Source organism: Nymphalis io, chromosome 4 (assembly GCF_905147045.1).
Source record: "Nymphalis io chromosome 4, ilAglIoxx1.1, whole genome shotgun sequence".
In the NCBI taxonomy this organism is placed as follows: Eukaryota; Metazoa; Arthropoda; class Insecta; order Lepidoptera; family Nymphalidae; genus Nymphalis; species Nymphalis io.
In genome coordinates, this window is record NC_065891.1 from 10,951,931 (window position 1) to 11,024,019 (window position 72,089).

The window sequence follows — 72,089 nt, forward strand, 5'->3', positions numbered from 1 at the left end:
TTTATAAATTTTAGAGGTATATATTTTTTTTTATGGATTTTTTTTTAAATTGAGCGACAAACAAAAGCACAGTGTACACATATAATATTAAAAAACGGCTGTGTTATATAAATTCTACATTTATAAATAGTATCCAATGAATAAAATATTGAACTTGATAATAAAATATTTATGTGAGATTGTGTGATTTCTGCAGAAATCAATATTGTGAGTTTAGAATTTAACAATTTTTATTATACAGTTTCAAAAACCGTATGACAAATCGGTTGTCACGTTATTGATAAATAAAACGAAATCCGTGATATATAATCCGCATATATTGAAACCAGTGTGGTAAGCATGGTACTTCCGATTTTATAAACAACGGTATATTATATGTATGTAAAAAGTTTTAGAAAAAAATTGTACTATATGAAGTTGATTACGTTGCTAAGTTAAACACAATGCCGACCTTGCAAGGTCTATGTGACGTTAGGTGTCGACTTTTTATGTAGAAATATGCATATGAAGTTTTGCTAAAGGCGTTCCAAATTGCTGAGTTTATTTTCGATTATGTTAATATAATCAATACTAATTATCATATATTAAATATAAGCTTTATGGATTGACCGATACATTTACGTTAGTAAACGTTTACTGTTTTACGGCAAAACAGTTGAATCAGTTTTTAAGGTATTTCGTGTGGAGGCACTTAAACTTCTAGAGAAGAAAACTTAAACTGGTGAAATATGCTTCAAGAAACAAGAGGAGGGATGAGCCCAGCGGTGGGACACCTACGAGTCGTTCGTACATATATTGATATGTACGAACAATATTAACAAAAACCGCAATCGGTTTTTGTTTCAACTAAAATGTTAAACAGAAATGCTATAAAATTACTTCTTATATTTGTTTTTAATATTTTGGAAGATTTATTTCACAGCTTGTAAATTAAATCGTGCTATCATTTGGTACATTAATATATAATAACTGGTATTTCGAATGAATATTAATATAGTCTTTGACTCTGCCGACCACGTCCTGAGGTAAGTTGCGATGTCGTAGGAGATACCGTTAAGATTGACGTTATTAAAAGCTTGTGGATTGATGGCCTAAATTTCAAGGCAGAGGCTTTACCACTGCCGGTGACGCTGAAAAGTTTTAGCCTCTTAGCAGCTTGCGTGAAACAATACGAAAAGTAGAATAAATACAATAATATATTTTGAAATTCTCAGACTGCACTAAATATAATGCTATGTATACTTTATGGTCCCAGATTTGTTTTTATTAGTTACTGAGCCGAGTCTAAATAGAGATAAATAGCATAACTAGATTATGAACATCAAAATATTTTAAAATAATGTCAGATGCATTGAAAAGAAACTAAACAAAACAAAATAATGAATAAATAATAATAATACTAAAGTTGTGTTAATAAGCGTCCAGAGTAATTATGTAAGATTATTGTCATACTTTAACGTAAAACATGACGATGTCTGGTTCCCCAATGTAGTAAGAATGTGTAAAGTTTCGCGGTCGAAACTTCTAGATTAAGCGCGGAACGGTTGCAGATTATAATAATTTGGCCACGTTCTTGTTCCACTCTCATGAAGGTTAGTTATTCAGACTTAGTTAATTAACTTAGTTGTAAGTAGGTTTGAATTCGGGCCGCTAATTAAAACTTGACTAAATTAATATGAGTCACGTACGCATGTCGTAACTGCTTTTTGATATGAAATGGTTTCGCCCGAAATATTTTTAATTTCATATGTTATCTGTGTAACTGACGCCATAGGCTAAAGCAATATAGTTACATTTTAATATTTGCAGTTGTTTGTTTAAATGGTATCTAATTATTTCTTTCTTACTTTTCCATATATGGAATAGCGTTATTTAAAAGGATTATAAGTGAAAAAATGGCGCACACACAAATATACAAGAAAAACAGACAATCTTCCATAAGAGATGAGATGAAAAATATTTACCTTAAGAATTTTTTCAAAACTTAACGACGCTGCATAGGTTCTAGCGATGATCTTAAAAAATTACGGAGGAAATTTTATAACGCACAAGTGGGCATTTTTTTAAAAGTTTGCGTGATTTTAAAAAATAGTTTTTTTTTAGCACATATATTTTATGCAATAATATTAACATTAATTAAATCAGTGATGTCTAAATTGTCATAAAAACTCAGAAATCACGCAAAACACTGTGTACTTTATCATATATTACGAATTAAATGCGTCCGACCCTGATATTTTCTTCCACTGAGTTATGTACTATTTTGTCTTGATTTTGCTTTCTTGCTTGTTTGAAGTGCGTTTTTTAACACTAGAATTTTTTAGGGCATTATTGTAGTTTCGAACTAATCTCTTCCTATTCGTTTTTCGTTTTTTTCTTGTAGATTCATTTTTTGTAGATAGTGTAGCATTTTGATTATTTAAAACTTGTTTTTCTTTCTATTTACGTTTCTTCTCTAACCACTTCTTTTGATTCTTTTCTTTTTCATCTTCCCTTAGCTCATTTATTTTCTTACTCTCGCATTAAGTGCCATTTCAATATCTACAACAATAATATGTTAGTATGTGTCTTAATAAACATAAATTAAGGCTTTATTTTATATAAATTTAAATTGATTTATAAAATTTCTAATTTACTTTTTTTAAATAATTAATTTTATTTTATTAAATAATAATATTAATTTTAGTAATGTAAACGCGGATTTAAATTCTACTGAGTTACGAAAACTGCTCCGCTGAAAAATGATTTCTCAGCTGACGTAACGGACTTTTCGGTTACAACAATTTTTTTACAAATTTCTGAGAACGAGTTACTAAGTTCAATCGAATTACCACATTTTAGATAAACAGACATTTTTATTGTTCTGAAAATGTATAATTCTTATAGTAATATGAGTTACTTACTGAGTAATCAGCGTAACTCAGTGGAAATCTATAACGCACGCAACTGAGACGTGGTACTGTTTTGCGTTTTTCGAAACTAATGCAAGCTTACACAAAATAGCAGCCTGTTGAATGTTATCGTAGGGTTGTTAGTCTTAAAATACAAAATAGAATCACAATAATATTTGGTATATTTATTAAGAAAATGACGTAACTCAGTTGAATTTTCCCAGTGGGCGGTTTTTTAGGTTGAAATTTAATAATTAATTTAAATTTTTGAATAACTAATGGTAATAATACATATATCACAATCAGAAGACCGTTTCATTATTTCTTCAATAAAACTATCAGTTGATGGTAATGAAGCCAGATTTTAGACACAATAGTATTCAAACCTGACAATTATTGAATGGGACATGGCAATATATGAGTTCATCGATCATTAATTACTATTTTATTTTTAATATACAACAAAAAACAATTAGTTTATAATATCAACATAACAACAATAATTAAACCTTCCAATACATTAACACAATACTCGTATAGAAACTACAATTTCAAGTAATCTTTTGTTTTAAACAGGGGACAACCGAAATCGCAATGGTGCAAACTTTTAAAAAAATGCCCAAGTATGTGCGCAAACACAAGTGCTCTCTCTTTCCCTCAATCTCTCGGATTAGAATATCTGACGCGACCAGAGAGTTGACTTCAAATGATAATGCTGACTTCAAAGCTTCTACTTTTTTCATACAGCAAATCCACAACCATCTTATTTCCTTGAACTGAACTTTAAAGCAGTTAGTTATAACTCGTCAAGATATTTTTTTGACGATGAAAGTAATTTGAAGTCAAAACAATTAATTGTTGAAAAGAATTTGAAATAAAGCCAAATGACTGCGTACTCTCTTCTATTGCTTATTCGTTCCAAAACGATAGATTACATCGAACACTCGGTGTAGGATAGCTTTTCCAATAGCAAGTGGCTAGAAATGAAAGCCTTTATGGGTCGTAAATAGAAAATTACAGTCTTGGCCGACTCAGGGTCATTTTCACCGGACGTTCACTGTTAATATTGAACGAAGTCAGTTTTCCTCGTGGTCATTCGGTGTCGTAGTTTTAGTGGCTGTTTTTATAGATAACTAATTCAAGATTCGTTTTTATTATTGATGTTTTTTATAGCTGGAGTATTAAGATGTAAATATTTATTTTGATCTGTATGAAAATATTTTAACGTCACAAAAGAAATATATTTAAAATTACCTTTAATGGACATATAACGAGCGATATTGCAAATATGTTACGATGGTTTTTATTTCTTTTTAGAGAAGTTGTTATAGTAATATAGCGTTGAGTACTAGAAACGTTCACAATACAATAATTTAGCGGTTATCGTATAGTGCCGGATGTAGCTTTGGCACTTGTCTCTATTGTGAGGACAGAATTGGAAGTTGCGAAGTACTATTTGTGATTTTAAAATTTCTTTTTTTGCATTATATATTTATTTTTCCTGCTTTTATGTTATTGATTATCAAGAAAAATATGTTTATGTATGAATATATAGCCTTACAACATTATAATTAATATAACAATGAAACTTGAGCTTTAGTTTAATATTATATGAGTTAATCATGAACGTATAATATTAATTGATTGATTGATGAGTAGGCTGTGGGAGACATGAGAAAGATGAGCGGGGATGGCCACGCGGTGCCTTTAGCGAGAGATGCGGTTGGGAGATTACCTTCACCCCCTGAGAAGAGTTAATTTTTTGTTTTATAGAATAGGAAGGCGGACGAGCATATGGGCCACCTGATGGTAAATTGTCACCAAAGCCCTTAGTCATTGGTATTGTAAGAAATGCCAATGCGCCACCAACCTTGGGAACTAAGATCGGCAGTCGAATTCATTAAGCATTTTTAAATAAAAGCGTAAAGCGTTTGAAAAGCTATTATTTGTCCATTTCCAAGTAAGGTATGTATATATGAAATGGTATGTAGTAGTTATCTATATATAATTTTAAACTCTATAATTATATATAATATGTATATGTTATATACATATTATATTATACATGTTATATATATATGTATATGTATGTATGTATATATTATTATATGTGGTTAGTGGGATGTAGATATGTGTAGTTTATTAAATATTTAGTATCTCCTTTTTATATGTAAATGCACTTACCTGTTCTCTTACAAAAATTCTTTCACCAAAGGTTGTCTGTAAGAGATCGCTATAAGCGATAAGACTTTTTCTTTGATTGTTTCCTACTTTTCTCATCTTATTTATATGTTGTGCAAGAAGTGTTAAATAAATAAATAAATAAGATTTTATGTCCTTTGTGCCTATAATTACACTGGCTCACTCACCCTTCGAACCGGAACACAACAATATCAAGTACTACTGTTTTGCGGTAGAATATCTGATGAGTGGGTGGTACCTACCCTGACGAGCTTGCACAAAGCCCGACCACCAGTTCCACTGAGCCGATACGATACGAACTGATACGAGCGTAGCACAGCACAGGAGTCATTGCGTTATATCACCACGATCCCGCAGCCTCTTCGATCCGTGCCGACGACGTTCATCGCAGTGTTTATAGTAGGTAAAAATCCCACGTAACCCTGTGCCTACCCCAAGGGAGCAGAGGACCTTATGAAGGTTTTCACTGGTTGAAAAAGAGACTGTTCGTCCATTAGTCAAGCCTCACTGGATTGTTTTAAAAAAGTTATATATTTATATATATCCGTACAGCCGCTCGTAACTATTTTCTGAACGGTTTTGAGCGCTTGTATTGTTATATTTAATCACGATAATTATAATATGCAGATGTGTCCACAGTTTCAAACTATGTTGACAAAGTTAAAAAATTAAAATAAAACTATAGCAACGTTCTAAAATATACTTTATTATCATTATAGAAATATAACATACATTATAAATAAAGTAATTCTTTTCTAAAACCGTTGATTTATTTACCTATTCGGTACTGCAAGACTGTTTTATTCAAAAATGCTTTTCTACAATGTGTCTTACACTATATGCTATGAAAATATTTATATTATAATTACGACGTAAAATTTTAAATAAATAACAAGAAGTGATTACTTAGACACTATTTTCTCCCTTTCTATCATCATTAATTGGACATTTGAAAGAAGAGGAGTGCATTGTTTAAATCCTTGACAATATTTATATCTGTCGGTGATTACTATTTTAATTAATAAAATGAAAGAATGACGGTTTTATTTGTTAAAAACAGAAACAATGATCGTCTATACACATGCCGCCGACGTAATCTTGACATTGAATGTTGCAGGCGATTGGGTCACAGAAGTTAACTAAATAAAACAAGATAAAATTATATTATAATAGATATAAAGACGATTTATATTTGTTCGTTTGATGATCAAAGATATTGCAAAAATACTCAAAAATGAAATTTGTGACGAGGCAAGGCTATCTCCACCGTCATATCATTAAGATAATTATTGAATAGTATTGCAGCTATGTAAACTGAAATACAGAAAGGCAAAGACGTAAGAGTCTCTGAATAAAGTAATAAATATATGTAAAGAACCGTTAGGGTTATATAAAACGCCTTTAAAGACTGGACAAGAATTTTGAACGAATTTTTTGATGAGCTTGAATAGCACATTGCAGCATCTCGAATTTTCACTCTTTATAAATTTTTATATATGAGCATTAACAAATTAAAATATATTATGACACACAGCGAAGTCAATGTAAATACGTGTGATTGAAGATTATCCGGACTGGTTATAGTAAAGCTTTTCCAATAGCAAAACCGTGTGTGCATAAAAATAAGTGATGTTATAAAGAGAATCTATCGATTCCATATTGTGAATTGCATATAGTGATAACAATAGCGTAAAACGATTAGATTCTATCGGTGTTATATTCTCCATCATAGTACCATTTCGTTTTGGTATTGGTGTTTTAAATATATCCCTATCTGTAAAATTCGAATATGTTAACAAACGATACATATAAATGTATGATGATAATTTTTAAAATATTGAAATAATATAAAACAACATGAAAATAAGGATATAATTTATTTAATAATGTTTTTTTAATGTTTTTTATTGTTAAAAGTAAATACATGTATAGACGAATCTTAATAGCATTGACATGATCCAAATTTACACATTCCTCCGATGTAATGTAAACGGTGACACATGTTGTTGCAAGCCACGATATCACAATATAGCAATAATCTTGACATTTTGTGCTCTTGAACTAAAAATAATTAAAATAAAGTTACATTTAAGGCAGTGATTTTTTTAAAGCAGCAGCGTTATGGAATACGGCTCCAAAACCTTTTCTTCTAATCTTCTCCATTAGAAAAATAATTCTATTTTTAGAATTGTGTTTTAGTTATATGAAGTAGGTTTCAAAAACAATTTTTGTTTTACTTCTAACTATTCTTGCGGAAGGCTCGGAATGGTGTCAAGGGCCACTGATCCTGTAATTGTTTGTATGTAATCCGCGGAACAGTAAAATTGTGAGATATGAAGTGAAGGGTTATAATTATAACTTACTTATATGTGTTAGGAAAATAATACGTCTTACTTTCTATGTATTACATAATTAATGATAACTACAAGTGTGTTGATGCGTTCATAAAGTTGTGTAAATAATAACAACATACTATCTTATTTCCACGGAACACTTGATAACGAAATTATCAAGATTATGTTTTTATGTCATGAGCTTGTCTGCTCATTGTAATAAGTATAAATATAACTCTCGACTATTGACTATTTATATCCAATCAAAACTTGTTGCAGTTAAAGAAAAATAAATAATATTAACATTCGACTGTAAGTAAAACTTCCATTGTGAAGTAAGAAACCAAGAAGTGAAATTCCTTAATAAACAGCTGCACACAAGTGTGAATTAATATGAGTTAAAGTATCAAAGTTTCGAAATTTTCGAAGACCAAAATTCAAATTTTCTTATTCAATATAGTATCGTTAAACTTACTTGTTGATATACTATAGTAGTAAAAACTGTTAATAGTTAGAAAAAAGTGTTTTTTTTTTTATCTGGCAAATGTGCCACCCGGTGGTAAGTGGTCACCACCGCTCATAGACATAGATGCTAAGAGATATTAAACATTTTTTACAAAACTAATGCGCTCGACCAAATCAACTTGCAACGTTAGAAACTCAGATGTTATGTACAGTGTGTGTCTTACATTAGCTCATTTCACCTTCAACCGGAACACAACAATATAAATATATATATTGTAATGTTGTTTGACGGTAGAATAAGTCATAACCAGTTCTGAAAAAACCAGCTAAAGAAAGGAAGGGATTTTTTTTGTTAAATTTTGTACAATTTAAAATTTTAGAAAGAAAAAGACAGAATGCATTTAACAGATGCGTTGTTTATCAAAGAACTAATTGTAGAATAACCATTTGCACAGAAGGTTTTTCTAATGTTTTTTTTTATTCTAGCCAATAGAGGCACGTGGTCGTGCACGATACATATATTTAACGTACAATATACTGTACGTACCTTGATTATAGCATTTACATTTTCCGTTGAAGCAATTTCCTCCTGGATACCATAGGTTTCGGCAGGCAATATCACATATGGCAGTGTTGCAAATATCCACGTCTTTATTGTTGGCATAGTTATCGCTTATCTCCATCACGGCTTCGTCAACAGAAGGTATTTGATTATCTGCAACATTTTTTTAATTTATGGAAATAATTCTTATTAATAGAAATAACAAATTTCATAAGTTTATTAAGACTAGATATATAAAATAAGACTTTATTAAATTGTTTCTCGTATCCATCTGTTATTTCAATAAACTAAAAGAATGTATAGAATTTCTTTTAAAAATCTAAAAGTACTATTTATTAGGAAATGATAAACAACATGTTGTTAATATATAAATTACACCTTTTTTTTATATAACGTTATTGGTTATATGGTTCAGAGCATTTCTTTGTAAATAAGTTTTCCCGAAAATCCCAAAAAAGCGCGTATCAGAGGATTGACCAGGTTATACTAGTTTAGGTAAAAATAATCAGTCAACCAGCTGACGTTGAGTTTTGGAACAACCTGAATATGTAGATTTAATGTCACCTTCAGCTTGTAGAAAATTGTAACATCTGCAACGGTCATCTAGGCATACACCACCCGTGAAACCCATTCCACAGCAACGTTGGTCACAGTCCCTACTGTTACAGCCAAGTACATTTTGATGTAATTTGTCATCTAATTCTGTAAGACGAGAATTTTCTTAAGACACATTTACGATTTATAATGTTTTCATTGATAAAGATGATTATACATAATATATATATAATGTTACCTTTAGCATGTAGGAAATTGTAACAACTGCAACGGTCACCAACGCAGTAACCACCTCTATAACCCATTCTACGGCAGCGTTGGTAACAGGCCCTATTGTTGCAGCCAAGTAAATTTTGATGTAATTTGTCTTCTAATTCTGTAAGATGAGAAATTGTTTCAGACACATTTACGATTTATAATTGGTAAAGATATTCATATATATTATCTACCTTATAATTATATGGTTAGCTGAGAGAAGAAATTTACTAAATTTAAGAAATGATTCTTTTATCTTGACTCTAGGCTGCAGATCGCGAAGCTGAGGTTCAAATCTTATTTAATTAAGAGCTATATAGCTATGTATATGTTACCTTCAGCTTGTAGGAAGTTGTAACAACTGCAGCGGTTATCCACGCATGAACCACCTGTATAACCCATTCTACGGCAGCGTTGGTCACAGGCCCTGTTGTTGCAGCCAAGTAAATTTTGATGTAACTTGTCTTCTAATTCTGTAGACAAGAATTTTCTTAAGACACATTTACGATTTATAATTTTCTCATTGATAAAGATGATAATATATAATTATGTATATACATATATATTATCTAGCTCATATTTATATGGTTAGCAGATAAAAAATTATTAGATTTAACAATTAATTCTTTCATTTTGATTCTAGGATGCACATCGCGAAGCTGAAATTCAAAATTCAGTCAATTAAGAGCTACTTAGTGTTGTATATAAAGATGGAATGTTACCTTCAGCTTGTAGGAAATTGTAACAACTGCAACGGTCGCCCTCGCATGAACCACCTGTATAACCCATTCTACGGCAATGTTGGTCACAGGCCCTATTGTTGCAGCCAAGTACATTTTGATGTAATTTGTTTTCTAATTCTGTAAGACGAGAATTTGTTTCAGACACACTTACGATTTATAATTGATAAAGATATTCATATATATATTATCTACCTTATAATTATATGGTTAGCTGAGAGAAATTTACTAGATTTAAGAAATGATTCTTTGGTCTTGACTCTAGGCTGCAGATCGCAAAGCTGAGGTTTATATTTAATTTAATTAGGAGCTACATTGCTATGTATATATGTTACCTTCAGCTTGTAGGAAGTTGTAACAACTGCAGCGGTTATCCACGCATGAACCACCTGTATAACCCATTCTACGGCAGCGTTGGTCACAGACCTTATTGTTGCAGCCAAGTAAATTTTGATGTAATTTGTCTTCTAATTCTGTAAGACGAGAATTTGCTTAAGACACATTTACAATTTATAATGTTCTCATTGATAAAGATGATCATATATAATGTGAGAAGAAATTTGCCAGATATGTAGATTTAGTGTTACCTTCAACTTGAAGGAAATTGTCACAACTGCAACGGTCACCAACGCATACACCACCTGTGAAACCCAATCTACGGCAGAGTTGGTCACAGGCCCTATTGTTGCAGCCAAGTACATTTTGACGTAACTTACTTCCTTCTAATTCTGTAAGACGAGAATTTATTTTAGAATCAATTATGACTTATGACGTTTTCATTGATAAAGATTTCACATCATCGCATATCATATTATATATGTTACCTATATTATATTATATAGACAGCAGATGAAAATTTACTAGTTTTAAAAATAGCTTACTACGCTGCTGATTCCGATGACTTGACGAAGTTCGTTAGATGTTATAAGACTGAGTTATAACTAAATAATTACAAAAATAAATATATTTACTTATCGGGCCATTATCATAGTGCAGTGATTAAAGTACCAGTGATTACATTTGTGATAAATTGTAAAGGAAAACATAATCATACTGTAGGACTAGGTGCGTTTGATTTGCGGCGTATAATGGCATTTAAACGTTTAATCCTTAAAAAGAGTCCGTTTAACGGTAATATTTTTTTATACATGTCAGATATTAAAAAAGCTACAAATTATTTTTAACATGAGATCTTTTCTCTACCATGGACAGTTTTCCATTTGTTAATTATAATTTTTTCACGGACTTGTAAATAGCAGACACAAAATCTAATATTTACAACTTTTACCAGTCAGATTTTTTCAATAGAAGGTCTAGAAGTTCACTTGCTGTTTATGAATATAAATCCTGCAATTTAGCATGAATGTGTTAAATTTGCCGTTATAGTGTGGTTTGTATGAGAATTATCATACTTGTTTAAACATGTAGTTTTCTCGTCATTTATTTTAGCACTTCATATTCATTAGATAAACACAATCAATAGATTATTATACGGTATATTATATATATTATTCAAATATTTGTAAACCTAATGTTACCTTCAGCTCGGAGGAAATTATCACACCTGCAGCGGTCACCAACACACTCACCGCCCGTGAAACCCAATCTAAGACAAAGTTGATTACACGCCTGATTGTTGCAACCGTGAATATTTTGATTTACTTTGCTCTCTTCCACTTCTGTAAGACAAAAATCTATTTCTAAATGTCCGTATTATAAATTCAACAGATTGAGAAAAACTTTTATAAAAAGTCAAATTACATAATATAACACAGCTGAAAAAAAAAACATTTTTTTTATATAATGAAAATGGATATTATATCGAGAAACAGAGAGTGTACTTTTACCAGGATCTAAAAGTGATGGAAGAAAGTTAACAGGGTAGATGTGACCGTCACATGATAGCAGATTACAGCTGGTCTTTGAAAAGATATTGAACCCAAATAAATTATAAAAGAAGAGCTAATAAAAGCATTTTCCTGATGCTTAATATAAGTTTTATAACTTTTTCTTCTTTATCAACTAATTTGCACATTAATTTAATATGAAAACAAAAGAACTAGTAATAATTTAAAAAATAAAGTTGATATTTAAGAATATACTTGTTACGTTTTTTAATAAAATATGAAAATTAAGATTTAAAAAAACCAGAGCCAATCTTTCGAAGTGTTTCGTTAATTGTTGGCATACTATGAATTGTTGGTACTCGAAACCACTCTTACATCAAGGGCAACAAAACCATTGTTGACCAATGTAATCAACGTAATTATCGTGCATTGTTACTTACCGTTGTTTTGATTAATATCACACTTGCAATGATCACCGACACACACACCTCCATGGAACCCTATACGCCGACACAGCTGGTCGCAGTCGTTGACGTTACAATATTCTAATTTTTTTGCCGTCTTTGATTCCAAGTCTGGAATATATATCACGTCATAACATATGTATTGTTAAATATTTGAGAATGTAAATAATAATAAATGTAAATAAATTTCATAGGTATTTTCAATCTAAAGTAAACGCGGATTATGTAAAGAAGAAACTTACCGTCATCATAAATATTAACAATAACCGAGGCGTTCACCGCACAGAGCACAGCCATAAACATAATCCCTTCTAAGTGAAACATTGTTAGAATTTCATACCTTCCTCGAATATTGAATAAAAACTAAATTGAAAATATCCCGAGTCGTTTTATATAAAGACGGACACACGGTGGGACTTAACCGGGCGCGGTTGTGGTTATGAATCATGTATGCCTTTGTCGATTGATTTATACTATGAAGTGTATTTCTGGACTGATAAGATGGTTTTGCATACAGTGCAGCGTGTATTAAATTAATCGTATAAAACGTGATCATTAAAATAACATCCTATTTTTTTTATTTATTTTAACTTTCAAATCTTCAATGACATGTTACGTAACTCCTGACATTGAATAGTGTAGGTAGTTATTTAATAATTCATTATTTTTAATTGAATTATATTCATTAACTCATTGTAAAACAGATGAAAATTTTCTGTAAACTTCTGTTCTGATAATAGGAAATAATTAAAAGAGATTCTTTACAGCCTTTGTAAAACGTAACCATTCAAGATTAAAGTTATCAATACTTATAGATAATTATTTATGATAATGATTTATTATAAAAGTAGGGGAAAAAATGTATATGTATATGAAGTGTAAGTATTAAAATATGTGAACAAAATAAAAACGTTCTTTTTATGCATACAACTTATATGAAGAGAAGATGCATAAGAAGATGCAGCGCGATTTGGAGAAGGCTTTAGTATATGATAAGCTGCGTTTCGTATATCTATATTTAAATATAGATTATTATTATGAACGTGACAAGCGTAAATTTTATGTTGTGATTAATAATATATCAAAGTTGTCAAAATTAGATATAATTATTACAACTACGAGACGATATCATCGTCATCATAGCAGAGTCGCTGGAACAACTCACCGAAATGCTGCGTAGTCTAGGCGAGTCTTCCCGGTGTGTCGGTCTCGGTATAAACTTGGACAAGACCAATCAATCAATCAACAGCCAATCGTTGTCCACTGCTGAACATAGGCCTCTCCCAAGGTGCGCCAAAGCTCCCTGTCTTCCGCCTTCCGCGTCCAGTTGGTGCCCGCCACCTTCTTAAGGTGGAGTACCAGCTTAGAATAGTACTCCCCCAATCTCATCCCATGGGTGTCGTAAGAGGCGACTGAGGGACGGGGAAAAGGGGGGATGGGCAGCAACGTCCCCCCTCCCATAAACATCTTACCCCCCTACTGCGCTCGCCAACACGCCTGCCCAGCGCGGCGAGTATGGGCAAACCCCTCCCTTAATGGCTGCGCCCAAAAAAAAGGCCCCCAGGACAAGACCAAGGTCATGTTCAATAGGCATGTCGTGCCAGGACTGATATACGTCGAGGACCTAGGACAGATAATACAAGTCGGTAGGAACAACTTCGAGAAGGAAGCCGATCGAAGAATTCGCTTGGGATGGGCAGCATTTGGCAACCTTCGTCAAGTCCTCAAGTCGTCTATATCGCAATGTTTGAAGACGAGAGTCTTCAACCAATGCGTCTTACCTGCCATGACATGCAGTGCCGAAACGTGGACACTAACTGCGGGACTAGTCCACAAATTCAAAGTCGCTCAGCGTGCTATGGAGCGAGCTATGCTCGGAGTATCTTTGAAGGATAAGATCAGAAATGAGGTTATCCGGAAAAAAACCGGAGTCACCGACATGGCTTGCAAAATTAGCAGGCTGGTCACGTATGACGTAGAACCGATGGCTGTTGGAGCAGACAAATCCTAGAGTGGAGACCGCGAATCGGCAAGCGCAGCGTAGGGCGCCCTCCAGCCAGGTGGACCGACGACCTTAAAAAGGTGGCGGGCACCAACTGGATGCGGAAGGCGGAGGACAGGGAGCTTTGGCGCACCTTGGGAGAGGCCTATGTTCAGCAGTGGACAACGATTGGCTGTTGATATTGATATATTGATTACAACTACAGTTCTATTCCGTTAATAAAATTTCAATTGCATTCATAAATCTTTACTGCCAGATGGCGACAGAAATTAACAATAAAACCTGTTTTAATTATGCCAAAAGAGTAGAAAGTATTATGAGCTTGATTAATTATCACACACATATTTTACCTGCAGTTTGAATTTTAATACATTTGCATGTATTTTTGTGAAAATACTTCTAAAGATTAAATGTGAATACTAGTAAATTAGAGGTGCTTGTGGTGACAGCTTATTAATAATTGTAAGGAAAAAGAAGATAATTATTATTAAAAATAATAATATCCTCCTAACCTAACTTAAGCCAAAACGGCTAATCACAGCTCAGAAAATATTCAAGTGCTTGAGTGTGTACGCCAATACAGATGCATTCTCACAATCCAACTTGATTGGTAAGAGACAGGTGTAAGATCAATGGCTTTACGCGGCGTTCTTACGCACGGGAGTGTAACTCCTAATTTCGACCTGCTTTTAAGAATTATTGAGACACAGCGAACAAAAATACGCACATTTGTGGCAAGTCTTCTTAATTTATAATATATATTGTACTAAAGTAACGTTTTTATTTAACACTTTGTAGCTAATCTAAATGAGTAAAATATATGAGTCAGAATCCGACGTCTGATTAAGCTTGGAGAACTGATTAAACTAAAAAACTATGTACATTAAGAAATTTTATTAGTCTGATAAAGTAATGCGTAACAGATATCGTCTCGCAAAGTTTACGCATATATTTGCTTTGATAAATAAACTTATTTCATTATATTTATTTTAATGTATCTCGTATCGGTCAGTCGAGTGTCATTATTAACTAAAGGTGGTTGATATCGCTTGCTAGTCATAAAGTGCGCAAGCAAAATGAATTTATACTTATTAAACGTTCTTATCGTGTTGTTAGTTTTTATGAATGTTGGATTTAAAGGTAATTTTTTTCCGGAATTTCATATAAAACTTGTTAATTGAATTTTAAAGTTGCTTTAATCATTTTCCCTTGTATGTTAATAAAAATCACTTTGAAAACAAAATGTTTGTATATGATATAAATAGTTTTTAAAAGCCATCTAAAATAATTATTGTATTACTTAAAATTTGATTATTAAAATGTACAAATATATTTATTGTCTTTATTTTCGTGTTCAGTATGTGTATTTCAGAAATACAATTATTTATGTTGTAAATATTCTCTGAACTCAATTTTACATTCATTCAATCATTGCAAACAAAAACATTGATTTCTCTTTAGCCTAGAACACGATCAATGTCAGAGAGTAATAAACGACATTGACATTTTAGTCAATGTAAATTATAACATAGAACAAACAAGCGTCAAAATAGCATATCAACGTATGTTGGTTTGCTAATCAGAAATGTTTAACATTTCTTGAGTGAGTTCTTATATAAAATCACTGCTGGTATAGAGACTAAGCAGAATCATCTTCATTACAAATTTCAACTTGTATTGTATTATTATATGCTATATTTTATCTTTGTGATATTTGAATCCTTTAATGTTATATAGAGGACGCTGAAATTATGTTTATATTAACGTCCATTATGTAAAGACAAGCTTCACTTCCATAATAAAATACGCTCGAATTATCTGTTAACTCGCTCATATATTCGTAAGTATTATCTAACAAGACTCTCAGCTAACAAAATAGTGATCTTATCATCATTATGCTTACACGGTACGAACTTTTCCTAATATTTCATTTTGATGTGTTCTACAATATCCACTTTACTTGATCCATGTTACCTATTGTTTATATCTCTATATGTAATAGCTTATGATATACTTATCTTTTCAGACGTTGATACAGCAGAAATAAAAAAGTATCCATGCCGTTATGATTGCACGAAATATTGTCAAATCAACGGAAAAGTCACTGGTTACTGCTGGCACGGATTATGTCACTGTCGAGAAAAATATCTTCCTCGTACTTAATATTATATTGTTTTTTTATATTTTAAATATATAACATTTTTTTTCATTAATCATTTCTTAATATCATGTATAAATAGGTATATAAATTATAAATACAAATAAAAATTAATTATTATCATAATTTTGTTCTTTGCATACATGTGATGTTGACCGGCATTTTAAACGGACAATTTAGTATGGATTATAACTTTTGTGTTGAGGAGTAATGTTAATGCATATAAATACATGTTAAAATAATTTGGAAGATGTTATTGTATTAATATTAGTGTAATTGTTTAGGTATAATACTAACTGTATTATTATATAACGTTAACTTTTGTATATAATTAATATTTTCATGATATATATCAATTCTATGTATATCTTCTATCTGTACTTATAATAAAAATGTAACAGGCCGATGTCTGTACTATAAATATAACATAAGTATTATAAATATTGAAAAAAACTTTTTTTGTCTGTCTGTACCCGCTGTCTGTCTGTTTATACCCGCATCACGCAAAAATAACTGCACGGAATTGAATGAAGTTTTCACCGATGTACTGCTAGAGGTCTAACTTAAAATATAGGCTGCATTTAATTCTCAACTGTCTCTGCAGAAATAAAAATATAGATACTTGATTATATATTCTTCGCGAACGATGTCACGGGCAAATCTAGTTTATAATATAATTATTTACTGTAAGATGTTACATATATATATTTGTAGGAGTTTGGTTATATTTCTTCTTGCGTAAAGAAAATCATCATTATCAAACATAGTGCTCGACGGCAGGTATCCTACAAATATCAGAAACTATGTTTCACACACTACAACATAATCATGACAATATCGTAGTATGTGTGGCTTGGCGAGTCCTCGATATAAAAATTGGCAGCAAGACGCCGATAACGCCATTGCCATGTTTGTATTCGTCGTCAGAATCAATTCCAGACTAAGGTCTTGTGCATATTTATTTTAATAGCGTGTCATATTACTTCTAAAACTGAAATAATAAAGAATTGAACGAAAATGTATACGTAATATAAATAGTACGTATAAATTAACTTACTTAATGTAAGTAATAATATGATAAAATAATACAATATTGCAAATTTTACGCATATTTATTTCGGTCTATTTATTATAATGTACTCGCATCGGTCAGTCGAGTAACATTATTGAATAAAGGTAGTTGATATCGTTTAAACAAACAAAATGAATTTATACTTTTTTAGCTTTCTTATCGTGCTGCTAGTTTTTATGAATATTGGATTTAAAGGTAATTTTATCCGGAATTTTACTATAAAATTCCATACATATAAAACTTATTAATGTGTGTTAATTTTATAGTTTCTTTACTTATTTTTGCTTTTTGTTTGCATGTTAATAAAAATTAAGCATAATATTTTTTTAAAACTATTTTTTGTTATTAATTCAATCTTAATAAAGCTAGTTAGTCTTCGTATAATTTCTCATTTATTTTGAATTAAATTCCTGTAATAATGTCTCATTATAGTTTTTTTGGATTAATGTAATAGGAAGTTACTTTTCTAAGAGAACTTAATTAGTTAATTTAATTTTACCCAAAACATTTTGTATCATACAGTTAAAAGATAACGATACAAATTTTTGGCGGCAGTTTAACCCATCTAATGATGATAAAATTATCACCCAGTAATGCTGCAAATTAAAAATTCACATTTTCGATTTGTGTAAGTTAACAAAAGGTACAATATGTTTTTATTGTACCTTTTGTTATCGCTCTAAGTTAACTATTGGTACGATGAGCAAGAAAATTGACAAATAAAAAAACGTATGAATTCAATATTGCAATGTCTGTTAAAGATCCTATAGCGCAAACGCCTTACTTTTTAAGAAGAAAATTTGTATCTTATTCTGCCCCGACCCTCTACTGTGGGCTGGGTATACATGTAGCAGAATATGATCCGATATTTGCAGGTTTGGTCCTCACGATGTTTTCCTTCTCATCTGAGCACACAATATGTTATAGCACAAATGAAACATCTGAAAACATGTTCTATCTATTGAGCTATTTGGTATCATTATTTTGCGGCATTGTATTTGAATTTAGACCAACTGGCGAGTATATTGATTCATTACTAAATGTTTCGTAACGATTTATCGAATCCATTGATAGTATTGTCTATATATTATGTTAAGTTGAATTATTTTTCTCTGACTTGTAAATTAAATATTAGATTATACGTTTATTTTTGGTAGTATTAAATTAAATCAACAAAATCGTGCTATTTATTATTTCGGATATGTCCAGCACCGGGCCGTTAGTCATTTTTATGGAGTTAAACGGATGTGGAGTAAGCAAATTTCTTAATGGTTTATGGATTCTAGAAAAAATATAAATTTATAATTCTGAACGACATCAAAAAAGAGTCGCATAGATACTTGGTTGTTTTATAACTTACATTAGTTCTTGATTAATAATTAACAAATACAATAAGATGATGGACGTATATTAATTACGTATTACTCTTATAATTGTTAACTTAAAACATAATATGGAATTGTATTTTTTATTGTGGTTTGTTAAAGTGTAATAAATGAAAAGAATTTATAAAATCATGATTTTGTTGTCAGAAAAGTCCAATATCATACTTAGTGTAGTCAAAGAATAATATCGTTTAATGCTTAAAGCATTCTATACCAGACAAACTTAGGAAAAAACATTTGTAGCCGTGAAAAGAAAAATAATTGAACTAAAACGTAAACGAATTTACTCACACTAATAGAAACAAATATACATATAAGTACACATAAATACCTAAATATAAATATATGTCACATACTAAAAATCACGCGTAATCTTTCAAATTTTATAGACTATAATAATAGTTGCTTAATTGCGCATGCGCAGGAAGAAATTTTCAACTTCTACCGTCGTAAAGTGTACTATATACAGGGTTACAGGGTAATATGTCACGATCCTTTTAAAGGGTTATAGTTCAGGACAATAGCTATCAAATGACCCCCAAAATGCTTATGCAAAAGTGTATCGTTTTCGAGTTATTAATTTTTTAATATTTTTTTTATTTAAAGGATGTTTAAGATTCTAAAATTCAATAAAAAAAAAATCAACGTATATTCCCTATTTTTTTTTTTGTATTTCTTGCTAGGGTACATCCTAGTAAATAATAACCAGTTATAAAACAAAAACAATCTTCAAGCATTTTTAAATTACAGATCCAAAACTGTACAACTTTTCGATTTTTAATTTTGATTCTTTAAGTTACTCGCAATTTTTTTGTAAAAATCACTATGGCTCTTATCGTGCGGATCATTTTAAAAACATCTGCGTTTCCTTAGCTATCCATCGGTACATAAAAAGTACAGTAACAATCATAAACTCAGGAGAAAATTAGATAACAAAGAGACCAGGTAGGAAATTCTAAGAAATGCTATTGTTAAGAAATTAAATCTGGATCAAAGACAAAAGGACCTCAATGCAAAGTAGTTAAAGATTATTTTTAATAGGGGTAATAGGTAAAAAAGGAGAGATAAACCAGAGCTGTTTGTGGAATACTATTATCAATTCCTTTGAATTTACCGTCATTATTTCTAATTTCCTTTTATCTCATTTCTTTTAGGAATAAGAGTAATAAAACCTTGTCGGGGTACATAATACTCACTGTACTTGCACTGCTCGTATAGTGTGGACGCGCTTTAGTGAATATTGGTCTCTTAAATTTTTGAAAAAAACCGCTTCGTTTACTGGACTCTGTTTCTTACAACTTCGTGACTCGGCTAGCTAAAAGGAATTTGTGATTTGTGTTTATGATAACTTGGCGCGTAAAAAGGACTATTATGGCTGCAGAACAAAATTCTTCTCGTCGTCCGTACTCTAATGAGGAATACGCTGACATCTTATTTTGCTATGGATATTGTAACGGTGACGCCGCAGCTGCTCGTCGTGAGTATAATCTTTATAGCGAAGTCTTTATTGGTGTGTATCGTCGAATTAGAGAAACTGGTCGCGTGCAAAGGAGACAATCTGATTCCGGACGCCCTCGTGTCCGTTCTCCAGATGAAGAAGATGTAATTATTCGTCATTTTCGAGAGGACCCTACAGTTTCCACCAATATTGTGGCAAACCGACTGGGCGTATCTCAATGGAGAGTCTGGTTTACTGTCCACGCGGCTGGATTGTATCCCTATCATTACACACCCGTACACGTGATTGAAGAAGGAGATCCTGCAAGACGTTTAGATTTTTGCCGATTTATGCTACACTGTGATGCAGAAAATCCCAATTTTTTGAGAAAAGTTTTATGGACAGACGAGTCAAAGTTTGACGAAGATGGTATTACTAACTACCACAATATTCGATATTGGTCTCAAAAAGAACAGGGAAACCCTCACAAAAAGCGATTAAGCGGTTCCCAAAGACGTTTCTCGGTAAACGTCTGGATGGGGATTATCAATGATAATCTTATTGGGCCACCTTTCCTACCTGATAACTTAAATGGTGAAAGTTATGAAAGCTTGCTTAGAGAAATCCTGCATGAGTTACTCGAAAATGTTTCGCTGAAACTTAGGCAGAGAATGATATTCCAGCATGATGGTTGCCCCGCACACTTTCGAATGTCCGTAAGACAGTAGCTAGACAGCAATTATCGTAATAGATGGATTGGCAGAGGAGGACCAATCCCATGGCCAGCGAGAAGTCCAGATTTGACTCCGATGGACTATTATGTCTGGGGGCATATGAAAAGCCTGGTTTATGATGTTTCACCAGTACAAACAATTGAAGAACTCAAAACAAGAATAATGAATGCTGCAAATTCTATTCGACATAGCTTGAGTAGTGTTGTAGTAAAAAGTGAATTAAGAAAAAGAATGCGAATTTGTATACGAAATAGGCGATCTCATTTTGAACACGAATTATGAATAATAAACAGTGTAATTTCGAAAGTATGGAGTAACTAAAAAGATTAAGTATTTTGTTTTTGATTTAAATTCAAAATTGCAATGACAGCTCTGGTTTATCTCTCCTTTTTTACCTATTACCCCTATTAAAAATAATCTTTAACTACTTTGCATTGAGGTCCTTTTGTCTTTGATCCAGATTTAATTTCTTAACAATAGCATTTCTTAGAATTTCCTACCTGGTCTCTTTGTTATCTAATTTTCTCCTGAGTTTATGATTGTTACTGTACTTTTTATGTACCGATGGATAGCTAAGGAAACGCAGATGTTTTTAAAATGATCCGCACGATAAGAGCCATAGTGATTTTTACAAAAAAATTGCGAGTAACTTAAAGAATCAAAATTAAAAATCGAAAAGTTGTACAGTTTTGGATCTGTAATTTAAAAATGCTTGAAGATTGTTTTTGTTTTATAACTGGTTATTATTTACTAGGATGTACCCTAGCAAGAAATACAAAAAAAAAAATAGGGAAAATACGTTGATTTTTTTTTTATTGAATTTTAGAATCTTAAACATCCTTTAAATAAAAAAAATATTAAAAAATTAATAACTCGAAAACGATACACTTTTGCATAAGCATTTTGGGGGTCATTTGATAGCTATTGTCCTGAACTATAACCCTTTAAAAGGATCGTGACATATTACCCTGTAACCCTGTATATAAGGCAATCCAACGTGATTGCATTATTGCAGAACTCTTGTTATATGTAGAACTCTTAATTTTTTAAGTCTTTGAAGTTTCGTAGTTGTTAATAAAATCTTTTATTTTTATAATATTAGTAAAACCTATTAAATAAAGTAAGTATATAGAGATAGCTTTTTGTAGTATTAAAATTTATCTAGCGAAATAATAGATATAAAATTCAAAATTCCATTTTATGTGCATGTATTTGTAGTACCTGAATTCTCAACAAATATCTATGTTCGAAAAGTTAAATTTTAACTGGTTAATTTTCGTAATAAACTATCAATAATATTATGATTCCTATAAATAAGTAATTTTGAGCTTCAATTGAACGAAATCGAAACGTAACGGTTGATTGATGAAACAATACATAATTTAACGTATTATAAATATATAAAATAAATTTGAAAGTCATTTTTTAAACTTTGTTTATTAAAGCCGCGCTTGTATTCAAAATAATAAATGTATTTATTAAATAGTAGATACATAATAATGATTACTTGCATTATAGTTTAATACAAGTGTATTTTAATGTCGATATCCATTCAAACGCCAGCTATCACGTGGGTACTAAAATTACGATGTACTTTTTGGACCTTTGGACACGTTTAAGTATTCAAATTAATATTATGTCCTAACATATGAAATTAGCGTTTTGTCGTACTGACCACTTTGATCTGAAATATTAGAATTCCAAATTCAAATATATAAATTCATTTAGCTGGTACATTTGAGTTTTGAAAACAGTTATTCATTTGTTTTTTCCTCATTATTTTTTTCTTTGGCGTCGCTTATTACCGCACAATGGAAAACATGAAATATCGGTATATTTACGAGTACGAGTTCTACAGTGGCACCAGTGCTGCAGAAACAGCTCGAAGGATTAATGATGTGTACGGCACTGGTGTCGCAAAAGAAAGCACGGTATGTTTTTGGTTTCAACGTTTTCGTTCTGGAAATTTCGAACTTCAGACCCAACCCCGTGGACGGCCGGAGACTAAAGTGGAAAATTAAGAATTAAAGGCTATCATGGAAGCGGATCCATCACAAAGCACTTCACAGATAGCTGCAGGCTTCAGGGTTAGTGATAAAACTGTATTAATCCACTTGAAGCAAATCGGGAAATTAAAAAAACTTGAACGATGGGTCCCTCATGAATTGAGTGAGTCGAACTTGCAAACACGCGTCGACTGCTGTGTTACTTTGCTCAACCGAGACAACAATGAAGGGATTTTAAATCGAATCATTACTTGTGATGAAAAGTGGATACTGTACGATGATCGGAAGCGCTCGTCGCAATGACTGAACCCTGGAGACCCAGCCAAACCCTGCCCTAAACGAAAATTAACTCAGAAAAAGTTACTTGTGAGTGTTTGGTGGACTAGCGCCGGTGTCGTTCACTACAGCTTTCTAAAATCTGGCCAACCGATTACGGCAGATATCTATTGTCAGCAACTGCAAACCTACTGGTTTGGATGATCAATGAACTACCTATAAGATGGCAAAAGTGCAAAGATAACAACGGTGCATACTTTGATTAATTAAATATATTTTACAAAAAAGATTGACTTTATATTCCTCCCGTACAAAACGCCAATTTCATATGTAAGGACCTAATAAATGATATATACATAACCTAACTTATATTTGTTTTATTTTAAATTCTAATATAGGATTTACTGGTGGTAGGGCTTTGTGCAAGCTCGTCGGGTTAGGTACCACCCACTCATCAGATATTCTACCGCAAAACAGTAATATTTGATATTGTTGTATTCCGGTTTGAAGGGTGAGTGAGCCAGTGTAATTACAGGCACAAGGGACATAAAATCTTAGTTCCCAAGGTTGGTGGCGCATTGGCTATAAGCGATGGTTGACATTTCTTACAATGCCAATGTCTAAGGGCGTTTGGTGACCACTTACCATCAGGTGGCCCATATGCTCGTCCACCTTTCTATTCTATATAAAAAAAAGAGGATGATGTCCTGACCGTTTCAAGTGTGATTTTCAACCGTGCAGAACATATTATAGTGCACAAGTGTGTGCGTAACACAGGTTGCACTTTCTATTCTCCCATTCTCATAATTCGATGGGACGGCAACCCGACATTACCGGAGAGAACGGCTTTCCGAGGGACGGGACTGTACAACTTCCAACAATAAATTCTCAGCAGCAGCCTGAAGCCATATATATATGTTACACAAATACACTTGCATTTTGAATTTGGCATTGATAATTGTATACTATTGGATGTATTTTATTTCTGTAACTTATGATATAATTATCTTTTCAGACGTTGAAGCAGCAGAACGTAAACCGTGTCACTACCGTTTTGCTTTGGACTGCTCAAAATTTTGCCAAATCAAGGGAGAAGTCACAAGTAACTGCTGGCCTGGAATATGTCACTGTCGAGCAAAATGAAGCCCTCATTCTTGAAATTATATTCTTTTATATACATATTTTTTATTGTATAATTTGTTTCTTGCTAACTTTAAAAGATCATTTTTCAATATATATTAATAATACATGCAAATAAAGATTTACTTTAAGTATTTTTTTGCTTGTATAGCTAGTATCTGTTAGCCGGAATTTTAACCGTACAAAAAGCCATAGCAAGTATAAAATTTTTGTTTAAGAAGAATTGATGTTTTAATGGGTGAAATGGTCAATCCAAATCTATTGAAGTCATTAATTTACGCACTTATTATTCTACATACAACATTAGTTTAATTTTTTTTTTTCTGTTAATTTGAATATAATTTGGGAGATTTAATGTAATTAAATATTGGGGTACTTGTTTATATATAGTAATCAATAAAATAGTAAAGTGTAAAATTCCAATATAATTGATACTCACACGCGTTAACGTTAACGTTTGTGTAATTAATCAAATTTTGTATAATTTTGTATAATTAACCAAATCTAAAAAAGAGTAAATAAAATACCAGCAAAAAGAAAAACGTGAAAAGGGCCAAGTTTTCTTATAATACTAAAATTTGTTTTAATTTATTATGTACAATATACAAAAACAAATTTAAAATTAAATTAAAGGGAATTGCATAGGGGAGACGACACTGGCCCATGCCACCAAAGAGAAGAAGAAATTCTTCAGGTTTTAGCCAATATCTCGGACTAGAGCTGTTTGCACCTGTAAGCCCTAGTACGTCCATGGCCGAGCAGGAGTCTCGTTTGATGGAAATTTGCCCACTTTTCAATCAAAGAAGCATATTCAAGAACTGATTGAGGCAAAAAAAAACATTATTATATTAAAAAATGTTAATAATATTTCTAACAATATATATATCGTTTCGCAAATTTTACGCAAACTAATTTTTATTTCAGTCTATTTATTGTAATGTTTTTCTCCTATCGGTCAGTTAAGTGTCACTTTTAACTAAAGGTGGTCGTATTCGTGTACTAAGGTCATAAAGTGCGCAAATAAAATGATTTTCTATTTTTTTAACTTTCTTGTCGTATTGTTAGTCTTTATGAATGTTGGATTTAAAGGTAATTTTTTTTCCGAATTTGACTAAATTATATACACATATGTGAATGTCCACATGTATAACTTGGTATGGCTATGGATTTTTTTAATTGCATTTTATTGGAATTATATAGTTGCTTTAATCACTTTTCCTTGTATAATATATAATTTTATATATATATTAAAAACAAAATGCTCTTTAAAACATTTTTATGCAAATAATTATATTGTTATTGTAATTTAATAAAACAAATCGTTGTGTTACTGTAATGTTAACCTTTTTACTTCTTCGTATTTAATATATAAAAGTTCGTTAAAGTTAGTTTTCTAAACTATGATTATTTTATCCGGAACGTTTTGATTGTGCTTATATAATACGATTATAAAAAAAAAATACAGTTAGGTACTATGATTTAAATATCAATAATGTTGCAAATTAAAAACTTGTATTAGTATACTTTTCGTTGTATTGTAGTAATTGTACCTATGGTTGTCTCTAGTCTCCACGTTACCTTTAAAAACGATGAGAAAGGAAATTCCTATTTTTAACAAGATACGCGTATGAGTTCTATATTGCAATTTATATTACAGTCCGTAAATATCTCACTGTAGGGCAAAAGTCTTTTTTTTTTGAAGTGCCCCTAAAGCTAGCAAAATTTCAGATTTCACTCGCGCGTCCCTTACATGCCACTTTCGTGACGCTATCTCATTTTTATGCTTTCAACGAACGGCATTAAAAAAAAACTACTATTTTTTTTTTCGTCTCGCACATATTTTAAAAATACTCTGAAGAATACTATGGACTCAATCGAATGTGTGTTTATTTTTTGTCGATTATTTTTGTCTTATAATATTAAGCATTAATTTTAGGTAATAACTTTTACGTATAAGAATAGATTATATTTACATACTTAAAAAAGCTTACTAGTTTTGAAAAAGAAAAAGGTGTTTGGTTTTGTAATAAACTGTCAATAATATTATTATTCCTATATGTAAGTAATTTCATAATTGAATTGAACGAAATCGATGTTACGGTTGATAAGTTGACAATTCATAATTAACCGTTTTTATAATACTAGCGAAAACCAATTTAATAGTCAATTTTCAAACTTTATTCATTCATGTCACCTATATATATGAAATAAGAAATATGATTAAATGTTATATAATAATGATTACTTTCAGTATAGTATAATTCAAGTGTTTTTTTTAACATATTTATCCACTCAAACGCCAACCGACATTTGGGCTACTACAAGTTAATTAAATAAAATTAGTTATCGTTTGCAAACTGCAATTTAACATATTTTAATTTATACAACATAATGATAACCGTTCCAAATGCGCGCGCGCGGTCGCCTGAAGCTGCTTTGATGTGGTCTCAAAAATAGACAATGAGTGGTTCGCCCCGCAGCACGTTCGAGCGCGATAATGTTCGAGCACGACAATGTTCGAGCGCGACAATGTTCGAGCGCGACAATGTTCGAGCGCGACAATGTTCGAGCGCGACAATGTTCGAGCTGCCGCGTGCGGCGACCCCGTCTCCATAGCGCACGGCTGCCAAGCGAGCCAATGTTCGAGGGTTTGCCGCGCGAAATGTATAGGCAGCTTTAAACTGTAGATCCGGAGGTACTAGGTTAACAATATTACACAAGGACAATATTATTCTCATTCCATTCTTATAAACATGCACCAGTATTATTGCTTAGTCGATAATGAAATTTCCAATTATGTTGTATATAATCTCTGTTTCAATTCAGTAATTATATAAATATATATTCACAAATGCTTTTGTTAATCAAGTTTTTTTGTAATACCGTCTATTTATTTGCGCACTCTGTATATTAATTGTAACTAATTTATTAAGTTTATTTATTTCTCCTCGAAGTGATTGTAATCTTGAGAAATAAAGTGATTTTAAACCGTAAACCGTAATAATATTAATTTCAATCAATAAGTGATTATGATAATGTCATTAAGTGTCAATATGTAACATTAACTAAAACAATAATTGAAGCATTAAAATAATACATAATATGTAACGCATTATTTAAAATCTGCATGTTGCTTTGATAGTTGTTATGTATTGGATATATCTTATTTCAGACGTGGACACAGCTAAAGAAAAAAATGATCCCTGCAGTTATAACTACAAAAGTTATTGTGAAACCACTGGACATTGCATACATGGAATATGTACTACAAAATAAGCTCGTCCTCATGTATCATATTATATTGTTTTATACATTTTCATTGTATAATAACTTTTCAAGGTCAACAAAATTATAAATACAAATAAAAAGATGTGGTGATTAACCTTTTTTGTTTGTATGCTTCGACTATTAGCTAGAATTATAACTTTTTAAATAGGGAGAAGCCATGTATTATTTTTATGTTGAGGCTTAATTGGGTAAGCTCAAATTTGTTGTAGACATTAACTTACGCACTACTATTGAATATATTTAAAATAACAGCTTTTCGCATGTTAATATATAATTTCATAATTTGGGAGATCTAATATTAGATATTTGAGTAGTTGCTTAGGGATGATACCTGTTGTAGAAAGGAATATTTTATAATTTCTACATATTTGGGTACTTGGTTGTAGGGCTTTGTGCAACTTTGTCTGAGTTGGTACCACCCACTCATTAGATATACTACCGCAAAACAGCAATATTTATAGCAGGGTTAAAGGGTGTGTGAGTCATTGTAACTAAAAGCACGAGGGACTATTATTATACCATCTTAGTTTCCAAGGTTGTTGGCGCATTGGCGATGTAAGGGGTGCCTACTTACCATCAGGTGGCCCATTTGCAAGTCCATCTAGCTATTCTATAAAAAAAAGTATAATCACGCTCGTAGAAGCATTAACGTTTGCAAATAATTAATTAATAATGTTTTTAAAATTGTTAAATGGAGTGCAATACATTATAAAATGATATCGAATGATAATCGCACAATTTTTGAATATTTACATATATTTTATATAAAACTGTTAGTAATTACCAATAAAAGCGGATTACATATTCAGTGTAGTTAATATCATTAGTGTTATTTATAACTAGCCAACCCGCTCGACAGACGTCAAACATAAATTATGACCATTGGTAACAACTTGGTATCTAATTGTAGTAAATAGTAACCGATCCCTAGATAAAAGTAATAAGATCACTTTACAATTAACTATGTACTTAGTTACAAAACTAACCAAACTTTAAGCATTAACTTCCCATTTAAAAATTATTTTAGTAAAGCTAATTTTGACAAATTTCCAATTTATGATTTCGATTGTATGCGAGTGTAAGTTTGTGCGTGTGTGAGTCTGTGTATGTATTTATATTATTTATTATACACTAAAAACTTTTTCTTTTACCGAGCTTATGATTCTTATGAGTCTTCCCGGTGTGTCGGTCTCGGTATAAACTTGGACAAGACCATGTCATGTTCAATAGGCATGTGGTGCCGGGACCGTTATACGTCGAGGGGAAACCTCTCGAAGTTGTTAGTGAATATACCTACCTAGGACAGATAATACAAGTCGGTAGGAACAACTTCGAGAAGGAAGCCGATCGAAGAATTCGCTTGGGATGGGCAGCATTTGGGAACCTTCGTCAAGTCCTCAAGTCGTCTATACCGCAATGTTTGAAGACGAAAGTCTTCAACCAATGCGTCTTACCTGCCATGACATACGGTGCCGAAACGTGGACACTAATTGCGGGACTAGTCCACAAATTCAAAGTCGCTCAGCGTGCTATGGAGCGAACTATGCTCGGAGTATCTTTGAAGGATAAGATCAGAAATGAGATTATCCGGAAAAGAACCGGAGTCACCGACATAGCTTGCAAAATTAGCAGGCTGAAGTGGCAGTGGGCTGGTCACGTATGTCGTAGGACCGATGGCCGTTGGAGCAGACGAGTCCTAGAGTGGAGACCGCGAATCGGCAAGCGCAGCGTAGGGCGCCCTCCAGCCAGGTGGACCGACGACCTTAAGAAGGTGGCGGGCACCAACTGGATGCGGAAGGCGGAGGACAGGGAGCTTTGGCGCACCTTGGGAGAGGCCTATGTTCAGCAGTGGACAACGATTGGCTGTTGATTGATTTGATTTGATTTGATTTGATTGAGCTTATGATTAATTGATAAAATTGATTTAAAAATTTACAAATAGATGAATAATAATATCTTCAATTAGTTGTCAAACGTAAAGTTGATAACAAGGGAAGAATACAACCAAAACTAAATTTGTTCGTTATTAAAAATAAAATGAAAATACAAGCCTGAGGGAGTTTGGTTTATAAAGAACTCCTGTCAGTAGAAAAGAGATGTGAGTTTAATCTGGATCCTAACACGTTTCTTCAAAATATGTTGTATACGAGTATTTTTTATCAATTTGATAAAAGTTAAGTATAATCTCTGCTTAACAACCTTAAAGAATCACTAGATGCTGATGAACTCGATAAAAAAGAATGCACTTCATTACAGGCAACGTATGATAAACTAATAAACCAACTGAAAACGGTAATTAGACAAACACAAACAGCAAGAAAGAAATTTCACCTAACACTAAACAACTACTGCAGGAACGTAAGAAACTTTTACAGCACAGAGAAAATAATGATAACCGTAAAAAAATAAAAGAAATAAGCAAAACGATTAGTTAATAAATTCGGAAAGAAAGGAAAACCAAACGGTAAACTACTATAAAAAACTATATACAAAAAACATGAGGAAAGGCATGGAAGAAATTGAATGACAAAAAAGATTGGATACTAAATATGAAAATGCAAGATAGGAAAACTGCAAGCTAGGGATCGGAAATACTAAAAGTTGCTACTGAATTTTACCGGAAATTATATCAAAGTCAAACATTGGAACAAGCAATAATAGAATACGATGCTCAAACTGACGGAGAACAAATACCTGATATATTAAAAGAAGAAACTGACAAAGCAATTAGTTCACAAAAAGCTGATAGAACACCCGGATCAGACCTCATTACAAATGAACTATTAAAAATTACGTTACCAGTGATTGCACCAAAGCTCACGGAAATATTTAACGAAATTGTAAAGACTGAAAAGATCCCCAAGGATTGGACTAAGTCGACAGTTAATTTTGCTACATAAAAAAAGGTGATAAAGGAAATATAGCAAACTATAGACCCATTAGTTTAATGTCTAATGTTTATAAGGTATTTTCAAAAATTTTACTGTCTAGAATTACCGATATCCTTGAAGAAAATAAAAAAAAGCCTAAGGAATAGGCGGGATTCCGTAGCAAATTTTCAACCATAGATCATATACACGTCCTTAGACAAATAATGCAAAAAGCTAAAGAATATAACATTATAATATTTACTATCTAGGGTTTGTCGACTTCACCAAACCATTCAACACATTGGAACACGGCTTCATCTGGGACGCATTGGCTACACAAGGCATAGAAACAAAATACCTACGAATTCTTAAAAACATTTACACGAATAGTACTGAGCAAGTCAAGCTAGAATATACATATAGGAGAAGAATTTCCGATTAAGCGAGGTGTACGACAAGGAGACCCTATCTCACTTAAGCTATTTTCAGCCATCCTAGAAATGATATTTAGGAATCTAGAATGGGCAAACAAAGGTCTAAACATAAATGAGAAAAGCCTTATTTAATTTTATTTGCAGACAGTCCGAAGACCCTGGAAACAATGTTGCAACAGCTAACGGAACAAAAACAAAAATAACGTCAAATTCTTCGCAAACAGAGATCATAAAAATAAATAATGAGCAAATAGAATACGTACAGGAGTATATATACTTGGGACAGCTAATATCTACCGAACAATGCATGCGAAAAGAAATAGAAAGAAGAATCGCTAATAGTTGGAAACGTTATTGGTCACTTAGTGAAATTATGAAGAACAAAGAAATGCCTATGAAAGAAAAAAGGAAAACATATAATATGTGTATTCTACCATGTTTACTGTATGGGTGTCAAACCTGGGCATTGACAGAACAATTAGGAAACAGAATAAAAATTTGTCAAAACGAAATAGAGGGAAGTACGACAGGAGTTAAAAGAATAGACAGAGAAAAATTAATAAACATAATGTAAATTAAAATTTAACGATATACGAGGTACACATCATATAAACAACTAAAGTGGAGATGGGCAGGACATATGATGAGAGAAAAGAAAGAAAAATGGAGAAGGCTAGTAACGGAATGGTACTCCCGAGATGGCAAAAGAAACAGAGGTAGATAGACTATGAGATTAGAGGACGACATTAAAAAAGTAGCGGGTCCAACATGGACTCGCTAAGCAAAACACAGGATAGAATGGAAATCTTTAGAGGAAGCATTTGTCAGAAGCTGTAGGAGATTAACGACCGTGAGCCGATATCTTACTTTAAAAGCTTAGGACACATCAAAAAGGAAAAAAAAAATTATTATAATTATTCGTATAAATAAGAACAGCAATAAAGACTTTATTATTATTATTATGTATAAATATATATAAATTTCATTAAATTATGATCAAAAACTAATTTCACGAAATGTCAATATCAATGTGATACATATGCTAAAAAGCTGCGGTTGTTTAATTACAACCTCATGATCAAATTTGTTACGTGAAATAATGATATTCATTGTTTACAAGGTAAATTAACGTTATTGGCAGTATTTATTTATACTTTATTTTATTTATACTTTATTGTACACCACAAAGAGAAAAATACAAAACATGGATACAACCTAAATAAAAGTACAATTATGGCGACCTTATCGCTACATAGCAATCTCTTTCAGGCAGCCAACGGTGTAAAGTAACTGATTGGATATGAGGAAGGCGGTGTTGTAATATATATAAATAAAATAACATTAATCTATAATTAAAACAAACTAATAAATAAATGTAAATATAAAATACACATATTACATATCAATAAATAAATTATATTATCAATACATATAAAATTACGAGTATATAATATAAATGCATACTATATACAGTAACAACGAATAAAACGATAAGTCCTCAAACATAACAAGAAAGAAAAAAGAAAAAAAAATACAAAAAATACTAAAATAAAAGAAATTATTGGTGATAAGGCATTTGAGACAAAAAGTGATCTTTTACAAGTTTTTTTAAAATATCTATGGATTTGGCCTCCCGGATATTTAAAGGAAGGTCGTTCCAGAGCTTAATAGCCTGAATTGTAATAGAACAGTATTTTAACAAAAAAACTTTTTTTTTTAAATAATACGTTTCCTCTTAGCTGCCCATACCTTTCGATTATATTCTTTTGGCTTACGATTATTTTGTTTGCCTCTCTATCACAAATCGCTTAATGTGACAGTGAAAACAAAGTTATGGCATTCTAATTCCGTCAAATTGCGGTAAATTCTCCTATTTTTATTATATATATATATATATATTATATTTATTTATGTATGTATTTATTATAGTATATATATATATATATATATTTATATTTATATTATATATAATAGTATGTATGTATTATGTATGTAGTAGTGTATGTAGTATATAGGTATACTGGCTTGTACCCTTCCCATTTATAAATATTATGATCCTCTGCCCAAAGGTTGCCTGGAAGAGATCGCTGCTTAGCGATAAGGCTGCCTGTTGCACCTCATGCAACTTTTTTTTTTTTGTTTAAAAATTGTAATTTTTAGTTTTAAGTTTGGGTGCAATAAAGTTTCAAAATAAATAAAATAAATAAATAAATTTGTTTGCGTTGCAATGCGTTTATTTGATTAGCCTAAGATGATTACGACTCCAGCAATAAATTCCTTTTTTATATCATAGGTAGGCAGGCAAGGTAAATAGCTCACCTGATGGTAAGTGATCACCACCGCTCATAGACATTGACACCGTAAGTAATACTAATCATCACTTATTGTTATGTCCCTAGTCCCTCACTACAGGCAGTAGTTACACTGACTCAGTCATCCTTCCATCACGAACACTACAATTCCAAGTATTACTGGCTTCCAGTAAATTATGTGATGAGTTGGTGGTATCTAACTAGACGGACTTGCACCAAGCCCTACCACCAAGTAAGACTCTTAGATAAAATATAATGTCAAATTGATTCTATACCTTTTATTAAATCGACGTGTTAGAGCCTTGATCATGCTCGCCTAGGTGAGTAACATATATTTAATCTTTCTGGAGAATTAGCTAGGTACAAAATCATGGCGTGATATGGCAGTTAGACATAATACATTCTAATGTTTTAATGAAAGATGTAGACATCATTTTACTATTTTTGAGTATACATTGATCCGTAAAAAGATTACCCATATATAGTTTCAGTATTATCAAAATATAACAGTAACAGTAACAGTAACAGCCTGTTAATGTCCCACTGCTGGGCTAAGGCCTCCTCTCCCTTTTGAGGAGAAGGTTGTGGAGCTTATTCCGCCACGCTGCTCCAATGCGGGTTGGTAGAATACACATGTGGCAGAAATTCAATGAAATTAGACACATGCAGGTTTCCTCACGATGTTTTCCTTCACCGTTAAGCACGAGATGAATTATAATCACAAATTAAGCACATGAAAATACAGTGGTGCTTGTCCGGGTTTGAACCCACGATCGTCGGTTAAGATTGACGCGTTCTAACCACTAGGCCATCTCGGCTTAGAAAGAAATATACATGATCATATTAATATATCGTATATAGACGAATCGAGAACGACATACTTATTGATGTAGGTAAATAAAATGGTGTTCTTTTTATGAGAGTAGCATAACATTTGAATAATTCACAAACAAATCCTCTCTCAAAAGCTAGTAATTAAGTTATAAATTATGCATAACACAACTGAAAATACAGTGGTGCTTGCCCGGGTTTGAACCCACGATCATCGGATAAGATTCACGCGTTCTAACCACTGGACCATCTCGGCTTTTTACTGGGCCATCTCGGCTTTTTTCAAAATCAAAATATGTATATATTTATTTTCAACAGATTGAGGTGATTAAGCAAATGTTGCTTCGTTACTATTATATATAACTAATAGTTATTGAACTTATATTTTGAAAATCATTAGTGGAGCTAATAATTTTGATTAATTAATTTATTATAGTTAAATTAATTATTGTGGTTGTGGTTTTTTCATGCATTTCAGTTTACACACTGCGCCGAGTACAACTAAATTGAATAAAAGCAAGCAAATAATTATGATAGTTGTGGTTCTAAGTCGTTAACTCATCATATTGAAACATTATTATTGGATAGCTAAAAATCGCTATTTAATAAACATGACACAAGCACCAAGCGAGGCCTATATTATTTTTAAAAATAGGTCAATTCACCCTTAAATAATTAATAAGGCCGTGCAAATCAAGTTTTAATACAGGGACTTTAAAAATGCATTCGGTATTTCAGAGCATATTCATTTGTGGTCAAACGAGAAGTTTACGTTCTTTCATGGGCGGTGTCGATATAAGAATAATTAAGATGTAAAAATATCAAAGAGCTACGAATCTTTTTTTTAATGCTGTTTTTAGGTGGACGGACAGATAGGCCACCTGATGGTAAGGACACCACCGCACGTAGAACAATGACTATGTAAGAAATATTGACCATTCCATACATCAACAATATAAAATCAACCTTGGAAACTAAGATGTTATATCCCTTGTGCCTTTAGTTAAACTGGTTCACTCACTCTTCTAATCGGAACACAATACAGAGTATTCCTATTTGGAGGTAGAATATCTGATTAGTGGTACCCGGACGGTTTGGTACAAAATCCTACTATCAAGTGAAGATATCTTCAGAAGTATTTATGAAGAATATGTCTCGTTGAACTTTGTCGCTGAATTACACAGAATGGCTTATTATGAATAGCTTCGGCTTTCTGCCGGATACCAGGAATTCAAAAGAAAAGTTAGTAAGCGCAGTGCTGAGGGTAATAAAAGGCGTTTCGTTAATAGAGCGAGGGTAGACTATATTCTTGAAATTGACCGTGATATCGGTCGCTTAGTTTTCGATCGGTTATTTGGGCTTAAAATAGCAGATGATTCCGGTTGGCATAATGGTATAAAGAGTTTTTTGTGGCTGTTGTGTTTTGTGATACTGGCAGTAAACCATCAGACTAATAAACAGATTAAGAACATTGACTGGCTAACCGCGTACCGACACATGGTTAATATACATGGAATATCTAAAAATGTTAATGTTGCTGCTTAAAAACATGGAATTTATTATATATGACATATAGCAACGAAGAATATACAGTATACGTGCAATTCACACACAAAGGAGTATGGAATGACGGCGGAGAGAGGGCATGACGGCATAAGAGAGCGTCATCACGTTTGCTGTCACGGCATACGAAGGTTACCCCCAAGGCGCGACAATAGACTGGATTTTTGCTTTGCAAAGGAAACTTCTAAATAGCTGTAATCAGCGACTCGAAATTCATGATGTTGAAGATGGTTTTACTTTATAATTAGCTTATTTACAACGGTGTAGAATAAAATTGTAATAAAAGATTATTTAAAATATGTGACGTAAGAATAACAATAACATTTTTATACTATAAAGAAATATATTTTATTAGTGATTAGATTTTTTTTTAAATGTAAAGAACTTACGAGTACTTATTAATTTAATCTTCTTCAAACATATTACTTCTATTAAATATTTATTCAACACAGTATTTTATACTTCGATATCGGGTAAGTAAATATTTAGTGTAGCTTAGGCATGGCTTAAGCTCTTCATCATCACGACCTACAGAGCTGAATAATTTAAACCACACAGACTATGTAGTGGTTACATTATAAGCAGACAGTGCCTTATATTATAAATATCTGTGTGTATATTGTACTGCCAACATGATCATGAGAGAAAACAAATGTCAACATTATGTGTTATATACAGACAAGATGCGAGCATATAGTATATATCACTAGCGGTGTTGCATGTGTGACAACTTGTAAATAAATAAAAAATTGAAGAATAATAAATATTTATTAATACAGCTATTTATGTTATTTGTTGTAAAAATATTCTATAAAACTAATATTATCATTTACGTTTTTCAATGCAACCAGCATTAATAATTATGTTATATCTTGATTTGATACATTTCAATGTCATATAAATAACGTCATTTAAAAAACACCGATGGTTTATTAATTCATGTTCGTATTTAACCTTTTGCTTGTGAACAGATTTTTGTGATTTGTTGCATTGTTTTCAGTATTGGACATTGTTCAGTTATATTTGAAGCTAACATACAGGCATTTTTGAGCCATTTTTTTTACATAGAATTTGACAAAAATCGTTATAATAGAATATAAGTATTTATTTTTTATTTTATTTTAATTTTCTGTAAGAAGGGGCAAACGAGCAGGAAGGTCACTTGATGAAAAATGACTACCACCGCTCATGGACATCTGCAACGCCCGAGGGCTTGCAGGTGTGTTGCCGGCCTTTAAAGAATGAGTACGCTCTTTACTTGAAGGTTGACATATCGGTTTTGATAAATATAAGCGAAATTACTTTTAAAATTAAATTTTCTTAATTTCAATTTGCTTGACTATCGCAAACATTGACATCCGTTGATGGTGCAGTATCCGCCATTTTTGTATCCTCGTTGCTTGCAGTTGGCAATACATTCGTAAAACACGCATCCAGGGGGAGGTTTCACATGAATCGTGACTGGTTTAACTATTTGTCGTTTCCGAACATTGTGGACGGTACCTGTAAGTTATACAAAAGTTTTTATATACGTGTTTATATATTTCATAATACTATTGATATATAAAAATTACAATAACAGTCTGTAAAAAGGCCACTACTCGGCTAAGGTCTTCTCTCCACTTGAGGAGAAGATTTAGAGCTTATTTAACCATGCTGCTCCGATGCGGTTTGGTGGGAAAATTTTCTCCACAATGTTTAACTTCATCGCTGAGCACAATATGAATTATAAACATAAATGAAGTACATATAAACTAAGCGGTGCTTGACCATCTTTAAAACAGCAATCTACAGCTAAGATTCAGTGTTCTTGGCCATTTTGGATTTATCGGTAAAACGCATCAATCCTATAATAAATATTTACTATACTTCACAAAATTGCGCTTTTGTATGTCTACATGCGTATCTTATTTCGCAATGTACTTAGAACAAAATATTGTATATATGTTTGGACTATTTTCGGTATTTAAATATCGTATACTAACTGCCAGTATCACAATACATAGTAGCCACAAATACAACTAGCAAAATTGCAACAACTAAACACGTCTTCATGACCAAATCTCACAATTTCACTGCGAAATTATTGCACTGGGAAAGTTATTTATACATTCCTTATACCAACATGCATTGCCCTCATATTCATACTTTAACAAATCTTAAGAGGGTTACTTAGCGATTTATTCTATTATGTCTAATCCATTGCCGGTCATCTTTATGATGAAACCAAGTCCGACCTGAATAGCACAGTAATGGTTACAGTAATATTATTCGTTGTAATTGTACCGCAGAAAGATGTAAAGCCTGTAAATATCGGACGCAGAGGGAATACCCGGAGTCAATTTCTCTGGCACAGAATTGCATGTGATAAATTTATACCGGTGTTATACAAATTGAGACCATAATATTCCGAGTGCAAAGCTGCGAGTCGTTTGTTAACGTACCTCTTTTGTTTTGTTTTGTTTGAAATTTGTCTGAATTACTTCTGTGATAAGATTAAAGATGGTTTTATTGTTTACCCGAGTTCCACTTTTGAAATCTTGAATGTGTTCCATATTCAGCCAATCTGCGACCGTCTGTTACTTGTGATACATTTGTTGTTGGTAATTAAGGTTGTAAGAGTTATAAGATTGTGAGAGCTGAGATGGCTCAGTGGATATCCACGTGGATAATTAAAGTTCGAATCCGGGCAATAGAGTACTGAATTTACACGTTTCGGGTTCGGTGCTGAGTGAAGAAATCATGAGAAATTCTACATGAATCGAATGACATTCTGTCACAAATCAGCAATAGAGCGGCGTAGTGGAATAAGCTCCAAGCTGTATTCTTTTTAAATGCCGCTGCCCAACAGTTAAGGATAATTTATAAGGGTTATATGGCTAGAAGTTTTTATAGAATCTGTTATTGATTTAGAATATGGTCATAAGCTTTTTTTTTCATTTTGTAATAAAATATATGTTTATGATTCGTATAGATAAAAAACAGGTTTTAAATAAATAATGGCCTTTCAGATACACGGACGTGTATTTATGTCTACTCATGTCAATTTTAATGTTTTGACCTGGGATTGAACCCGGCACCCCGGCACCTCGGAGCAAATAACACAAGTGACTATGAGTAGACAGTTAAGAAAAGTATATTACATACAATTCATTCAGGTGAACACTCCTCTATTAAACCGAAATTTAAAAATATAATAACATATAAATTGTCTTTATTATACTAATATCAAAATAATATATGAAAACTCTTAATGCACGCTGACTGTACCATTTTAAAAATCGTATATTATGTACAGAGAAATATTTATGTATATATATGGTATGGTGTCTGTTCTTATTACATCACAGAATCTACCATCCAGCGACTACATATCATTTTGTCTTATTAATGATAAATTATATTGCAGAAAAAAAGTGTATAAAAAACTGTCCCAATGACAAATTAAAACGTTTAAAAATTCTGTTAGCAGTACTGATCTATTACTATTTTACTAATTGATTTTTATTTTTTCATATGTCAGAGAATAAAGCAAAAAGTAATGTTCAGATTTTAAAGCAATAATTGGTTAAAAGCTTATGATAAGACTTAACTTGAGAATGATTAAAAGATATATTCCAATAAACATTTCATAACCAAGCGCAGCCAATAAAAGAGTTCTATTTTTAGTATTTATCCATATTAACGGGAGTCAGTTTTGAATAACCTATAAATTAGCAGCCGGAGGCGAAGGTGTTATTTATCATTAATGCGATAGTTGGTTATATGAAGCCAAATAATAAAGGTTATTAAGAATCGTCTACAATGTTATTTATGAAAACATTATATTCTCATCAAGTTTCTTCTCGCTCACTAATATAAAAAATAAAGTTAAAAACACGTTGACTTAGGCTATTAAATTATTGAAGGTAAAGGAAAAATTGCGAAATGAATATAATTTTAAGAACTATTTATGTGTAACGTTTCTAGATGTAACGTTTATGAAGCATAAACGTTTTTATTCTGAAACAAATACAGAGTTGAATATGCTTGCTATGAACATTATTTTGATTTGAAATATCAGTGTTATGTACATATATACATGTTTTGTTCTATGACAAGGTGAACGTTCTGTAATACCGCAAGTCAATTAGTCGGTGGTCAATCAATATCTTAGAAACTGGTCCATGACCTCCTTGGACTTGTGACGTTGTTGAAAGGGAAACACCGCTAACATGATTGAATATAAATTCCAGTTATGAATCATTTACGCATTGCATTCATGTGTGTTATTAATATGGGGGGATGTACCTCAATGCAATAATACATACAAGTTGTTAACGGTGACTCTGCTGTGACAATGAATTTGAGATTGTATTATACGATAAAAATGATTATTATTTTATAATATGATGATCGTACAGTTTAGCAGTGACTCTTCACTTTGTTCAAATATACTTCATTATGAAGGTAGAACTCCACGGCTTTACGTATAAAGTTGCTTAGAAATTGATTTGTTACACCATGCTGTGCTTTCTTTTCAGTGTAAATCTATCAAGTTTATAGGTAAATGTTTTAATTATACGTTTTGAATAACCCACTTTATTATTTTTATTATTAATGTTAAAGTTTCCAGATTCCATCCAAAAACATTTTTATAGAGCTAAGCTTTTTAATTAAATCCATAAAGCAAGTAAAATATAGATGATTAGACTGTATTGTCACATATTCTGTTCAGGGCGCATATATACTAAAAAATAAAACAAAAGCCATGTGGTGCGTTTAGACAAAATAGGACTATAAATATCGTTATATTTCGAATGTCGACAAGTCTTGAAAAAAAGATATGTCGATATGACGTGCTTACTTTCGAGGATTGTAGTTTGTGAACAAAAAAAGCGTAAAATTCCAATTCATGTTGAATTGTAAGAATAATTTCTGTACAAGTTCAGTCTACCTATCTCTCTGTCGAATTTCCTCTCGGCTGGAATGGACGGCTCTACCATAAGTGCGTTGTGTAATTTGTCTCGATTGTCGACAATACATCTCTGGTTACATCGAGAATACATCTGAAGCTATTGTTCACACTTCGCTTTGTCGCTTACATAAGCACTATGACTGTAGTACTGATGTAAATGTTGGTCTAGCAAGTTCTAATATTTAGAAATAAATGAAAATGTTAACTCAAGTATTTTAAGATATAGTTGAATTTTCATAAATAAATAATTAATTAAGTTGTCATAATTAAACTGTCTCAGATAAACAATATAATTTATATTAAAGTCTTAGTTAAAATTATAAGTTATATTAGCTACAAATTAAAATTAAAAAAATTGTAAATTAAATTATTGTAGTATTTATTTTCCTGTAAGTAATTCCCTGCTATATATATTTATTCCATTATCATTTTTATTATTCTTAAAATGTATGTTTGTAATGTTTCAATAGGTATAAAAATAACTAATGAACCGCTTTTTTATATTCTTTTGATTATTTTATTTTATTAAGTATTAGGACCTAGCAAGTTAGGACTTAACATCGGGTGGCCCAAACGAGGTTAAGTAGTTAAACCGCCCATAGACTTGGCAGTTTGGCAGTGGCCTTACATCGCCAATGCGCCACCAATCATGGGAACTAAGATGTTATTTGTCTTGTGCATGTAGGTACACTAACACACAAAAAACAAAAATACTTTAGTCTACTGTAATATAACTATATATACTGTAATATACTGTAAATAAAATTAAACCTCTTGATTTTTTTTAATAAATAAGGCAATACTGTACTGGATTATATAAAACTATAAGTGATATGAGAGCCAAATTAAAATACTAAAATAACGATTCAAAAGAGCTTCTGAATCTATTTGAATAAAGTATATTTTGACTTTGACTTTGTTTTGTATTAAAGGGTAAAGACAAGGTAATTTAATCTATAATTTTCATTCAATGCATACTTATTTATTGAAAGATTTTAAAACTAATTTTCAACAGCACAATTTGATTATTTCATATCATTATTCGAAGTGAATGCGCGAAATGAAATTGATTACAAAGCGAATATTTCAAATAAATGAACATGATAAATTTATACAAAAATAAACCCTAAATGGTTAGTGTTGTATGATAATATTGTTTATAATCCGTTGAGTTTGCTTAAACCATCAATAGCATCGGCATCCGTTGAAAGCGCAGTATCCTCCTCTAAAGCCTCTCCTTCTACAGTTTGATGAGCACTCCCAAAGCTGGCAAGAGGGAAGTCGTTCGTTCACCAATTGACTTTTTTGCAAATTATGCTCTTGCTCATCTAAAAGAAAATGTAATTCTAATTTAATAAATTGTAAAAATTTCACACAAGTCTACATAACTGCATCTAATTGAAAGTATTAGTATATAAGTAATATATCACAGAAAATAATGTACACGAAAAGAAAATAGTAGTCAAAAGGTAAATGGTACTAGGATTCTTTCGACCATACCATGCGATCACGATTTGTACAGTAACTATTTTTAATTTTTATTTGTATATATTGAATGTAAATAATATTAAATAAATATAAAGGCGTTTAATAATTTGTAATTAAATTGTACAGGATTAAATCAGTGTCAGTGTAACAATGTATCATTTTTTATTGTTATTAAATTCAAATAAATTGGCAAACAAACAACAAAACAGAAAAACTAAGTTATAAGTACATCTTACATTTTTATAATAGTAATATTAATGATATCAATTTATAATAAAAAACAGCCTAGCTGAGGCTACGATTTTTTCACCATATTATTAAAGTCACACTGTTAACTCTTTTTTATGGCTATTTACTTTAACTTTGTTATTGTTAATTTTTGGTGAATACAGTTATTTTATTATTATTATTAATTAATAAGAAAACACTCACTTGAAACTTCCTCGCTTTGCGCGAAAGTGGCAAAAGCCACCACCAAGAGAACAGCGAAAACAAAACACGCCTTCATATTTCTGTCTTACAGTTTTGTATGATATTATGGATTTAAATGACAACTTTATATATTCCCTATATGCAGCGATAACAGTATTCCGAGCACATTACTTTGGGTTTGCAAACAGTGTTTGATATATCTTATCGCTTTGTTTCAAGTACATTACTACACACGTATGTAATAAAATTATGTTTATTGTAATAGACATGGTAATGGATAAGACTTAAACGTAAATTTTATTTCGCAAATAAAGAATGGTAAGCCGTGCCTGTTCGGAAGAGAGAATCTCAGAACCCCGAACTTATTTGTTAGAATTAATTTATTTATCCGGCTTACAATTAATTTATTACTTTTGCGACTCAAGTGCAAGCTTTGTTTTCTATTGCAAGCAATGCATTTGAATAACATCGGAGACAAGATTTCTATTTATAATTACTCATTATTATTTGTTCACGAGTCGCTTTTCAGAACTATCGAGTGGGCTCTTTGTTAAGAATGTTATTTTCATCAAGTAAGTTGTGTACATTTTCCTGTTACGTTCTATTTTATTGGAAATTACATTTTTATTATTGTAAGAGACTTAGATATATATTAGATATATATAGGATTTAGTTGAAAAACCGGACAGCTCTTGCAACTTTGGTCGGATGGATTTCCTACATTGTTATATAATTTTTATTTTTATTTATTTTAATCAGGCCTTTTTTATTTATTGCAATTAAATGTATGTTTGTGTCACAGATATGTCTGAATAAATATAGACACTCGATTATAATATTTATATCAAAAATTGTTGGACGATGAGAGAAAGATCATGCACGTCCTGTGCAAAGGCTTTTCGTACAATGCGAGTTAAGGGAACGATTTAAAGGAATTGAATATATAAAAATATGCAGTTCTATAAGCTATCCACTTGACTATTTATTAACGAGGAAACTATTATGTATGATATATTGATTTTATGGTAATTCACATAATATACAATCTCTGCCAGATAAATAGAGGTTAGTAAAACTCGTCTCTTATCATTTCATTCTGAGTTATGTGTATTGACGCGATGCGGAATGCGACTATTTTTTAATTACTTTGATAAAAAATCTTACACGTTTCTGCTGTAATAATGTTAATTTTATACATTTAATTGACTTGATTACTATATAAAGTGACGTTATAATTCCGAACACTTACATTTCTCAATACTATTTACAGTGATTTGATTTTTTGTTCTGTTGCTAAGACTGCACCTGCCTCGCATTTATTTTCCCATAAATACCACGTAAAATTTTATTACGATTGGTTAAGTGGCGTAGTCATGATGAGGCTGTCTGTCCGACAGACAGACTTCGCGTCTATAATATCAGACTGATATGAAATTATTTTCAATTTGAATATTTACCGATTAAATATAATGATTTAATTTTTTACAATACCTAAATATTTTCTTTTCTAAAACATGTTTAATTCTTACTTAATTCTTATTGTCTGAATTGAGTCAAAGTATGACTGGACAAGCAGACAAAAGTAAGACTAGAGTTTTGATAGAATTTGGAGTGTGTAAGGCGAAAACTGAGTAACAGATGTTTCGTAGCTCCGAAAATAATACAGTTACGTATCGTTGTCTACGTGTACGGTTATTTTGAATATTAGCTTCTCAGAGTTAGTTGAAAGTTTTATTAGTCGAATGTCCATAGCATTAACTATGTATTAACATTTTAATTATGCTTATATACTGTACCAATATATCGACAAAGGAATCGTAATTCAAAAAATTAAATCACTAATGCCATGGAGGAAATCTAATGTGAAATGATATTATAACTGTCCCGTAGAATGCAGAATTTCCTGCAACACCCATATCACGTATGTATATAGATAAAGGTTCCATCCATTATATATATATTTGGACGGGCGTTTCGGTAGGGCCAAAAAAACTATATAGTAATGTAAAAGACTGTAAATGCTTAATTGCTGGACTTAGGCCTCATCTACATGTGAAGGTTTGGAGCTTAATCCACAATGCTGCTCTATTGCAGCGTTATGGGTACACGTGTGGCTTAAATAAAATCGCGTTAAAAAATCCTAAAAATATAATACTAATGTCAAATAAAAATACCGATTAACACGCTAGAGTGTAATATACTACCCACATAACATACACATACGAAGTACATGTAGGGATGAAATTTTGCCTGTTTCTCTTGTCGTGTGATTAAGCTACAAAATTAATTTCATGGATTTCTTTCGCCTCCTTTTTTACTTTTTTCTCTCGGTAATAATGGGCGGTATTTCGGTAAGTGCGTTGAGCAATTTATCTCTATTGTAACCTATACCTACTATGCGTCATCCTCCTTTATTTTTAATTTAAATATAAGTAAAATTCCAGTAAAACAAGCAGTTAAAATCAAAGAAGCTGTATAATAATTGTAAAAGTTTTGTCTCTTTAAGCTATCTAGCTAGAAAAAAAGTTAAATATCAGATATATAGAACATAACATTTTAAATAAAATCGTCTATGACTATTAAATAATATATATATATTAAATAATATATATATATATATATATATATATATATATATATATATATATATATATATATTTGCATATCACAATGACACACTTCACACCTGAAATTTAAAGCTTACCACAAAATTGTAAAAAAATGTATTAGTATTCAAAATCAATAAATACAATTCAAGTCATGGCGATTCACATATCAGCAATAAAAACAAAACTAAATCAAATAATAATAATAATAATATCCTGGGACTTTATTCACACACGGCCATCTGATCCCAAATTAAGCAGAACTTGTGTCATGGAAACCAGACTACTGATATACTACATATACTACTTTTCTTTTGTAAATACATACTTATATAGATAATTACACCCAGACTCAGGACAAACAGACATGTTCATGCACACAAATGTCTGTCCTGGGTAGGAATCGAACCCACAACCTTCGGCGTGAAAGGCAGGTACCTACCAAACACGCCAAACGGCTCGTCAAATTATGAATATAGTAATATAAATGATTTATATTACTGACGATAAGTTTGACAGACGTCATTTAGAGACATTTATATTTTGCTTTTTTTTTTAATTGGCCAATTGGTCGAAATTGTCCCATTTGTACGGCCGTCTAGGTAGTTATTTGATTAAACTGTGAAATCTTAACTTTATATTTAAGTAATAGTAAAAGGCAGAAAGAATATACTTTTAATTCAGCAATGTACACTGGTGGTACTAAAAATAACAAAAGCTCCGGATAACAGGGTATAAGACAAGTTAATTTATCCCCCGCTTACAACCGAAGACGTTTACTGTCTACAATTTCAGTGCAGTTGTAGCTTACTGTTCTTAATGCGATACTTTTAATTAAATTTACTTAGTGTTTAGATTGCTTAAGAAAAAACCCAGTGTCATCAAACAAAAGTAAACTGGTTAAACTTGTATTTTGTATACGTTTTTATACAATTCTTTATTTGATTTATATGTAGAAATATTTATTTATTTAATCTGTTTTTGATAAAAAAAATACAATCGAAGTCTGTCTGAGATTTTAAACTTTTTAAGTTAATGTGGCTATTTGCGAGGTACTAAAACTGAAACATTATTTATTTTTACATATATCTGTCTGTCTGTAGGTTTGTTAGGGGTAATCTTCTAAAAATTACAAATGCAAATAAATGAAAATTATTTTAAGCAGTATTTCAAGGTACCGTTTAATCTTTATTTCATCAAAATCGTTTGAGTCAAAAGTTATAACAAATTAAAGGTCGTGTACCTATCTTTATTTTTACACTATTATTTGCTATAAAATTAATAATATATTGTATTTATGAATAACAAACATAATACATAGAAACCGAATATAGGTAATTTTATCTCTAATAAATCTATTCTATACATACACCTAGAGCCGAGATGGCCTAATGGTTGGAACGCGTGAATCTTAACCGATGATCGTGGGTTCAAACTCGGGCAAGCACCACTGAATTTTCATGTGCTTAATTTGTGTTTATAATTTATCTCGTGCTTGACGGTGAAGGAAAACATCGTAAGGAAACCTGCACGTGTATGATTTCATTGAAATTCTGCTACATGTGTATTCTACCTACCCGCATTGGAGCAGCGTGGTGGAATAAGCTCCAAACCTTCTTCTCAAACGGGAGAGGAGGCCTTAACTCAGCAGTGGGACATTAACAGGCTGTTACTGTACATACCTATGCTATAAAATTGGTGGATTGGTGGATATTGGCATGTGTTCTTCAAAATCCCCTATGCCAGCTAGTATCCATTAAGAATATCTGCCGAGACCAAATTCCGTTAGTAGTCCTCTATGAAATTATAACCTGCTTGTGTAATCTGCAAGAAACGCTGGTCATACACTAATGTTACGAGGAATTCCTTATACTTCACTGTAGTAGTGAAGGAATATTTTCGATAGATTCTCTTTAAATATATTTTTTTAAATTAGAATTCCAAATTTAAAGAATACCAAAATTTAATAAACGTTTCTGATATACACTCTCTATTCAGATCGCAATCCACAGCGCAAATAGTCAGTACGGAAAACACAATTTAAGTTCGTCAACAGCCGGTTTGGTCGATGCCCCGCGGCTCCAGGCGTGCTGTTTATTCACTCGAGTGTACTGAGTGTATTCGTATTCTATGTTACGTGTAAGTTTCTAAATTTAAAATATTTCACTTCAGTTAGGTTATGTCTTTCTTATGCGAAATAACGATTGCTCATAGTCGACAAAATGTTTGAAACTTCACATTTAGTACAGTGTGATTTAAAGATGTTGGATAAAATATTACTCCGACTAGAATTATTTTACTATTCTAACCGATATTATTTGGCTAACTCATTCGTTTATTGGTTAGTTTATAAAGCTGCATATCCAGCATACCAAAAATCACAGTATCGGCTTGAAATTTAAAAATGAACATATGTAAGTATACAAGTAAATATGTAAATTTATAACATACTAGTTTCCGACCGCGGCTTCGCCAGCTTTGGAGGTCATGACCGCGACAACGTGTATGATAAATTTCACGATGTTCGGGTGAGTATTAAAATGTGAAAGCGAAACAAAAAGAACTCACTTTCGCATTTATAATATTATTATCTAAGATATTAATAAATTGCATCAGTTATTCTGTAAATTATTATTACTTTCAATCAACAGCCAATCGTTGTCCACTGCTGAACATAGGCCTCTCCCAAGGTGCGCCAAAGCTCCCTGTCCTCCGCCTTCCGCATCCAGTTGGTGCCCGCCACCTTCTTAAGGTCGTCGGTCCACCTGGCTGGAGGGCGCCCTACGCTGCGCTTGCCGATTCGCGGTCTCCACTCTAGGACTCGTCTGCTCCAACGGCCATCGGTCCTACGACATACGTGACCAGCCCACTGCCACTTCAGCCTGCTAATTTTGCAAGCTATGTCGGTGACTCCGGTTCTTTTCCGGATAATCTCATTTCTGATCTTATCCTTCAAAGATACTCCGAGCATAGCTCGCTCCATAGCACGCTGAGCGACTTTGAATTTGTGGACTAGTCCCGCAGTTAGTGTCCACGTTTCGGCACCGTATGTCATGGCAGGTAAGACGCATTGGTTGAAGACTTTCGTCTTCAAACATTGCGGTATAGACGACTTGAGGACTTGACGAAGGTTGCCAAATGCTGCCCATCCCAAGCGAATTCTTCGATCGGCTTCCTTCTCGAAGTTGTTCCTACCGATTTGTATAATCTGTCCTAGGTAGGTATATTCACTAACAACTTCGAGAGGTTTGCCCTCGACGTATATCGGTCCCGGCACGACATGCCTATTGAACATGACCTTGGTCTTGTCCAAGTTCATGCCGAGACCGACACACCGGGAAGACTCGCCTAGGCTACGCAGCATTTCGGTGAGTTGTTCCAGCGACTCTGCTATGATGACGATATCGTCGGCAAATCGAAGGTGTGAGATGTACTCGCCGTTTACATTGACTCCATACCTAGTCCAATCCAGCGTTTTGAAAACGTCTTCCAACGCGTTGGTGAACAGTTTCGGGGATATTACATCCCCCTGTCTCACCCCTCTGCGCAATTGGATCGCCTTCGTCTTACAGTCCTGGATGTGGACAGTCATTGTAGCGGCGTTGTACAGACATCTCAGTACCTCGATATATCTCCAATCGATATGACATCTCTGCAATGAGTCGAGCACTGCCCAGGTTTCGATGGAGTCGAAGGCTTTCTCGTAGTCCACAAATGCCATACACAGCGGCTGATTGTACTCTTCGGTCTTCTGCACAATCTGCCGAACAGTATGGATGTGGTCCACGGTGCTGTAGCCTGATCGAAAGCCGGCTTGCTCTGGGGGCTGGAACTCGTCAAGTCGTCTGGCGAGACGGTTCGTGACGACTCTTGAGAACAGCTTATACACGTGACTCAGGAGGGAGATTGGTCTGTAGTTTTTCAAGAGGGTTTTATCACCTTTCTTGAAAAACAGTACCACCTCACTCCCGCTCCACGTTTCCGGGGTCTTGCCATGTTGGATGACGGAATTAAAGAGGCTTGCTAGCTCTTTCAGGACCGGAGTCCCGCCTGCCTTAAGCAACTCTGTTGTGATTCCGTCATCTCCCGGAGATTTGTTGTTTTTAAGCTGTTCTAGAGCCGCCCTAATCTCTCCTTGGTCAACGACCGGGAGCTCCTCGGAGTAATGGCGCATAAGAGGGGCGCGCTGGTCATCAATACTGATTCCCATGGGTTTATCCGATCTTGAAGAGAACAACTGCCCATAAAACCTCTCTACTTCTCCGATAATCTCAGGCCTAGAGGTAACGACCCCACCATTTTCAGTTTTAAGTTTTGTCAGACGCGGCCTCCCAAACTTGCGAGCGAACACTTTCGATCCCCGATTTTGCTCAATCGCAGCCTTGATGGCACGGGTATTGGAGCGTCGGAGATCGCGTCGCGTCAGCGTTTTTATTGTTCGGTTTAAGGCCTTATCTGACAAAAACGATGGTAGTTCTCGTCGTTTTCTCATGAGCTCGAGTGTCTCAGCAGAGAGTTTTGGTGCGTTGTCTCTTCTCTGTGGCGGAAAACACTTGCGGGATGTGTTTTGCAGTATTTTGACCAGCGTGTCGGTTCTCTCATCAATGCTGCTTATGGTTTCCAACGCGGTGAATTGATTTTGAAGTTCCATTTGGAACTTTTCGGAGCCTTGAGCAGCTTGGAGCATGGTAGGTCGGAGAGTAGACCTCATCATTCTCGATCTTTCGGCTTTTAAGTTGATATTTAGAGTGCCTCGAACCAAGCGGTGATCACTTCCGGTATTAAACCTGTTGTACACTGAAACATCTCTAAATATGTGCCTTTTATTCGAGATGATAAAGTCTATCTCGTTCCTTGTCACGTTATCGGGGCTTCGCCAGGTCCACCTCCTCTGAGGCTTCTTTTGAAAGAAAGAATTCATCAAAAAAAGCCCCTGCGCTTCGAGGAAGTTTACCAGCATTTGCCCCCTGTGATTTCTGCAGCCCAAGCCGTAAGGTCCGACTTTCGATTCACCGCTATCTTGTACTCCCACTTTAGCATTAAAGTCTCCCATAACAACATTGTAGTGGGCCCTCGAGGTGTCGTTAAGGGCCTTTGCGATGTCCTCGTACATCGCTTCGACCACATCATCAGAGTATGTCGAAGTTGGCGCATATACCTGTACAACCTTCAGGGAGTACCTATCGGAAAGTTTTAGGACAAGGTACGCTACCCGGTTCGACACACTACTGATTTCCACAATGCTGCTAATGAGATCCTTTTTGACTAGAAAACCGACACCACCCTGGGAGAGGTTATCACCTTCGCGGAAGTAGAGTAAGTTACCGGACTCTAGAGTTATCGTGTCCTCCCCCTGTCTTCGGACTTCAGATAACCCCAGTATATGCCAGTTTATATGACTTAACTCTACTTCTAATTCGGCGAGGTGATGGTCCAGCCTCATCGAGCGTCCATTATACGTTGCCATTTTCAGTCGTTTTATACGGTAGCCTGCCGTGAACCGGTGATTCTTAGCACCCCCTGCCCTGCCGATACCGCGACCGCTACCTTGGTCGGGCCTAGCGGGCTTGCCGGTAACTGGGGGCCTTTTTTTGGGCGCATCTGCCATTTAGGGAGGTGGTTTGCCCATACTCGCCGCGCTGGGCAGGCGTGTTGGCGAGCGCAGTAGGGGGTAAGATGTTTATGGGAGGGGGGACGCTGCTGCCCATCCCCCCTTTTCCCCGTCCCTCAGTCGCCTCTTACGACACCCACGGGATGAGATTGGGGGAGTACTATTCTAAGCCGGTACTCCACGGCGTACTTTATAAAATAAAAATAATTATAGTTAGCCAAATTTTAAACGCTTTTGATATAAACCTTCACTTCCGAGTGCGACGTAATTTGTCACGAGGAATTCCGATGCGGGGAGATAGAGGGCGTTGTGACAACCGAAGAAGTGTTCTGGAACATCGATTCCACAACTTATGAACAGCCTCATCACTTCATAGTACAATAATAATAATAATAATAATAAATAACTTTATTCACCAAAAAAAAAACAATGACAAAAAAAATTAAGGTACAAAACCATAAAAAAAGAGTTAACAATATGTTATTTGATAATTTGGTGAAAAGGTCGTAGTCTCAGCTAGGCTGCTTTTCAGTCTACACCTTGTACATATGCTGCCAACACAAACGTTACATTCAGTGCAGTAAAAGTTTCAATTTCTTTATTTATCCTTACCATTTCAGATAATATATAAAGGATATTATAATATTAATAATTATTTGCATATTTATGTAGCTAGCTGTCTGAGTCGAATTAATGTTTGTGAGAAATTTGATATATTCACAGTTTTTTTAGTTGTGTCAAAGCGTAACTGCGCAAAGCGACAAAAAGGCAATCGATCTCGCCTCTTCCACCTGGTTAGAGGCAGCAATCCGAATGTGTGATACGCGTTAACGTTCTGTATATCTGGAGCAAGTGCTACACAATACGAGTCTTACTGCTATGTACATAGAGTTGATATTATATTCACTCTTATGAAATATGATATTTCTTCAGGTTTCACCTGTCTGAGTCTCTGCGTTTCTTTTCAAGTAATGGATTTTGCGATATTGGTATAATATTTCTCGCTGATAATGTTCATCACAGGCGTATAAAGGGCTGTTATTTTTGTTCAAGCTGACAGTGTAAAATAGTCTTAAGTTTGAAATCCATAAAATTATGATATACTTATACGTTTTTGTAAATCTATAGTTCTCGATGAAAAGTGTTTCAAATTTAGTTGGATTAATCAATTTTCGTCTTTTCGTAAATCCACCCGCAATTCATAGAGCCGAAACAATAACAAACGGTTCGCTGGATGTGTATTATGATTTATTGTTCTGTCTGAAAATATGTAGGATGAATGTTAAAAAAAAAACAACATAAATTACTGTAGTTTACAGTGTGAATTTCAGGCCAGTTTTTATTTGAATAATAAATACCCATAGCAAACAGAATGAACAGATATTTGTTTATTTCTTTTAAAATTGATTAAATTCTGTTAAATATTTTACTAGTAGTGTCCGCGACTTTGCCCGTTTTGAATTATGTGTGTGAATGTTATAAGGGTAGTCATATTAATTTATATGCGCACGCGATTAAACCAGTTCGATAGTATTATGAATTATATATATAAATAAAGATAAAAACTCAGTGGTACTTGCACATATTTAAGCATGTCATCTTTGGTTAAGATTGCAGTTATCGTTGTAATTCTATCAATGAGCCTTAACCGTTTAATTTTGCTACAAAATGTGTGTTGAAAGTGAAGCACAATTGTTCCGAGAAACTAAATCTGTCAAATGAAGAACAATTAAAGTTGCATGTTACAATGACGTTGGAGTGACGACGTTGGAGTGACGTTCCCCTTAGACAGTGACCGGAGCATGTTCGCGTGTTAAAGCATGTTTAAAGAAATTAATCACGCTTGACATCGATAAAATGCGCCTTATAGTTTTTTGCTAGCAATTTTTATTTTAGTTTACTTTTATATATTACTTCATATTGTATGGTATGATTTCTGATATATATATATATCAGAAATATTGTTTTTCCCGGACAGAAATCAACAGAATTGAAATTCCCGATCTACAAAGATAATATTTACCTCACAATAAATTGTGCAAATATGTATGTAATTTAATTAATGAGCTTTTCTTGACTCTACATTAAGAACCGGTAGTATTACACTCGACTTAAATACATGGTCGGAAGTAGGAATAATCTATACAAATGCATGAAAAAGTAAAATATTCAAGATTAATTAGCCAAAATTAACGCTTAACTAAACTATAAACATTCTCTCTATTCTCATCTAAATATTTTATACAAGAAATAAAGATTTTTATTGTTGATATATTCAACGTCATAGCCTTTTCTTTCGGATTGGCTGAGATATGGCCTTGGTAGAGAAGGAGATATGGCTAAATGTAATTTTTAGGCTACTACAATTTACATTTAAACACTGTTTAATGTATATGTGACGTTAATTATATTTAGGATTAAAATTCTTTTTAATTATCTTAATGTGGTCAACGACTTTATTTTAACTTTCTTTATGAAATAAGGATAATGTTATTTATTTATAAATAGAAGAAAATAGAAGATGGTTTTAAGAAGAAAGCGCTAGGATTCACATCGCGGTGACACGTATACCATAGGTTCATTGAAGCTTTGACAGTTACATATGAGTGAAATTAATATAAAACGCGTAAAAAACAATTAATACTATTTTAGTTCCAGTTACCCTTTGCTTAATATTTATTAGTAGCACAAAACTTAAAAATATTTGAATTGCTTGCAACTTAATTTGTTATAAATAATAATAATACTTCGCTATAACACGGTAAAGTGTATATGAGAAACAGAAATATAAAGCGATTCCGAAGAATTATGAAAATTATACTGTCGCATGTGTTAAGCTAACGTAGGTAATTTTGTTTATTGGGAAGATTAGTTATGACATTATTATTTCACATAATATATCGCCTCGGCTATTCAGAGAATGTGTAATATATTCCATTTGCCATTCTATTTTCTAAATATATTCTACATATATAATAAGTAAATAAATATGGGCAAGCATCTCTGAGTTTTCATGGGCTTTGTTTCTCTTTGTCTATTCGATAAAGCCAAAAGATCATTAGTGCGTTCTCTTCGTAATGACATACGGAGCAATTCAAGGTCGGCTCAGCGAGCGAATGGAATTATTATTTTCAGTATCTGAGAAGCATCATAAGCTGGAGTGCCCGCTGGTCGATCAAATCTGCCACAGAATCTAAGTTGTGAAAAGACGATACATAAGTTTAAATTTTCATGCTTCGTTCTAATGTCAACTGATTGTGACATAGATACGTCATAAAAAAATATTTGTCATATATTTATATTAACTTTTATTCAGTCTTTCGTTGACACATTTTTTTAAGATAAGTACTGAGGCTTAAAAGTTTTATGTATGTTTAAACAATTAAATTAAAATTAATACAAATATACCTTTTTCATGAATGCGCTTACAAGCGATTTTAATTCATCATTTTACAAGATCAATTTAATGTATTGGTACAACTAGTTGTAAATGTAGATTTTACTGAAAAGAACCGACAAGAAAGTCATTCATTACTTTTTATCAGTCATATTCGAATTATAATGGTATTAATAATTTAATCAATAAATTGTAATAATCCTTTACGAAAGTAGTTTTCTATCATCTTTACCTGGTAGTAGGGCTTTGTGCAGGTTGGGTGGGTACCACCCACCCATCAGATATTCCGCCACTAAAAGCAATACTTAGTCTTGTTGCGTTCCGCTTTGAAGAGTGAGTGAGCAAGTGTAACTATAGGCACATGGGACATAACATCTCAGTTCCCAAGGTTGATTCCCATGGTTGAAATTCCTTAAATTGCCAATATGCCACATTGGTAATTTAAGGAATGGTTATTATATCCCATTTGCTCGTCCGCCTGCCTATAACATAAAATAAAAAAATAATTAAATGATAATATATATATAATCTTTTACAAAATATACATCATTTATTAATGTTTTTTTTAATATCAATTTTTAATTCGTAAATGTCGAAGTATCTGCACGAATTTATTATATAATCAAATAAGTTGCTGCAGGAAATATTTATTGACGTTGCGGTTTTGGAAACTTGGTGTTAAATATTTATTTTCACTACTCCTGTTTATATACAATTTTTTTATGTTTCTCTGACTGTACTTGATATTATTGTAAGTACTATACATATATTATACGTACTATGTTACAGCAATATAGGCCGCTATCATCCATCAGTTGATTGGGCCAAGGCTGATTTCATTACTCTGATTGACGCCTCTTATTGATTGACGTTGCTTTCCGGGTAATATTGAAAATTTATTGTATTTTTTATTAGGTAACTTTTTGTTATTTGTTTTATCTTTTAAGAAATTATCCATTTATTTTCGCCTCTCCAGACAGAGAGGGTAATATATGTTTACTTTATTAGTAGGTATTTAAGAATTGTTAACTATATGTTAACAAAAAGGAACCTAATGATCATTATACATATAAATCTCCTAACATTCGACATTAATTATGATACGGGTTGATATAAAATGATCTGTATTTCCTTTTTTTTATAACCAAGTCAGTCTATATTGTTATATAAAAAGGAATAAAATTAACAGTTATGAAAAATTTGGAACACTTAGAAAATGTAATACTATTCATATTAACTATTTTTTTACGAATCATAACTGTTATTTTTAAAGTAAACATTACATAATAGTTACTCAATTAAACTCAATTAATGTATGTGTGAGTGTGTATGAGTCAGTGTTATTATAGACACATGGGAAATCTTAGTTCAAGTACTTTATCTATTTTCATTGTCAAAAATACACATGTCAGCCTATGATGATATATGCATATGATGGCCTCGTCTCCTAATAAATTTTATCAAAAATACTTATTATTATTATTAAATAACTTCGAAATATATCAGTATGATTTTACCAAAATGCCGTCCAATATTTTAATGAACACAATGTCTAACATTGTATATTTTTTTTATTTATTTTTTTCGTCCTTTTCCCTGTTGCAAGTACATAGACAGATAAAAGAGCAGGTTGACAGTATATTAAAAATAATTTATATTGTTGCCAACATAATTATTGACAACAATTTTCTTGCTTATGAATACTTAATACTTCATATACAGGCACAGAACTAACAGTATAGTATATGCTTTTCGAGGCTAGGATAAAACTACCAGCTTACTCATTGTTGGCTGTTATTGAGAATATCTAAATATTTTTATTGATTGACATGATTTGGGACCTTAACTCGGGACCTAAGACAGCTGGTACATCAGCGAGGTTGATAGATTTTTACAGATCACTTGTTTCAGTAGCTTACGATAAATGAACGAACTTCCATAAAAGAAATAACACATACGTACAATTGAGCCAATCAGCGTTGATCGAATTAACGATCGGAGATAAGACCTAAGAACGTCTTGACGCATCTATCGAGCTATTTCAGTTATATTATGGGACTTGATATTTTTTATTATAAGAACAGCATAATTAAATGTATGTTTTATTATGATGGATAATTTATAATAATCATGACTGTAGTATAATCTAATTATCATCTATATAAATTTTCACAAAATATATATCGTTTATTATTGTTTTTTCTTTAATATATTTTTTTAAACTTTTTTATTGGTAAAATGAAAGTATCTGTAAGATTTTATTTTATAATCATCATATAAGTATATATTGACTTTCTGTTCTATTTTAATCTGTAAACAGATTAAAATAGAACAGAAATCATCATGTTTTGATAATATAAATAATTATTACATAATATCATATAAACAAATTATTTTTTTGTACATTGTATTAGGTATTCTTCTGTGATGAAAAAAAAATCTATTAAGTATAAAACATTATTAAGACTCATTTTAACAGAAGGATCTTCTACTAAAGTATTTAGTATATTTAAACATAAGAAAAGTGACATAAAATAAACATTTAGTACATTAAATACTATGAAATCTTCTTGATTATTTTATCCAAATCCGAATGAAACTTTAAAAACTTTTTAGGAGAATCTAGATGTTGAGAGTTGGAATGTTTTACATTGCGATTGTGATCAACTTTGAACACTCAGTAGGATACAAATTGGAACAGATAATAATTATAAGTTGTTTGTAAGAAGATGTAGCCTCGTTTGGATTAATTTAAATTACTTGGAGTGCATACCAAAGTGCTGTGACTTTCAAGTATACTTCAAAGAACGTGATGACTTTGTCAAAGAGATTGATCACGCTCCGTTGAGACCTCAAGAATGCAATTCACAGTCATTCGTTTCCTTAATTTAAAATTTCATGAACTGTTTTAACTTTTTCAAAGCTTTTTTGTAATATACGTCTATTTTTATGTTTTCTTTGATGATATATTTGCGGTTATTTCCTTTCGTATATGGTTGTCAAGGTAGGGTGGTAATTGAAAAATATTTAATTTAATAGAAAATATCATAAAGATTTTAGTAACTTGCAGATATGATAGTAATATTTAATGTTACCTTATTTTAAAATTATTTTTTCTGATTATATTCTAAGAAGAGTTAACTTTAAACTTTTTAACAATTAATTAATTGCAGGCAATATTTCATTTTCTAAAAATAATAGAGAATCCCTATGAAAATTGCAATAATGCAACCCAAGGTATCAATTTAAAAAAGATAATTGTTAAACCCGAATGAAGGCAAGGCGGGCCGCTGTTATTAATAACGATGTCGCTTAAAATATGATGATTTGGTCAGATTCTGCTACTAAGAAAAAAAATTAGATTTTTTTTTATTCTATCCATCGACGGAATATGAAGTCAGTAAATTGTCTAACATAGTAACAATTCACGTTTAACTTTACATTTAGTTACATAAAGCTACATGAAATATTGTACCAAAATTGCTATTGTTCGAGTTTAATAGTTCCAAATAGAGCTCTCTTGTTCAGTTCAACTCGGTCTATGTATGGTAGTTTAAATGAGTGCTAATTTGTCTACAATATTATTATGTAATATTTTAATATTAACAGTTCTCGGTCTACGTTGGTTCTACGGAGCTAATTATAATTTATAGCTAGAAAACTATCTGGAGCTGAATAAATCATATTGATGTTGAGAAATCTAGGACATGATGGATCAAGATAATTATTTTATTGGATCATAAAGATTCATATATTGGATAATTTAAAAATTAGTTGTATTTGCTCGACTCCTGACCGATTTCTCAAGGTCATTCTCAAGGGAGAATAGCCAACTGTGCAGGACATTTTACTCAAGTGTGTGCGTAAAGTACACTCCCTTTTCCTTTGGGCATTGGAGCCTAGGACCTTGGAATTTGCGGCTTTATAGCTTGACCATTGATAAGATCACAGTTGGAAAACATTTTATATAATATCTATCTGAAATATATAAATTATAGTGAACATTTTTATTAGCTCGATATATGTTTACCTTGTCAAAATAAATGTAGCGCATTCTCAATAAAACAACTACTTCTAATTCGTCATTGTTAGTAAAAATAAAGTAAAAATATTTGCAACAGAACATAAATAAAGAAACATGGTACGTGCGGTACATAGTACATGCTATAATACGATCCAATTAAGTTTATAAATCAAATTTAGTGATATAACACTAAAAAGGATTTGCCGTGCCGTAATTTTAACTCTCCTACACATGTAGGTTTTACGTTTTTGCCATTGACCGCTCGAGGGTAACTACGTGATCAATTACTGACTCCCCGGTCCTTTGTTAGAGGAAACAATGCACGTTAAACTATCCACATTGATCCGGCGATCCTTTTATACCTGACTATTTCACCGTGTTACATAATCTTGCCTCATTGATTTTTAGTTTAACGTAGTTAACAATAAACAACATGCTCTAATTTTTTTGGATGAAGTTTTGCAAGCATTTTTTTTTTACAGAATAGGAAGGCGGACGAGCATATGGGCACCTGATGGTAAGTAGTCACCAAACGCCCTTAGACATTGGCATTGTAAGAAATGTCAACCATCGCTTACATAGCCAATGCGCAACCAACCTTGGGAACTAAGATTTTATGTCCCTTGTGCCTGTAATTACACTGGCTCACTCACCCTTCAAACCGGAACACAACAATATCAAGTATTGCTGTCTTGCGGTAGAATATCTGATGAGTGGTTGGTACCTACCCAGGCGAGCTTGCAAAAAGCCCTACCACCAGTAATTTGAACATATTCTTCGATCATCATAGTCTAAGTTACGTTATTAGAAATATATACCCTCATCTGTTATTTGATCATGACAAAGTTTATATTTTAGATAATATGTACATTGATAAATCGCAAATATGTTGTCTGGCTAAATCACGGGCCAACACTGTTAATTAATATTAACTTTAATTCACTTTTTTTGATCAAATTCCCCGATTTGTTATTAATGAAAATCGAACGTTAATAAATAAATAATAATAAAAAATAAATAAGTTGAGAGAATTTTACACAAGGAATTGAAAAAATATAGGTTGCCTATTTTCTGTTTAGCATAACTATGAAGTTGCCAGGTACAAACAGGTACACAGGCGTCATTAATACATATCATCAATTATTTAAGGGATTTTTTTATTAAATGAAGGGTTATTTATTCCATATTTACTTACTATATTATTACTATGTAACATATTAGCTTTGTCATCATCAAATAACAGATGAGAGTTTATATTTCTGATATCGTATCTCATACTATGAATCGTGTGATTATTAGAAAAAAGGTAGGTTACTAATATTATTAGGTACACCTTACATATGAAATTGGCGTTTGGTACGGGAGGAATATAAAGTCAATTTTTTTTTAGTATATATAAAATATATTTAATTAATCAAAGTATGCACCGTTGTTATCTATGCACTTTTGCCATCTCATAGGTAGTTCATTGATCCCCTTACTAAAAAAACCATGGGGACGAGAATCAATAAAGTCTTTGAAGGCGGTTTACACTGCCACATCGGAATTGAATTTTTTTCCTTGTAAGAAGTTGTCTAAATTCCGGAAAAAAATGGTAATCTGTTGGAGCAAGGCCAAGGTCGGTTGAACAAAGTAACACAGCAGTCGACGCGTGTTTGCAAGTTCGATTCACCCAATTCATGAGGTACCCATCGTTCAAGTTTTTTTACTTTCCCGATTTGCTTCAAGTGGATTAATACAGTTTTTTCACTTACCCCGAAGCCTGCCGCTATCTCTGAAGTGCTTTGTGATGGATCTGCTTCCACAACAGCCTTTAATTCTTCATTTTCCACTTTGGGACTCCGGCCGTCCACAGGGTTGGTTCTGAAGGTCGAAATTTCTAGAACGAAAACGTTAAAACCAAAAACGTACCGTGCTTTCTTTTGCGACACCAGCGCCGTACACAACATTAATCCTTCGAGCTGTTTCTGCAGCACTGGTGCCACGGTAGAGCATGTACTCGTAAATATATCGATATTTCATGTTTTCCATGAATTGATGGTAATAAACGACGCCAAAGAAAAAAATAATGAGGAAAAAAGAAATGATGACTGTTTTGAATATTCTAATGTACCAGCTAAATGAATTTTTAAATTTGAATTTGGAATTGATCAGGTCAGTACGATAAAACACTAATTTCATATGGAGGACCTAATATATAATTCAGTATATACATATACATATATTATTGTAGTGTGTGATTACGTTGTTACTAGATATATAATAAAACTGTTGGACTCTTACAACGAATTATAAAGCCACATCTTTATAAACACCGTAATATTTTTGTAAAAATAGTATTTATGACTGTATTCACGCTCGTTTCAAAAAAACCTGACGCGATATGACATGAAGTGAATTCGCGTAAAATATTTTATGCGGTATGAAGTTGTCGCTCAACGTATTGTGAAAAAATTCGCGCAGACGTGCTCACTCGTGCGCTGTTATTCAAAGAAGGATGTTGTGCGCTTTGTCTCCCACCCCAGCGACATTGCCAGACAAGGATTTATAGACATTGAATTTTTTATTTGTTGTATAATACTGTTTCGCATATTTCATGTAGAAAAATAAGAATTTTTCTATAATATGAAAGGTTCAAGAGTAACAGCTTGTTAATGTTTCTCCTCTATCATCTGACACATGCAGGTTTTCTCACAATGCCGAGCATGAAAAGAATTATAAATAAAAATTAAGCACATTGAAGTTTCAAAGGTGCTTAAGGGCCAAACTACAAAACTGCTAATCGGCACGATACGAATTCGCAACAAAGACCTGCGACGGGAATCGCTGCGATGCTACTTCATGCATCTCAATACCACGATTTGGGAAACATATTTACATCAGCTACCAATCAATTCGCAAGATCTTACAATGCGTCATGCGAGCTCGTACATTTCTGCGTTGCGACTTGGAGCCTCAGCCTAGAAATGTTTACAAATACCAAAAGTCGTGAGAAATTTTTATTCGTAGTAAGTGTGAGATGAAATTCAGTAAGCGGAAATATAAACTGAGACAGAAAAAACACGCAGTGTGATTATTAGTCGCTGTGCAATCTTGCGGTATTAAAACTGCGACGGTTAAATCATACAGTGTGATATGGCAGTGCAGTCTTATTTTTAATTTTATTTTTCATAACATTATTTATATATGATTTAATTATAATATTCGAAGTTTTAAATTACGTTATGAGTTTTTATTTTTAAATCTTAAAATATAATGATTATTGGTTTGTTATTTTTTTTTAAATCGTGTCAAAATAATCATAAAATACACCACCTTGAGTTGCTTAATTAATTTTTAGTTAGCGAAATTCCGATATTTTTTGATCAGAGTAACAATGTAAACGAACTCGAGCGGGGGTTTTCGTTCAATTAGTTTGACAGAAACAATTTAAATTGGTACAATTTAAATAATGGTTTTGTATTACAAAGCGACAAGTGAGTGTTCACAGGTATGTAAAAAGATAATCGTCGAGTATATCTTTTGAGTGTTTACAGAAGTTTAGCTTCAGATTCAGGAGTTTATTTTTATAAAATATTAGGTCACATAACAATCGTCTTGAAATAATGACAATAGATAAAACTAGGAATAATAATAATGCTTTTGTAATAGATCAAATAAAGTTACGAGTATACAATGAATTTTCACCGTTTTGTTTGATTAAACATTAGAAACATGTTGTTTTCGATCGCTTCATGTCACATTCTCCATATATATGTTAGAGTTACTGGTTTCGTGTTAAGCATAAAACAAAGTTCCGTCAATCATAATTCAAGTTGATCGTTACGCTACGACAATTCACTATCGAATTATCGGTAATACTATTTAGCACCACTTTTTATTGGTAAACGAATCAATATAACAACTAACAACTCGTGCCACGAAATGCATTTGAAGCCGTTGGTTCTGCGTCTGAACTCTTTCCGGTCGTGTCGGATCGCCGTTCCATCGGATTATGAAAGTTAGGGAATAGAGAGTGCACCTGTGTTTGGACACACTTGTGTATTATAATATCTTCTGCACAGTTAGCTAATCTCTCTTGAGATTGGGCACCGTGGCCAACGGTCCGGAGAACATAACAACTAATAATGTTTTAATGGTAGAGTAATCTCGAATACAATATTAATTACTTGTTAATAATTAATTAATGGAACACTTTAATTACAACATTTAATTTGATTGTAAACGCATTATCAACGACAAATACTAACTCCACATCTTTTTATCAGCTCCATGGTCTTGTTTATTCATGTTTTTTTATCATACAATTTATATTTATAGTAATTCGCAAATGGATCTGATTTTAAAATTTAATTCACTCATGTAGCGTAGCGTTGACATAAAAATAATGTCAAATAAAATTTCAATAAAAAAATCAACGAAGAATTATAAAGGGTAAACATATTTGAAATGATATAATGAAAATGTTTATAGCAACGTTGCATTGTATAGATGGTTCGTAAAGTCAGGGATGGCGGTCGGATCGGCGCATATCGAAATAAATGAAGTGCCATTCCGTGTTACCGCACTAACTCTGAGCTTCGTTACTATGTATTAACCTTTTCAATCCCTTTGTCTATTAGCAAAGTACTTATCGATCAAGTTGCTTTTCTAAAATGAATTTGCGTTTGGTATATTTATCGTGCATATTTATGTTAGTAATACGTTTAATAATAGTCTAGTAATACGTCTCTATTGAAATATGTATAATTATGTAAATGAATTAGCGAAAAACGAGTTATTACTCAGTTGCTAGCTTTACAGTTTAAATTAAATTATATTTTGGTAATTGATTCTTCGAAAGTGCTTGCTTGTGATTTAAGCGCATTTCGTTTAATCTTGATATGAATCGTTATTAATAATGAGTTTTATTTTAAAAACCAATAGTTTTATTATTGATGGTAAAATATATATACATATAAAATTATAAACTTTTACGTAATGTATTTTACGATGAAGTAATTAGTGAAAGCTCAATTGGTTCGTGTTTTATTTTATTTGTTATACTTAATGTTATTAAAGTGCGTGTAATAAGTCTGTTTTACTAGGTGGTAAGGCTTAATGCAAGCCCGTCTGTGTAGGTACCACTGATCAGATATTCTATCGCTAAACAGCAATACTTAGTATTGTTGCGTTCCGGTTTGAAGGGTGAGTGAGCCAGTGTAACTTCAGGCACAAGGTACATAACCTCTTTGTTTCCAAGGTTGGTGGCGCATTGACGATTTAAGGATTGGTTAATATATCTTACATTGCCAATGTCTATGGGCGGAGGTGACCACTTAAAATCAGATGGTTTATTTGCCCGTCCGCCTACCTATATCAAAAAAAAGTTTCTTTCGATAAGCTAATAAATGGATAAAAAAATTTAAAGGCTTATAAGATAGTTAAATCCCGAATTTCAATTATAAAATAAAAATAATATAAAGCGCACTTATATTTTATTTCCATTAAAAATACAATTGCATTCTAAGACATATAGTGCACTTTAAATTGATCAAAAGACGGTTTGGACATGAGTTATGGACGCTGTTTGTATACTTAAGCGCTGTTCAAAGCAGCCATGTTTCTGTACTGCTGAATACATTTGCAATTTAGTTTAACATAAATATTATATATTTATTTTTATGATAAATAATCATAAGTATTGTATTACAGAAATTAAATACATTTACTTTTTATTAAATGGAATCAGACGCGAGGCCTAATGTATCGCAAATGATTATATAAGGGCTAAAAATTAAAATAACCTTTTTGAAATATTACATATACTTTTCGATGTAGATAGTATAATATAAAGCGTTTTAAACACATACGAAATACGAGCTTCGGTTGAAACATAGTGTTAAATAACAATAGTTTCGTATAAGACGCTACGCTTTATAGACGCTACTTAAATCAAGTTCTTAACAGTCCCTACTTGTTATATACATACTTATTAAAATATACACGTATTTCAACATTAAATTTACCGATTATTCGGCCACCATGGCATCTCGAGAGAGACTCTCTTGAGAATCGCCGCTTAAGCAGGACAAAATTGTATAATGCATAATTGTTTGCGCAAAAATAGACTCTCTATTCCAATTGTCAATGATCAAATAAAAAGAAAGACTAGGTTTGCTATAAAATTAAATAGCTAATAATATTAATGAATTTGAAAACAATATAATAGTTTTGTCTTTTATCAACTGTACCCGGGTGACATCCCGTTCCAATATTAAATTGAACGAAGATAAATTTGAATGTTATGAAAAAATAAATAAAGGATGACATGAGACGATAGGACGAGAAAATAAACTAATTATTATATAAAAGTTATTATATCCTAAATAAGATTATAAATGCGAAAGTGAATTTGTTTATTATTTTTTAACTGCTCAACCATGATTAAATTTTGCAAACATTTTCATAAAAGTTTAGCATAAAAAGTAATTATTATAAAAGTTTACTTATTAAGAAAAATAGGCTCGCAACGGCCTGGTGAAATATACATAATCTAATTTGAAAAATAAGCTAATATACTTGAAAACTTGTCCAAGAGTAGAAGATAGAAGTTTGAAATTTTGTTTTTTTTTTCATACATCCTATCTAATCCTGTAAGTAGAATAATTATGGAATGAAACAATGGAATGAAAGGGATAACAAACATCCCGAGTTGAATGTGTACGATGGGATAATTACCAATATATTATATTGAGGGTAGAATATAACAAATGGACCTCAATTTCAAAATTACAACCAATATCCATTCTAAAGAGTAATAAAGCAGAACCAATACTCACCTCCAATTATTTTATTTTATAATATGATTTCAGCCCTAGCGGTCTTTCCAGCATCACCAGGTGGGAGGGCCTCGACCGAGAAGATCAAGAATGTGTATCGTATGCGACCAAGTTGGCGTATACCACGCACTTCGAGGATATTTACGTTTATTTGAGGCGACACAAAATTGTTCTTACGACGACGAGTCAAATGATTTTAATACATAAATTCTGATTATATCTATGATGTATGTATGTATGATGATTATTTAAGTGAAAACTTCTTTAGGTACGTTGCGCTGGTTTATCGTGGGGGATAGTCTCGTGCGTATCTTATTTCAGACGGAGGAGTGCGGGAGGTTGCTCCAACGAGCAACGAGCGGAGCATAGCACGGTAGAGGCCGCGGATGCGTTATATCAACACGAACCCGCAACCTCTTCAATCCTTGCCGAGGACGGCCATCGCAGTGGTTTTAGAGGGTAAAAATTCTACATAATACCGTTCACCCCATGGGAGGCGGGAACTAATTAACTCGTTTTTTTTTGCGATTTTGTGGATAAATTTGTTATCATAATATATTAGTTTAAATATTTTATTTTTGTTATATATATTCTTTATTCCCCCTAATTTATTTATTTATTTGTATACGTGTTGTTATCGATATCTCTAAAAATGTTAAGTTGGAGTGAGCGAAGCTGAAAATGTAATTTTGCATGATGAGTTAGCCTATGATTGCGATGTATAGTGTTGATAAGTGTCATTATTTGGAATTGTTTTTTCTGGGACAGACATGTAAAAACATTGTACATTTTATTGGCTTCCTATAAAAAAATCTTTCTGAAGGTTTCCACTGCGTGTAAAGCAAAAGGGGGACGCGAAGCCACGATAGACTCGTGACACCGATATGCTAATATAATGTAATTGTTGAAAGTACAAATAATTTAAGTATTGTGGAAATTAATGAGGATAATCATTATTGAAATTTATGTGAATACTGATACTAATTTTTTTTATTTAGAATAGGAAGGTGGACGAGCATATGGGCCACCTGATGGTAAGTGGTCACCAAACTCCCTTAGACATTGGCATTGTAAGAAATGTCAACCATCGCTTATAGCCAATGCGCCACCAACCTTGGGAACTAAGATTTTATGTCCCTTGTGCCTGTAATTACACTGGCTCACTCACCCTTCAAACCGGAACACAACAATATCAAGTATTGCTGTTTTGCGGTAGAATATCTGATGAGTGGGTGGTACCTACCCAGACGAGCTTGCACAAAGCCCTACCACCAGTAAATACAAATAATATAAGTTAAAATACAACTGTTATTTATTTAAATTAAGTTGTATTAATATTTTGTACCAAGTTTGCGACATACTGTGTATTTTGATGAATAAAAGCTATATAATAAAAAGGGATTAGATTTATTACTCGGAGTGCCAATAGATGCGGAAATTGGACAAATATATATAACGATTTCAAGTTTTCACTTCTATCGGCAGTCCCTATGACTGCCTGTTTTTTGCATCTGCGAAGCTTCAGCTACTTAAAGGAAAACTTATTATGAATTTATATTTACATTTTTTTCGAAGTTCCAATAAGGTGTATTTGTTTTTTATAAAAATTTCTTTGAATATTCTAATAGATGTATAGAACTTGAATAAAAATATATAATCAAATAATATGAAATTTATACAATGTATATGTGATTTACAGAGTCGTAATAACGAAGCAATACATTATTAATAAAACATATAACCGCATAATGCAATCGATGAAAATTTAAACACCTTCGACATAAGCCGTCAGTAACGAACGGGATGTAATTTATCAAAAATAATTCTAAAGCACGAGCGTGACAGCTGGAGATATTTTCTCACTTTTCTCTACAAAAATGAATCTGTACAGCGACAGGAATATTTAAATTTTTTTCTTTCTGGTTGGACGTAATCCGAAGCTAGCTACTCTACAACTGATAAAGCTTTATACAAAATAAAGCAAGAAATATAATTTTTAACATTAAGTAAAATTGTTTCATCATATTCAGCCCACATTAATCCACTGCTGGACATAAGCCTCCTCACAGGCGCGCCAATTCTCCTGATCCTGTGCTAGTCGCATCCATTGAGCACCCGCCATTTTCCTAAAATCGTCTGACCATCGGGCGGGTGGTCTGCCCACTGGCCTTTTTGCCTTTTTGTCCTTTTTTTTGTTTGGAGAATACAAATATTCTTAAATGCATACATACCAAATAACTAAATTCCTTCAAATTAATACAAAGACGTAGCTTTACCACATACTTATATTGTACCAAAGTAAAAAAAAATGTTAGTTCAAATAAAATAATGTCATATTGATGATTCTTGAAAATCATTTGCCTCTTAAAATAACATAAAAATATATTACCATCCTTAACTAAACGAAAGAGCTTGAGTGAAAGTATAAACAGGGGTACATATCTTAATAGTACATAAATAATGATCTTTACAAATGCTAGTAAAATGTGGGGATTACATCAAATGTATTGAGTATCGATTAAATTAAAAGATAAGGGAATAAATTAAAACTTCTATGTACAAAATTAGATAAGGAAATGAAGTGTTTAACAGACCTCTCTTGGAATTGTCATTACTTTTCCTTTTTAATTCGTTTATCTACCCTAAAAAATTAATAATTCATCTTGTTACACGATTTAAAATGGAATCGTTACAAGAAGCGAACATAAATGCTTTAATGAAATTTTCTTTTAGTATTATATAATCAGTATTCATCTATTGAACAAAATTGTAATACTTTTTGAACATGAGAGATACACTTTTAATGTTACTATAAACTTTTATGTTTCCGTTTCCTATTAGTTATGTTTGTGAGTAAAGCTTTATCGATCATTTAATTCTGAGTACCTACCCAGACGAGCTTGCACAAAGCCCTACCACCAGTACTTTGTTATATACAATCATTTACAAGATCGAGACAGGTTAAACAGAATAAAACCGATATATATAACTTCATTCTATGTATAATTTTATTAAAATGCCCAAATAATAAGACATTGCTCCTCTTACACAGCAATGAAAAGTGCAACACGAGTATAATTCCATTATCTCTTTCAACGAATGAACTTTACCAATTAAATGTAGTTGCTTCATGGCTAAAGAAAAGGCCAAAGATAATTGCTAGAAAATCGATTGACGTTATCTTTTTGTTAATTCGCTTTGATCTAATTGACTCTAGCTTCGTATTATTTGAAATTCAAAACCCTTTTATTTCAATATGAAATTAAATTAATTTAAAATAACATGAATCGTAGATCTTTTGAGAGCTTTATTTGTTTTAGCTTAAACCACACTTGCGTTTTCTGCGGTTTTATTTTCTTTTCCTAGAGAATTTCAGTGCACAAAATGCCTACATTTATATTAAGCTGAGTTTGTTAATATTAATTTATATGTTTTTCTAAAAGTACTCTTAAAGAAAAAAAAAATTATTTTTATATAAAAATAAAAAATTCAAACGTTTTCTCTCACATGTGCAGTTTAAATTTTTGTATATTTTTTATTCATTGAAAATGGGTAAGTAGGCAAAACGACTTCCTGTTGGTAAGTGGTCATTGCCGCCCATAGACATTGGTGCTGTTAGGAATATTAATCGCCAATTACATCACCATTGCCAACAACCTTGGGAACATACCAGCAGGTGTTGTGGCTCTTGTGCCTATAGCTACACTGGTTCACTTTTCAAACAAGTGTATAAAGTATTGCTGTCTATTAAGAAGTGAATAGTACACATCACACGTAACAACACATTATTGATTATTCACTGACCATTGAGAGCTGTTAAGCAAATAATATTTCATTTTATTTCATATTAATAGATACTTTATAAAATCAGTACAAAATTTTACCACAACAATATTTTAGCTTCATTACTTTGTTATTCGTAGATCCCTCGTTTATCGGTGAATTGACTTTGCATATTTAAGTTTACGAAGTGCTCTTCCATGTCGCCGTGGTGCTGAAACGAAACTTTCCCTAATTATTCTATACATTCTAATCTAAAACTTTGCTAACTCTTCAATAAATACCTATTAAAGTTTATATAATGCCTGTAGAAGTTGATTGAAGATACGTTATATTTATCATTATTCCCTTTAAGCAAGCTAAGTTTGTTTGAATGAATGTTTACCAAACATATTTAGTAACATGTATGAAATTAAAAATTCAGTGCTTACAATTTATCCGAAAACAATACTTCTCGTGTTTTCACAAACAGAATTTTTCATGATTCACGAGCAAATTGATGCTGCCAATTATCCGAGTAACACAAAGAGTACAAAGTCCCTTTGATGCAATGTTCCTGCACCCAGGATCGTATTAATCAGGCCAAGGCTGTTACTAATTGATGTGACTCTCATGGGCGAATAACGATTGGTTCGGGGGATAAGACTTAGTTATCGGAAAATTAGAACTTGCAAGATTTCCTAACGCAATATGCGTTCTAGCTATTGATTTTAATAATTGATGAAAAGGTTGACAGATATAGAGTTACTTGATTGTTTTAAGAATTAACTTTTTAGTGTCTTCAGACATTTGGTAAAATAATCAGTAGGATATGTAAGTTAAAACTAAATTAAAAATGTTTTCTAAATATGTAATTAGAAAGCGATGAATTAATGTTTAGATTTGATAAACATTATACGTCTTAACAACACTTAGTCTATTATATAACGTACATTTTATAAGTGATTTTATAAGTGAAGGCTGTCCCATTAGCGCATACGATAATAATCCCAGAGCTCAGGATTAAACTTCTACATTGCTGGGTGGTCTATATAATGTAAGATTATAAAATTATACATTTTATTGCACCAATTCCTCCACAAATTCCTGAACACAAGGTTACAATTCAATTACAATATACAGGTACGCTTTTCTCTTAAGGGAATTTCGTGGCCTTTTGTAAGTTTTATCAGCGTCTCTAAAACTGCAAGACCTTTTACAAAAGCTAAGCGACATTTCTACGCTAAGAAATAAACTGAACGGAGTGCACCGTTTTAGAATTTTACGAGAGACCTCGTCACTGCAATGTAATATGTACAGAGGAACGCCTATTGGGATTTACGTTCTCTGTCTTTCAACGGGTTTAAGTTTTATGCATTGCTCTATTTTATTTATAGTTTCTATTAAGATAAACGTAAAAGCCTATGCTAGACGTACGTGTTCTGTTTCTACCTTACATACATATCTACAATCATATATTACACCGTGTACGTGCTTAGCTTCTTACTCTGCACTGTAAATTTTTACTTTTTTCATAATCTTTTCTTGTATATATATATACACCACACAGAAAAGATATAAAAGATATATTGATTGAATATAAAAAAAATTCTCTGGTATATAATCACAGAAAAGAATATATATATATATATATATATATATTAATTAAAACAGAAGTCTGGAAAACTTTATTAAAACTTGCAAATTATATTTCATTTAAAAGAAAATATATTTCTTTCCCACCACGACTGTTTCGTGAACATGTTATTTTAAATATAATTTAAATTAAAAAGTATTAGAATTCATTGGAAATCGTTGTTCTGTTACGGCCAGGTAGTGAATATTCATTACTTTTATTCGAAGATTTTGTTTTATTTGGATAAGTAAAAGTAAAGCTTTACCAAGAAAAAAAAACTTAAGAATAAGTAAGTAATTTCAAATTATATAAGAAATATTTGTATTGTACACAAACTACTATTTATATATTTTTTAATTTAGCAATACTAGAGATTGAATGGGTTACTCGATGGTAAGTGGTTATGGACACTGTAAAAGTGGTTGCCAAGGCTTTTGATAGCATAGGCCTTATCACGTCATACCGATTTGCACTGATGCAGACCGTTGATCAGACAAATGACCAGAATGTTGTAGGGCAGATTCGAGGGTGGGTGGCGAGTTCTAGCCTGGTTTGAAGATGCAACGGGTTTGCGCTGCTTTTTTAAATTTACCTGTATTGGATGGATCCAACGTGGCTTTACAGTCAAGTCTATGTCGCGAACCATGGAATCTAAAACGTTATAAACCTCCATTTTAATCATTCGATAACTACAAATTAAGCATATATATATATTTTTTTTTATATTAGCCGGGAGGGCAAATGACTCTACTCCACCTGATGGTAAGTGGAAGTAGAAACCAAACGCGACGACGGCCAGTACAGTGAATGAAGAATGAAGGAAGAATGTTCCGCACTAGCCTGGCAAGGCGAAGGCGGCTAGTGCAGAACATTCGTCGAAGGCTCGTTTGAAGGAACCCGGGTTGTAAGTAAGAACGTGAACTGGTAAGGAATTCCATTTTTTGGAAGTGCGACAAAGAAAGGAGTTGCCAAATATCTTTGTGCGCGATGGAAATGATGTCACAGTTAGGTTATGAGAACTAAGTAGCTATCTATTGTAATGTTACCCACTAAAACCATAGAGATAGCCGTCCTCGGCACGGATCGGAGATGCTCCGGGATCGTATTGATATAACGCATCCGCTACCCCTCCCATGCTGTAATCTACTCGTGGCTTGGCATAGGTCTCCTCAGGGCCGTTTGAAATAGGACACATGAGGCCCCCCTCCACCGCACGCATCCACGGTCCAAGGGTTACGCCCTATCTATTAGCCCCAGGTGTCGTGGCTGATCATTTTATAATTTTATGATTACATAGTAACACTATTCTTAAGCTTTTTTTTCTCTATGATTGTGCAATAAAGTTATTTATTGTTATTATCTCGGCTCTAAAAAAATTAACAAACTAATAGACCGACTGACTGTGGTGTAAGCGTTAAAATTTCAGATAACCGAACATTTAAAAATCGAGTAAACTGGGGTATTACTATGAACAGGGAAATCCGGAGCGCGCTTGGGAGTAGTATTAAGTTTTTACTCGCTATATTTACTTCAAC

The 72,089-nt window shown here is 32.5% G+C and overlaps 2 protein-coding genes and 2 long non-coding RNA genes across 22 annotated transcripts; 1 reads left to right on the forward strand and 3 right to left on the reverse strand.

The window, feature by feature from the left end:
• Positions 1–5,779: 5,779 nt before the first annotated feature.
• LOC126781837 (tenascin-like) lies at positions 5,780–12,852 on the reverse strand. Of its 19 annotated transcripts, none has more exons than XM_050506921.1 (11): positions 12,557–12,782; positions 12,291–12,425; positions 11,542–11,682; positions 10,591–10,731; positions 10,339–10,476; positions 9,986–10,123; positions 9,599–9,736; positions 9,247–9,384; positions 8,994–9,173; positions 8,439–8,606; positions 5,780–6,232 (listed from the first exon to the last, which is right to left on the reverse strand). In XM_050506921.1, exons 1-11 carry the CDS (start codon positions 12,636–12,638, stop codon positions 6,144–6,146), a joined length of 1,488 nt encoding a protein of 495 aa, XP_050362878.1. In that variant the 5' UTR covers positions 12,639–12,782; the 3' UTR covers positions 5,780–6,143. The 19 variants fall into 19 exon arrangements, with proteins under 19 accessions (XP_050362878.1, XP_050362893.1, XP_050362884.1 ...); XM_050506936.1 differs by lacking the exon at positions 5,780–6,232 and adding an exon at positions 6,952–7,154 and having other exon boundaries at positions 9,986–10,039; positions 10,393–10,429; positions 10,682–10,731; positions 12,557–12,847; XM_050506927.1 differs by lacking the exon at positions 5,780–6,232 and adding an exon at positions 6,952–7,154 and having other exon boundaries at positions 9,599–9,652; positions 10,040–10,123; positions 12,557–12,789.
• Positions 12,853–14,792: 1,940 nt separating this feature from the next.
• On the forward strand, positions 14,793–24,783 carry LOC126781879 (uncharacterized). Its single transcript, XR_007670715.1, has 3 exons — positions 14,793–15,456; positions 16,343–17,741; positions 24,401–24,783. It is a non-coding gene; the product is annotated as an uncharacterized LOC126781879 (long non-coding RNA).
• Positions 24,784–36,700: 11,917 nt separating this feature from the next.
• On the reverse strand, positions 36,701–37,886 carry LOC126781876 (gallerimycin-like). Its single transcript, XM_050506999.1, has 2 exons — positions 37,809–37,886; positions 36,701–37,326 (listed from the first exon to the last, which is right to left on the reverse strand). The coding sequence occupies exons 1-2, from the start codon at positions 37,876–37,878 to the stop codon at positions 37,163–37,165; spliced, it is 234 nt and encodes a 77-aa protein (XP_050362956.1). The 5' UTR covers positions 37,879–37,886; the 3' UTR covers positions 36,701–37,162.
• Positions 37,887–41,725: 3,839 nt separating this feature from the next.
• On the reverse strand, positions 41,726–43,133 carry LOC126781877 (uncharacterized). Its single transcript, XR_007670714.1, has 2 exons — positions 42,701–43,133; positions 41,726–42,108 (listed from the first exon to the last, which is right to left on the reverse strand). It is a non-coding gene; the product is annotated as an uncharacterized LOC126781877 (long non-coding RNA).
• Between the last annotated feature and the right edge of the window lie 28,956 nt (positions 43,134–72,089).

What these genes read in the sequence shown, in the direction of transcription:
- LOC126781837 (XM_050506918.1), bottom strand. Translation starts at nt 12,638, where the DNA reads ATGTTTCACTTAGAAGGGATTATGTTTATGGCTGTGCTCTGTGCGGTG. An exon ending in TAATTTCCTCCGAGCTGAAG is followed by an intron (nt 10,732 to 11,541) that starts GTAACATTAGGT and finishes CTCGTCTTACAG; the next exon opens with AATTAGAAGGAAGTAAGTTA. An exon ending in CAACTTCCTACAAGCTGAAG is followed by an intron (nt 9,385 to 9,598) that starts GTAACATATACA and finishes CTCATCTTACAG; the next exon opens with AATTAGAAGACAAATTACAT.
- LOC126781876 (XM_050506999.1), bottom strand. Translation starts at nt 37,878, where the DNA reads ATGAAGACGTGTTTAGTTGTTGCAATTTTGCTAGTTGTATTTGTGGCT. An exon ending in TATGTATTGTGATACTGGCA is followed by an intron (nt 37,327 to 37,808) that starts GTTAGTATACGA and finishes TATAACTTACAG; the next exon opens with GTACCGTCCACAATGTTCGG.